Here is a 72,089-nt window from a genome sequence, read left to right on the forward strand (position 1 = left end):
AAGAGTCTAAGGTTCATAATTATTGATATTTCACACAACAGAGCAAGCCAATTTGCTGTGCGGTTCAAAGGAAGAGGGCAGGAAAGCGTTGTATTTAACAATATACGTCACATTCCTGCTCCCTACCTGCACTGGCACACAAACTGTGGTTTAGCAACAATGCAAGCACACTTGCAACATGATGCAAGAGATGCCTGATCTGTAAGCAGGATTGTTTGTGTGCAGGAATACATATATTTCTCATTGTTTCACCTCTGGTGGGGAGAAGCATATTTTGTACACATTTCCAAGTCTACAAGTGTTGGTAAATCTGGGAATGTGTCAGAATGCATGGGTGGATGCATTGGAGGACTCAAGCTCCACCAATGCTTTTGACGCCTGTCGCAGAGTAATGCAAGGTAGCAATTTGCGCTGCCATGTATTATTCTAGATTTATCAAGCCACGCAAGGTTGAACAGTAGAATGTCTTCATGCTTCTCTCAAAAAGATTCTGCAAAAGCAGAGCTCTTTAATTCCAAACAACTCCTTCATTAAAATGAAACATGTAGTCAATAAAGGCATCAATGTTCAGGTTATGTGCTTCTAGCACCTCTCTTCCTTCAGTAGTTTGCCATTTCTTCAGTTGTTTTTCCCTTATCTAAACATCTGGTGTGGAATTGGTCAGTTTCTGGCTCATGCTACTTTAGAGTGTGGACCCAGAAGAAAACCACTCAAATTGATGCTCTAACTCATTTCTGACAAGTGCTCTTTTAAAAAGCTTAGGGCCTTATTATGAATCTGGTGGTCCATGGATCATCAGACTCGCAGAGGCTCTGTGTTCATGGTCCAGCCATTGTCCCACCGGCGGTCCGAGTGCTGTATAATAAGTTTGGCAATTGATCCACCATTTTATCAATGCAATCGTCAGGGAACCATATTTCCTGGTGGTAGGGCAGAGGTCAGGGGCTCAGAATATGCTGGTGGTGCTGCTCCATTACCGCCATGAATATTTTGACTTTCCTGACTGCCATCCTTACATGGCACTCATCACCACCATGTAAAAGCGGGCAGTGGGAAACAATGGTGGCCCCATAGGGACCCCTTGCAAGAAGGTGCATGCAGTGGGGCACTTGTGCCCCCCTGTGTAGAAGCACAGCCCAGTTCCAGCACAGCAAGGCTTTTACAGTTCATGCTGTGCTGGAATGAGCTGTGGTGGTCCCACACCAGGCCAGTATTAAAGGCTCATTGAGCCTTTTTACTGCACTGCAGTGGGACCGCCACACTGCCAACCTGCCAGGTAGCATTTGGGTTTGACGAAGCAGGAGAGAGGCAGTGGTGAACTGCTCATTCATGTACAGCCAAACTCATAATGAGGCACTTAGGCTGGAGTTTGACAGCAATCTTTGGGTTTACTTATCTACACTTTGCATGGTTAATGTTGTTGGGGAATATGTGTAAGGTGTGTCTGTCAGTATACCAGCAGCTTTGGAATGAAACCTGTTCATGCGCAATCAGTATTTATTAACCATGAAGTAATTCCATCTAAATCAAAGGCACTCAAATGATGTTACATCCTGTACTATTTTATTTAGTTCAGCTTTAGAACATTTGTCAATCTGAGAAGTTTGTTCAACTAATTTTTGTACTGGATGGTATCTTTAGGTCTCTATTAGAGGCAAAGGGCTTGTATGTTGTCTTCTGAATTATCGTGTTTAGGAACAATATTTCTCTGGGAATTCTCCTGTCCTAAACAGAGATTATTACCTAGATTCATCAAAGTCCCGTTTTGCGAGTCTGTAATAGCAATTCATAAGGAATCGCTATTAAGGACTTGCAAAACGGGATTCATGCAGGAATTGCAAAAAATATTGCGATTCCTACATCTTCCTTATTTGCGATTAGCAAATTGCTAATCGCAAATAAGGAATAACTTCCCATTCCTTCCTATGGGCCTCTAGGCCTATAGGCCCATAGGAAGGAATGGGGAGTTATTCCTTATTTGCGATTAGCAATTTGCTAATCTCAAATAAGGATACGATTTCAAGGGTGCCAGGGGTGTCCAAAGGACACCCTGTAGCACCCCTGAAATGCAAATTTACACAGGTGTTGCGCACACACATGTCCAAAGGACATGTGTGTGTGTGTAACATGCAACTGAGAAAAATGCACTAAAGTGCTTTTTTCTATTTTTTCGCTATTTACCACAAAGTCAGACTTCGTGGTAAATAGCGGCCAAAAATTGCGAATTCGTAATTTAGAATTGGTTAATGAATTGCATTTAAGGAATCTCAAATAGAGATTCCTTAAATGCAATTCCTCGCAAATATGCGATTTCGCAAATAGCGATTTTTGCATTTGGGATGATGATTCCCAAATGCAAAAATTGCGCTCGCAAAGGGCCAGATTATGAGAATCTGGCTCTTTGCGAGCCGATTTTTTGTTCATGAATCTAGCTGCAAGTCCCTTATTCTGCTCCCCATACTTTGATTTTTTTCCAATATGCTCTACTATGAACTGCAAGGGAATCAATAACATTTAGAACAAATGAACCTGTGATTGGAATTAATATAGTGTCTGTAAAATACATACACTGTGTGCATGATCATCACGTTTTTCTAAGTCTTTCCGGTCCTGAGGATAATAAAAGGCAGATCATTCAGATCTGTGGGGATTTCTCAGATCTGTCATTCCTTTAGAAATAAGGGAAGCTTTTCTGTAAACTTCTGAGATTATTCATGGGTGGGTTCTGAAAAATTTCACACTGTGTAAGACTAGATAATACTGGGTGAAAGTTTGGTTTATGAATGTAATGATATGGATAACTATGAAAACAACAATTTACTGCATTTCAATAGGGATCTTCATTGTATAAAGAGGCTTAAGAAATAGGCTCTGACAGTGGTTGTTTAACCAAATTTATATCTCATGAATTTTGAGAAAGGGCCAGAATTATTAATGTCATCTAACAATATTTTCAAAACACTGGTGATCTAATAATTTCTGTGGGACCTATAATCCGATAAGGAACATTTCCCCAACCAACACTGTCCAGAACAAGATATGCAGTGATCTTCAAAGCATGTTCCGATCTGTAAGAAGTAGAATGTAACTGCAATTCATGAACCACAAGAAATGGCACTATTAGAAATATTGTCAGATATAGACGAAGCAAAACTATATAAGCACTGTGGCCCACATTAAAAGTGATAGAACCTCAGTAGCAGTCTAACCATGATGGAAAAAGGTATTAGTTACACAACCCGCTGCAAGTAAGAAGCCATCTGTAACATTGGATGACTGGAGGAGGGGGTCATTATTTCTCTTCTTTCAAAATTCGCATTAGAGTCAATTTCATATAGCACACATTCCTGCAGTGTTATCATTTCAGTTGATGTTGTTTCTTGGCGGGAGTGCTTGGAGATGGTACATATGAGGCCAACTGGTCCTAGAGAAAGGAAGCTATTGATTTGAGAGAGTGTTAATCACTTTGCCTATGGGATGGGGCATATTATTGATAAATGCCAAAAGGGAGCAGCAGTATGCAGTTTGCAATTGTATTAAGGGACACGTAGGGCAGTGACATAATAAATCATGTATTTATATATGTTATATCAAATACTTTTGCAGTATAGTTCAGGTGCTACGTGGTACAAACACTGAGTCCGCCTTTGTGGTGGTATTTACTCATATCCTTGAGCACCTGCTCTCTCGCTAAATTGCCTGAGTAACTTGGCTCCTGGAGACGCCTGAACTTGTATTACTGATTCCTGAGACAGACTCTTGGGCACCCACATAATTTGTTGACCACTCCTGCTTCAATCCATAAACTCACCTGCCTACTTCCGGTTTTCGAATTCCTTGTGCTTGATGAAGATCTCAAATCACTGAAATCTCGTCTTGATTAAGATCTCAAATCACCATAGACAACAAAAAACTCATTTATTGTTAAAAATTATCACCAGGATTTTTTGCTTATGTTGTCAATGCGGTGTATATATTTTTAAATGTCACTTTCACTCATCACATACGCACTTTTTAACTTTTATGTGAGCAGGTAAACTATAATTCAACAGTCTTTAATATAATATTTATAAATAAATGATTTATTATGTCAATGCTCTACCTGTGTCCCTTCATACAATTGTAAACTGCCTACTGCGGCTCTCTTTTGGCATTTATTCAATATTATGCCCTATGCCATAGGCTAAGTGATTAACACAGTCTTAAATCAATAGCTTAATTTATCTAGGACCAGTTGGCCTCATATGCACCATTGTTACCACCAAACACCATTGACTACCCCAGGTTCAAATATTCGGGTACCCTTGTTTTTTAATACATTTCTTGGCTGGAGACATAGAAGGCTCCTCAGTCCCCAGACTATGGCTTAGGATTTCAGCATGCCTGTACTCTTCTTGGGGTAGTCCCAGAGTAGGGAGCTGGGCTGATTTACTCCAGAGGCATCTTGGTGTCAATGCAGGTCTGCTGAGCTGAATCATATACATGATGTCTTTTAATTTGATGAGCAACACGTTCCTGTCTTTCTTTCCACTGGGCAAATGCAGCAGCAGAGTTACTGTTGGAATGCCTCATACTTTGAACTGGAAGAGGCTTTCTATAAAAGGTCCAAAGACTTATTTGTTAGGTATCTTTTCCTTATCTCGCTCTCCACTTTGGGGAGCCATCCATCAGTAGCTTCAGGAATTGTATCTTTGTTGGTGGCAGAGTCAGAGTTCTACACGCTAGACAGCTTTGTTATGCTTTCTTGAACAGTCTGCAACAGAGTGACCCAAGATAAAGCATCAGGTATTGTTTCCTCTACCACCCTACCAAGGACATCAAGATCAGTGACATACATTGGTAAAGAGTAATTTATGCTGGGTTTAACTACCCAATACTCATCTAGGCAAATTATTTAGTGCTCTCTGAGCCTATACACATTATTCAGAACATTCACTTTTGCATCTAGTACCCCAGTGGTTAATGCTAGATTAGGCATACTCTAGGTCGGTTCTATGACCCCGTTTGACTCCGGACAGATGGTGTGTGAATAAAGCAGTCACACTTACAGAGCTGTCATACCATTCGTAAATGCCTTAGCATCAAATATGCCAAACTCATACTCCAGATTCCTTCCGGTATGGCCCAGTGGTGTAACAAAACATGAGGAGGGGACATCCCTGCAAAGTACACGGAGGGTCCACCACCTAGCACGTTTACTGAGGAGGTCCCCTGAAGCACAATGACCCTCTGGCACGTGAGGGCTTATTTTATGCATCTGGCCTGGCCATTATAGACTGCTGCTTCTTGGGCAGTTATAAAAGACTTGCAGTGCCTAGGAGCGATTGGAGCAGGTCATACCTTTCATTCAGACCCTGTTCCTGCATTTGTCCATATAATGTCTCCACACCAAATTTGTGTCCTTTTCTTTACCACCCTAAGGATTTTAATGGTACTCAGGGTTTGTGGATTTCGCTCGACTGGACAGAGAAATTAGCTAAAATACAGCAACATTTTGTATTTTGGGGAAAAAAGGTAAAAAAACAGGTGTTCTAATATTCTGTGTTCCCCGAAGTAGCTTGATAAAAAACGGTATCTCACTTGTGTGGGTAGGCCTAGTGGTCACGACAGAAACTGCCCAGACGCAACGTGCACACATCACATTTTTCTGCTGAAAACTGACCTTTTTTCCCCTAGCTGTGGATTTTAGGCCCTAGCTCTGCTGGCACTTATGGAAACCTAACAAACCAGTACATTTTTTAAAACTAGACACCCAGGGGGATTCAGGATAAGTTGACTTGTGTGGCTTTCACCACGTTGTGTTACCCAGAATCCCGTACAAACCTCAAACTTTGTCAGAAAAATACATTTTCCACATATTTCTGTGATGGAAAGTTCTGCAATCTATGGTGGGCCACAAACATCCATCCACTCAGCAATTACTAAAGTCTCCCAAGAAAATGGTGCCTCACTTGTGTGTGTAGAACTAGTGCCCACAATAGGAAACTGCCCATATGCAACCTAGACACATATCATTTTTCAAGTGAAAACTGATCCTTTTTTGCAATGTGCCTAGTTATGGATTTTGGACCCTAGCTCTTCCGGCACCTAGGGAAAACTAGGAAACCTGTACATTTAAAAAAAACTTTCTAAAAAAGAAACCCACATTTTCATCAAATTTCTGTGATGGAAAGTTCTGCAATCTGTGGGTAGCCACAAACTTCCACCCACCCAGAATTCCCCCAAGTCACCTGATTAAAATGGTGTCTCTCTTGTGTGGGTAGGGCTAGTGCCCGCAACAGGAAAAGGTCCAAACTCAACGTGCACAAGTGACATCTTTCCACTGAAATCTGACCCTTTTTTAGCAATGTCACTAGCTGTGTATTTTGGGCCCTAGCTCTGCTGACAACAACGGTTACCTACCAGAAGTGTAAATTATTTTAAACTAGAACCCAAGGCAAATCAGGATGGGGTGACTTCTGTGGCTCTCACCATGTTCTGTTACCTAGAATACCTTGTAAACCTCAAATGTTGTCTCCAAAAATACATTTTCCTCAAATTTCTGTGATGGAAAGTTCTGGAATATGTGGGGCACCACTAACTTCCACCCACCCAGCATTTTCCCAAGTCTCCTGATACAAATCCTACCTGATATATGTGTGTAGGCCTAGTGCCCACAACAGAAAATGGCCCAAATTGCAACTGTACACATCAAATTTTCTACTGAAATCTGACCCCGTTTTTGTAATGTGCCCAGCAGTGGACTTTGGGCCCTAGCTCTGCCGGCACCTTAGGAAACCTAGCAAAATTGTACATTTTTAAAAACTAGACACCTAGTGGAATCATGGATGAGGTGACCTGTGTGGCTCTCACCAGATTCTATTACCCAGAATCCCCTGCAAACCTCAAACTGTGTCCCAAACACAAATTTTCCTCACATTTCTGTGATGGAAATTTCTGGAATCTGTGGGTAGTCACAAACCTCCCCACTCAGTAGTTCCCCAAGTCACCAGGTAAAAATGATACCTCACTTGTGTGGGAAGGCGTAGTGCCCGCATCAGGAACTGGCTCAAAAAACAACATTCACAAATCCCAAATTGTTCACTGAAAATAGACCCCTTTTTCACAATGTGCCTTGCTGTGGCTTTTAAGCCCAAGCTCTGCCGGCACCCAGGGAAACCTAGAAAACCTGTACAGTTTGAACACTAGACACCCAGGGTAATCCAAGATGGGCTGACTTGTGTGGCTCTCTACAGGTTCTGCTGACCTGACCAGAATCTCTTTCAAACCTCAACCTTTGTAACAAAACAAACACATGTTCCTCATATTTCTGTAATGTTAAGTTCTGGAATCTGTGGCGATCCACCAACTTCCACCCACCCAGCCTTCCCCTAAGTCTCCCAATAAAAATGGTACCAAACTTGAGTGGGTTGGCCTAGTACCCGTGATAGGAAACGGCTCAAATCATATTGTGGAGACATCAAAATTAGCTACCACACAAAATAACCTGGTTTTGCAAGGGAGAAACCTGTGTTTTTGGCCACGGGCTGAGCGGCCATGCAGGGAAACCTACCACACCCAGACATTTCTGAAAACTAGACACCGGAGGAAATCCGGGGAGGTGTAGCTTGCATGGATCCCACATCGTTTTCTTACCCTGAATCCCCTGCAGACCTCAAATTCATCTAAAAATAAATACATTTTCTTGACATTTTCTGTGTGGGAAAATAGTACCCCTTAGCATTCTGCCAAGTCTCCTGATAAAAACGGTACCTCATTTGTAAGGGTAGGCCGTGGGCCCGTGACAAGAAATGACTCATAACGTTTTGTGGAGACATCAATATTAGCTATCACAAAACAACCTGGTTTTGGAAGGGGGCAATGATACTATTGGAAAGGGGAGATTATTTCCAATAGAACCGAAGCAGTGAAACTGAAATGAGCCGATCGGCTCATTTCGGTTTCACTTTCAATGTAATGACGTCAGCACGCAAAGCGTGCCAATTGTACTTACACTGAAAACAATGTCTCTGGCAGCTCGGGTACCTCTTCCCCAGCTCCTGAGGCTACAAAATAAAAAAGGAAATCCCTCTACTGTAAACAGCAGAGGGATTTCCGGGTTGTGAGCAGTGGAAGGAATGGTTCCGTTCTTAGCACATGACCACTGTGGCTGAGGACAGAATGAGTTAATACCATGATACATTACCCAGGGTCAACTCCCACCTTCAAACGCAAGACTTCATCAGAGCCGTACATGTAGAACAAACTCCTGTACTCATTTATGGGTAGAACATTCAGAGCTTGTGTAATATTTTGTGTATTTTACAAATGCTGGTGTTCAAAGTGTAGAGTTATATTCAGATTTTAATTTCAGTAGCATTTAAAGCAGCATTCTACTGCATTCAACTCAGTTATAGAGCATGAACATTGTAAATACCAGCATTTGAGGCGCTTCCAGTGCAGGCCTCGGAGAAACTATGGTGATTTGTTTCCCCTGTGCCAAAGAACATTGTTGAGTATAGAGGTTTGCACTGTGTAAGGAGTAAAAGATTACTTAGTAGAGGAATACAAGTGTGTTCTGTAAATTATGGGAGTCGTTTGTCCTTAATTGCACATTCCATATATGTAGCCTGAAGTGCCGGGAACAACCTTAATCACTATGTGTAGTAGGTTACCCCATGTCTATAGCCTCTAACATATCTACTTGCAGTTCATGTAAGAAAGCTATATGTGTCTTCGTTCAATGTTTTAAAAAAAATGCAGGAGTGATTAATTCATACAAGGGCTTCACTCCCTCAGCATACTATGGCAGCTAAACTATGTTGAAGTAAAGCAGCCCTACTAGGGCTTGGAACTTCCCTAATGTGTGTTTGAAGATTTTAAACTACTACACTATACTATATTATGCACATTTGTATAGTGCATGGTGACCAGTAGGCATCTCAGTGCTAATTGTGTGGCCCAGGCTATGTCAGTTTACTCTATAGGCAGTTGAATCTCCAATAACGTTTTTAAGAATTTTCAGAAAGCCAATTATTAAAGTAACACGTTTCGGTAGGAGGTCAAGTGCTAAGCATTTATCCTCACTAAATAGCTTGTATCATAGAAAAACACATTGAGATTGTAAAATGTAGATTTCTTAATAGATTTTATACCTATGGTGGCCCAAAAGACCGCAGTCAGGTTTTCCGTCAAGTCTGTGTCTGTAATATATATATATTGTTAATGTACACTAGCCCCTCCAGAATTTCTTGAAGATCCCCGTAATTGTTGCTGCAAAAAGCCTCGCACAATCGTTTTGAAAATCGTTGCCTGAAAACTGTGCTAGAGTCCTGTATTCAGATGCTATATTTTGAATAAAAAAACATTAGCGATGTCTAAAGTCTCTATATTTTTTACCTTAGAAAAGTCTAGTACTGTGATCAGTTCGTACAGCATGTGTGCATGCATATGCATTCCTATTTCTATAATTTATTTACAATTGAGGCCTTTTTCTATGAATGATCAAGGTTCAATACCAGGAAAAAAAGAATGCTACAGGAACTATTGTACCTTTAAATTGTAGCAGTTTTAGAACAGCTGTTATATTGCACTTAGCTTCTGTCTTCACAGGATATTGAGCATGGACCTGGGGCTCCCTCCTTAAGGGAATAACACTGGGAAAAGATTCTTTGCCCCCCCCACTTAATTTCTATATAACACAGGTGCCAGTTTCACAGCCGATTCACATGCATATTGTTCTTCGAGCTCTGTAGGCACTTAGGAGGAAAAATCTTGCATTATCACCTTCTGACTTTGAGGTGTATTTTTTTCAACAAATTGGAGGCCAGTCATCCTCTGCAAGAATGATGCTTTAAGCATCTAACAAATAAGGCTAGAATATAGCTTTATTTTGTGTGGTATATCACCCTCAATTTGTATTTCAACATCACGAACCTGGTCTGGACAGTTTAATGGTCGTCCAACTTCACTACTATATGTATTCTTTAGTTGCAGTCACCACCAGATCCTCCTTGAGTGTCTGGGAAATGATAGTCTCTTCTGCAATACAAGCCAGAAGCCCTTCAGCCCAAGACCCATTTCACAGCATTTTGCAGAGCAAGCTTTTTGCTAGACCTGTTACTCTCTTATTCTTAAAGTGAGTCTTTGAGTCTAATCTTTTCTCTTCCTTCTTCATACAAATTTTATATGCTGGTTCACTTTTTTGCTTGATGTATTTTTCCTTTTTGCAATAAATAATCAGTGCACTCCATTCTGCCCTTTCGCTGTCCCCAGTGGCCTATAACGAACAGGAAGAACAGCTATCTAAATACTTTTTATCATGGTCTCAAATGATATGCTCTTCTTTTGGATTCATCCAATGATAGAGATCCAGTCCTTGTTTCTTGGTTTACCTTTCTGCTTATTTTTAGTCTCCAGTGTGGCGTTTTCCTTACCACCTCCCTCATTATCGTTTTTTTCTTTGGGTTGTGGTTTTATAGCCCATCAACCTCAGGTGTAACTGCCTAGAGAAGGATGCACTTCTGAAATAATCTTTGGAATTTCCTGTTCATGATCTTGAAGGAAAACCACTGCCAACCCTGATGTAATGCCAGTATTGAGGCTCAGACCTATAGAGTAGACTGTTTCAAAACTACTTATTAACTTCATCACCAAATCTAGTGCATATGCAGGTCCATGCTCAGCTTGTATCTGCTTTAACACCTCTGGTAGCACCTCTAGTGAGGGTGTGCCATGCATAATGGTATAAATAATGTTCACAGAAATTTTTGCCCAAATGGTACACACTTCTACAGGTGGTTCTATCCCAAAGGCAACACACATAGTAAAAATCATGAGCCAATACTGGGGCTAGGGTAAGGATAGACCACTTCCAACTGATTTGTTTTGCGAGCAATACAGAATTGGAATTTGTTTCACTTTATGGAAGCCTTGCCTGTAATGGGATTTATAGATTGTAGACTAAATGCCTTCACCACAGGATGTGCTTGTTGTGCAGGGTCAGGAGCAAATGCTTCCGTAGCAGTGGATTGTGGGATGTACTGTTAAAGTCACCAATAAATAGCTACTATTTGGTTTAGTAAATGTCCTATTTCTGCAATGGGCAGATTTGCTCTGCCACGATAAGGAGTCTGCTCAGCAAGCATGGGCCAGGTAGCTCCATCATTATTTAAGGGACATATTCTAATGTATTTAACTACATGGGGTATTTAACTACGTGGGGTACTTGACCACCAAACCTTGCTTGATGTTCTTGATATCCCAAGACGACTGCTAATCTGTGATACAGATCATAAATAGGTGGGAGTCCAGCAGCCCTGTGTGCATAAAAACTCTTGCTAGCTGTTGCTATTGCCTGCCTGGTGTCCATTTGGATTTCACATTTTTGCATTTGCCATGTGAGGGCATAGATTGCGGTCGTCAATGTAGAATTTATTGAGAATAAAAAGAATTTTGCTGAAGACACCCGCATTGGGTTGTGAGCTTTGTTACGCCCAGTAGGTGGTGGTAGGTATGTTCCCCTGAGGAAGTGTTGTCTCCCAGAACCCAAAAGGATGAGCTTTGATTGAGAGTATAGGGCTTCATTGCTGACAAACTCTGTGAGAGGGACAGGTTGTGATGAGGGTCGCAGTCTCTCATCAGTGGGGTTGACTTGTATTCTCTTTTGGGGAGTCCAGTGCTGATGATATTTCTAGGACTTCGGGTTTTCCTTTTCCTGTTTCCCCCTGCAGGAGTTCCTGGGTCAAAGAGCGAGCAGCTCCACTGTTCAAGAGGCTTAAGGTACTCCCATTGGCCGTCTTCTCGCAGGTCTGTGAATAGGGTACCTGGCTTTGACCATCGTCTGCTTGTTGCTTCATTTGGTTTTGTTGGTTTGCAGAGGTTGGTTTATATGGTGTAGCATTACTACGCTGATCCCCTTTCGCATGTGCACTCAGCACAGCCGGTGTTGGGGCAAAGTCCTTGCGGAATGTCATGACGTTGGAATTTGAATGCGGGATGGAGGTGGACTCATGGAAGTCTTGAGTCTCCACAGCTGGCGTTCTAACGCTATTGGTTTTGCTGGAGGATGTTTTATTCCCTGGTGCCTTCTTTGTAATTTTCCACTCCTGTATCCCGCTTGCTTGCTTTTTTTTACTAATAGGGGCCTATCCTCCAATTTAAAAGGTAACTTGTAGACCAGTTTCCAGATGTGTGCTGGACGTTTGCATTCTTTGTCAGTGGTAGTCCCTCTTCTCCAAGCTGGTCTACTCTCCGTGTTTTTTCAGGGTATGTTTGATGTCATTTGGCACGGTTTGACTGGACTTTTCCGGGTCCAGCTAATACCGTGGAGGTGGAGGCCATTTGATTGCTTTCACTGGACTTGCGTGGAGAGTGTCACAGAGTTGCTAGTCCCACTCCCCCTTTGCTCACTCCCCGGCTAACGCTCTGGCTGACTCTGGCTGGCTCTGGGTGTCAGGCGTGTCCCTAGGTGGGACAGGGCGAGGCTGGGCGGTTGCTGGGGCCCTTCCCAGTTCTGTTCTCACACTCCTGGGGCTCTCTTGTCCGCTGGGGGGCTACCAAGAGGCCGGGGCAGGGATAATGAATGTTTCCTCAGCCCCCGTGTGGCGGGGTGTGGGACAGTTATGACGAGGAGAATGGGGCATGGTTGACAGGAAGGGAGGCCTGGAGCCTGACTTTTGTTGAGGTGTCTGTATCTGTTAAGGCCCCCCTTCCTCCCCTTGCCTACTAGTGATCACCCCTTACTTCTCTTTGCCACAAATGCAAAGCCCCTGCAGCCCCTGCAGCAAGATGGAGGTCCAGACACCGGGGGACCTAAAGAATCGGATTAACCCACTTACTGGGTCTCAGCGGCGGGGGAACCGCCCAAGCCTTCCATACCCTTCATACGTAGTAAAAGGAGACACAGGATCCTTCGTCTGCAGGAGGAACCCAGATGTATTCAAATAGCCCGGGCTATGGAACAGAGTCCTAAGCTCGTCAGAAACAAGACAGAGGAGGCTGCTGCTTTACTCCGCAGCTTACAAGCCTTTTATACTTTTTCATCTCAGACTTTTGGCTGTTAGTTCATTGTTCAATCAGGGCAGTGTTTGCAGTTGATAACCAGATCCAGACGACGTTTGTAGATGGTGACCTGGTCAAGGCTTGGTACACAAATCATTGTTCACTCAGCTTGATCAAGGCTCAGTCTTTCAGGTCATTGTTTAATCACCCTGATCAAGGCCCAGCAGTCAGACCATTGTCCAGATAACCTGATCACGGTGTCAAGGATGTTTACCATGCTGGGAGCAGGAGATGGAAAACAAATCATTTACACAGGGTGTGAGTGTCTCGTGGCTTTCTGTTGAACTGCAAGAACAGGGGGGGTTGGGTGTGTGACAGTTCCTGGGCAGAAATGCAGGCTGCAAGATGGCTGTTGTCGTATTAGTTAGATTTTCCTCAGGCATCAGCAGAAACGAGCAGGTGGGTCGTATGGAAGTGTTTGACAGGAGATGGCAATGAAAAAGCAATGGAGTCTCAGTGCAAATTATGCCGATCAGAAGAACACTTTTCCTCAGACCCTCCTTTTGCCATTGAGTGGCAAATATGATAAGAAATGTCAATGTTCATAAGGCCATCGGTTTCTTGTTGGAGCATCATCATCATATTGGTATTGTGAATTTTAGAGGGTGGAGGCTTGACGGTCTGGACACACATTGCATAGAGCACTGGCACACACTGAAAGCAGAAACATCAGGAGACCAGGACAGTTACTCCCAAGGCAAGGAAGATGAGGATCCTCCAATGCAGACACGGCCTTGCACATTTATGGCATTCACAGTGTCTCATTCTTCAGGCAGTATCTTTCTTGTGCGGAGTCTGGAAAATGTTCGTCGATTAGTTGAGTTGAATACTACAATCTCACCGAGTTCATCTGGTGATAGTAGCGTTGTGGATGAGCTGGTGGGCAAAAAGGAGCATTGACTTGGCCAGACCTGTTCCGCCAGAAGTAATCCCGAAATGTTCCAAGGGCAGAATTGGCAGTACCATTGACAGTGTAGGCCTCCTGTATCAACATCCACCATGCAAGACAAGACCCAGAGATGGAAAAAGTGTAGGGAAAGAATGGGAAAGTGTGTATCATGGAATGCGGCATCAGTCCACAAACCCAGCTGTTAGAAGTGTTCATGATCAGCTGGTGATGATGCAACATTTGGATGAAGGTGTTGTTGAAGAATTCTGCACGACGGGGTAATTCTTGGGCTGGTAGCGTGAAATACTGGTGTTCTGCAGGAAACGGGGTAGAAGTTGGTGAGGTAACAGGATGGTAGATTAGCAACAGCCAACCAAGGATAGACAGGATGAAGGAGACAAACAGCGTCACCACGGTGGCCATGAAGCATTTACTATGTCGAAGACTGACATCTTGTTTCTGGATTCGGGTGTTTTGGACGGCTGCCATTGTGCTAAGCCAGGGACCTCTAGTGGCTGTCTGTGATTGGTGGTTGCTTCACTGGGCGCAGGTGCCAAGGGCCCTATGGTGTACCTTAGTCTGACACACCAGCACTATTCTCAGCCGGGGAAGATCACAGCCGTACAGCCTATAGGCACTTGGCGAAGTCAAGGACAAGCCTTCCCTTATATTGGTCGGAAGTAGGGACAGTATGGTCGGGAAACAATTGTTCTTGGTGCTGAGCAGAGTTAAGGTAGGGTTCCACCCTTCCTTTCAGTATGCTGTCACTCTCTGCTTCCGTAGATGTAGAATGCAGTCTGGCATCACTGAATGGGAGAAACGTCAGGACTATTTCTGTTTCTGAGTCTCCTTGTCCTTCCCTCACCCACTGATCATAGGGGAGGGGCAGAGGCACACGCCTGCAGTGCGACAAATGCACCCAATTCTTCCAACCTTCTACTTTCATGGTGGTGAAGGTGGCAAGCAACACCTGACGGGGCTGTGTCCAGCAGGGCTCGAGGCTCTTAGTCCGTTGAAAAATTTCACCAAGACATATTCACCAGGTTGGATGACGTGTCCTGGGCCCTCGCTTTTGTCAGGTATGGCCTCATTCACCTGGTGATAAAGAGTATGAAAGGTATTAGTCAGACTGTACAGATAATCACTTAATACAGGGTATTCAACGTCAGACAGTTTCTTAGGCCGCGGGACACCCCATACATTGGCAGGCCTCCCGAACACAATTTCATGGGGGGATAGCCCTATTCTGGTGTGGGCCATTGTTGTGGACTGTAGGGATAAGGGTATAGCATCAACCCAAGTGACACCTGTCTCGGCTACTATTTTGGCCATTTTAGTTTTCAGGATGCAATTGTACACCTCCACTAGACCTGCTGACTGGGGGTGGTTAGCTGCATGAAATTTTTGTTTTATACCCAATGCTGTACAGACATATTCCATAATTTGAGCCGTAAAGTGGGTCCCGTTGTCACTCCAGACCAAGCGGGGCATACCAAATCGTGGGAGGTACTCTTTTAATAGCATTTTGGCGGTAGTGATAGCAGTGCAGTCTTTGACGGGGTAGGCCTGAAGATACAGACCACCACTAGGACATATTTCAAATTGTTACATCGGTCCATCTGGATGTAATCCATTTGGAGGACTTCAAAAGGGAAGGTAGGAGGAGAGAATCCTCCCTTAGGAGTAACTGTGCCTTTTCAAGGCACATCATGCATGTTTTAACCAGCTTGTCAGCATATGCTGGTATCTTAGAGTTGTACCATGTAGGTTCCAACAGTTTACATAACCCTTTTGCACTGATGTGAGCAGGACCATGGGCCATCATAACTACTGGTAGCACGTGACTGTCAGGTAACATCCATTGTCTTTCCGTAGTCATAGGGAAGTGCTTTGGTGTTATTAAGGAGGGTATCTACAGAATGGGGGACCATCAGAGTCAGGTAGGAGTTCATGAAGATCCCCGCACTCTGACGGACCATGAGGGAGGCCGCAGCGGTCGCCCGTAGGCATCCTGGGAGAGCCCTTGCAACAGGATCTAAGGTGGCTGAAAAATAGGCACATGGCCGATGGTGACCTCCGAACATCTGGGTCAAGACAGCGCATGCACAGCCGTCTGCATCATGTACAAAAAGAAAACATTGTTTGTTATAATCAGGAGTACGGAGGACTGGAGCAGTACACAGAGCCTTTTTTAAAACTTGGAATGCCTGTGCATGCTCTCTAGTCCATGTAAAGGAACTGTCTGATATGTCTTTAGTGGTGAGGGCAAGAAGGAGTTTAACCATGGCCAAAAAATTGGAAATCCACTGTCTACAGTATGAGGTTAGGCCTCTGAATGCTCGCACCTGCTTTTGTGTTCGTGGGGCCGTTGTAGCATTGATAATGACTACACGATCAGCGGTGAGATGCCTTCCCTCCTTCGAGAGGAGATGACCTAAATAGGTCACCTTCTCTTGACAAAACTGAAGCTTTTTCAAAGAGACTTTGTGATTATGGAGGGCAAGGTGACGTAACAAACAGAGAGTAGCTTCTTTACACGCTGGGGCAGAATTTGGAGCAATGAGGAGGTCATCTACATATTGTAATAGTGTGGAATTATCAGGGAATTCCAAGGAATCTAGTTGACTTGTTAGGGCTTGACTACAGATACTGGGGCTCTCGGTGAAACCTTAAGGGGCACGGGGGAATCTAAAGCTCCGCCCACCAAGAGAGAAACCAAAGAAAATGTCTGCTGTCAGGATGTGGTAGCAAGCCCCAGCCAGGCCTAGTAGTGCAAGGGATTTGCCCTTCTCTGCTTAGAGTCCTTAGACCAATAGTAAAAAGTTGGCACAGATACAGGAATAGAAAAGACAGAGTTTATTAAACCTCATGAGGTGGAACTACATTCACACAACACCCTTCAGTATAGTATGAGGTAGCACACTGACTGGAAGGAGCTGGGTCCTTTTATACCCACACAGGGGCTCAAAAGAAGACGGCACAAGTACAAACTGCTGTTCTTAGGCACATACAAGGTCATACAGAAAATGCACAGTTGACAAGTGGGAGGAGCTAGCAGTTAGCTAGTTGGAGTAAACACATCCTCACAGTTACATGCTAGGGACAGCTGTATGCTCTTCTGAGCATGTGCAAAGTAGAGGAGAATAAACATATCTTGTCTCTAGGCAGATTTCAAGAGCAGTTGACAGGAAGGTAGGACAGAGCACATGGCATACAAAATAGCTGACAGAAAGACAAAATGGATTCCGTAAAACAGGCAATATAGGTTGAAAAACTGGATGCCTTCTGCTAATGCTTAACTTACTGATTTGCTAAACTACCGCAGACGACCCTTTCAGCCTTTGCTGAAGACATCTGTCTGGCGGGGGTAATCTGGATCTGCATCCTGTACATTGATATTCATCATATCAGAAATCTCTTTGCTTAATATTTGCTGTTCTTTTGTAACACTTCTCTTGGCAGGTGTACAAGCAGTAATGCACATAGAGCAAATCATTGGACCACATTGTATACAAGTACAGTATGTAAATAGTATCACCAGTAGTATACATAGAAAAGTCAGTAGTTTCCAGCCCCAAGTAACAAAGAGTGTCCATATCCAGTTGGAAAATGTTCATGTACCAGTCTCTGGGTGAATGTCTGCAGCAATCTTATGCAGTTTAGAGATTGCGTCATAAACTGAAGGCAAATGGTCTGGGATGAAGACACAACAGCTGCTACCGATGATGCGGCATGCACCACCACGATCAGCCAAGATCACATCGAGCACCATCCGATTTTGGAGTGCTACAATTCTTGCAATTTGCAGTTCTTCTGTAATGTTCCCAAGTGCCATAGCTGTCTGATTGGTGACAGCTTCCACAACACGAGTCAATCGTCTGATCTTTCTACTATATAATGCAGCACCCACGAAGAAAAACAAACCCAAATTGAAATCAACATATTGTTGCAGGGCGGTGTCTGTCTGGTTAATCTCATCAGTACTTGTTGTCCGTTTATATCTATTCCTTGAAGTATCATTATACAGTTTCAGGTCAAGATGATATGATGCAGGTGCTAAAAACACAGGGGGTAACAAAAATGATATGTAATATACCCCTGACCATCCAATAAGTAATTGGTAATATCCTTTATTACCACACACAAAATAGGTGTTTTAAGACGATGTAAAACTACTATTATTCATGCCCTCAATATTCAATACAGTAATACATTTGCTCGTCCTACGGGAATTCTCCCAGCACTGCCAATACATAAATCTGCTTTTGCTCTGGTTACAGAAATCACAAAGGGTCCAATGTTCTTCATGTTCCTCACATTTGTGAAGACATATGGTGTTGAAATATTGTCTGGTTGGTATTCATCCCATTCCCATTTAGTCCCTTTGGCTTGAGGATAACATTTTTCATCTTGGTAACATTCTTTAATCAACTGAAAAATGATTCCACCTACTGAAGGCTTTCCATAAGCAAACAAAAGGGCATACCAAGCTTGACATGAACCATTATGAGAAAACGGTAGAGGAATAAAAGGCGTTCCTCCTTTCTTCTGGTGCGCAGGTATCATCCCACACACCCAACAATTGGTAGTATTTGTAGCATTATGGGTATGGTGCAACATCTGCTCATGATAATGTAGGGTATAATAGTAGTGCTCCAGTGGAGCTGGAGTAGTTTCAACAAAAATCTGTCGAGCAGGAACTGCTTTCTCAATGAACCAAGTGGTTATTGCCAAAACCACCAGGGAACAACAAACCCTACAGCACAAATCATTTTCTTCTTCATTTTAATTGACAATGATGCTCGATCTTTCTAAGAACTTGTCAAAAACAATTGTTGGAGCTCTTATCCCTTGGGTAGCCGCTGATTTCTTCACCACGGGACAAGACGGGTGTCACTACACTAATTCAGGGCTGATCCCACCCCTTGCCTCATTGGCTCTCCGTTTCAAAAACCCAGGGCGGTAGCTCAACCAGTCTCATTCAAAACTGCAGATTCTTTCCTCGGTCTCAAATTATATCGCGTTGTTCCAGGAATCGTGTGGTCCGGGAAGGCTTCCGTAGACTCGTCAGATGAGATAGCTTGACCCTTCTCCTTTTCCAGAATCTCTCGTTGGTCGGTCAGCACAGTAGGTTTCACTAAGGCGGGCGATACACACTTGCAGTGCGTGTTATGGAGCCAGTTCTTTTTGTTTGTCACTCGAACCGCTGTCCTTGTAGCCAACAGCACCTGCTCCGGACCTCGCCACCTCCGCTCCAAGCTGTTCGATCTGTCGAAGATCTTGACCATCACCTGGTCACCGGGACGGAGATAATGGGCCTCACCTGTAGATCTATCAGGAAGAGCTTCTCGAACCTGTTGATGAATAGAAGTCAAACTGTCAGTTAACTGTGCCAAATAATCATTCAACAGAACACAAGGTACATCATGTATAGGATGTGGCTTAGGAACTCCCCAAATGTTCATTGGTCTTCCAAATAACACCTCATATGGTGTAAGACCTGATCGTGAGTGTGGTACTGATCTTATTGACAACAGTGCCAAAGGCAATGCATCCGGCCACTTTAGGGACGTAGAAGCCACTATTTTCGCCAGCTTCAATTTTAAGTAGCATTATTCCTTTCCACCAATCCTGCTGATTGTGGGTGGAAGACTGCATGGAATTTCTGTTTGATTCCTAATCCTTTCATGACATAAGCAACAACTTGCCCAATAAAATGATGTCCGTTGTCACTCCACAAAATTTTACAAACACCATACCTAGGGAAAAACTCCTTCAGAAGCACCTTTGCTGTGATAATCCTTTGTAGGGTACGCCTCTATCCATTTACTGACGGCACATACCACCACTAGGACATATTTTAGATTATTACAGTGTTCAAGCTGGATGTAATCCATCTGCAGAACTTCAAAAGGTGCAGTTGGTGTAGCAAACCCTCCTATAGGAGTTTGTGTCCCTTTTCCAGGATTGTACTGCCAACAGATCAAACAGGACTGTACCACTCTTTTAGCTGTGCTGGCAGTCTCAGGATGCTCCCAGACTTGTGTAACCAATTTCGTTATTGCTAGAGCTCCAACATGTGCCAGCCCATGTGCCATTTGAACCATAGGTTGTAAATAGGCTGCAGGTAACTTCCACTTATCCATGTCTTTGTTGCGCCAACAACCCTCATCGTCCAATATTCCTTCTTTGGCCCATTGCTCAAGTTCTGCTACAGAGGCAGATCTCTGTACATCTAGTACTTCCTCTCTAACATCATGCCATTGTTCCGCTTGAGATTTCACTACGTACATGGAAATAGTGCTTCGTTGCATCGCAGTTTCACGAGCTACACGATCTGCAAAGGCATTTCCTTGTCCTATTTTGTCAGTGACCTTCTTATGTGCGCTTCACAATCGCTATTTTTTTGTGATATGTCAGTGCAGTCAAAAGGTTATGATCTAGTTCTCCATGCATTATCTGCATCCCGTGGGATGTAAGAAAACCTCTTTCCTTCCAAAATAGCCCAAAATCATGGGCCACTCCAAAAGCATAGCGGCTATCCGTGTAAATGTTCACACATAAGTCAGTACTAAGCTCACACGCTCGTGTCAAAGCTATTAGTTTAGCTGCTTGTGCTGACTTCTGAGGTATGCGAGCTGTTTCCACTACTGTTTCAAGTGTGGTGATTGCATATGCAGCTGAGGTTGCCATCTGGTAATTTCAAACAGGACCTATCAGCCCGATCATCGCCGACTTCATCAGCCCGCATGCCCTCCCCTCCACTGACTACATCCTCCTGGGGGACATCAACTTCCACCTGGAGAACAACAACGACCGCAACACCACCACCCTGCTCGACAACCTCGCCAACCTCGGTCTCAAGCAGCTGGTGTCCACCCCCACCCACCTCGCCGGACACACACTCGACGCCGTCTTCTCATCCAGCAAAGACATCGCCTTCAGCCACGCCACCGGACTCCACTGGACGGACCACAGCTGCGTCCACTTCACCTTCAAAAGAACGACGATCCACCACCACCAGCAACAGGTTGCTCGAAGAAGCTGGAACAAGATCACAGCCGACCAGCTCGCCACTTCCCTGAGCCAGAACCCTCCCGCCAGCTCAGCGAACCCCAGCCAGGCCGCCGACAACCTCACGAAGTGGATCAGCAACTGCGCAGACGAACTCGCCCCACTGAGGACCCCGCCCAGCAGACCCGGCAGCAAGAAGGCCCCATGGTTCACCGACGAACTCAAGAGCTCCAAGAAGAACTGCCGAGCCCTCGAGAAAGCCTGGAGAAGGGAACCAACACCGGATAACATGACCACCCTCAAGCTTGCCACCCGGAAGCACCACCAACTGATCCGCGCCACCAAGAAAACCGCATTCAAGGACCGGCTGGACAACAACGCACACAACTACAAGGAACTCTTCAACATCGTGAAAGAGCTCTCCAACCCCAACGCCGGAAACAACGACATCACCCCATCGCAAGACCTCTGCAACTCCCTCGCCTTCCACTTCCACAACAAAATCGCGGACATACACAACAGCTTCAGCACCCAACCGACACACGCCACGACCGAACCACCGCCCCCCACCACCACCCTCCGAACCTGGACCCCGATCAGCACCGAAGACACCATCCGCACGATGAACTCCATCCACTCCGGATCTCCGACAGACCCCTGCCCTCACCACGTCTTCAACAAGGCCGACGCTGTCATCGCACCCCACCTGCGGGACATCATCAACACCTCCTTCGACACCGCCACTTTCCCGGAGAGCTGGAAGCACGTCGAACTCAGCGCCCTACTCAAGAAACCTACAGCGGACCCCACCGAACTCAAGAATTACCGCCCCATCTCGCTCCTCCCGTTTCCAGCCAAAGTCATCGAGAAGACCGTCAACAAACAGCTGGCCGCCTTCCTCGAGACGAATGGATCCCTCGACTGCTCATAGTCTGGCTTCCGAGCCAACCACAGCACCGAGACCGCCCTCATCGCTGCCACCGATGACATCCGAGCCCTGATGGACAACGGAGAAACAGTGGCCCTCATCCTCCTAGACCTCTCCGCGGCATTCGACACTGTCTGCCACCGCACCCTAGTGCAGCGCCTCAGCAACGTCGGAATCCAGGAGAAGGCACTGGAATGGATCGTCTCCTTCCTCGACGGAAGAACACAGAGAGTCCGTCTACCACCGTACAAGTCAGAGGCCACCGAAGTCATCTGCGGCGTCCCTCAAGGGTCCTCGCTGAGCCCCACCCTCTTCAACGTCTACATGAGCCCCCTTGCGGCCATCGCACGCCAACACAACCTCAACATCATCTCCTACGCTGACGACACCCAGCTGATCCTCTCCCTGACCAACGACCCCGCCGCCGCCAGAGCCGACCTTCACGAAGGGATGAAAAACGTAGCCGAGTGGATGACGACCAGCCGCCTGAAACTGAACTCGGACAAGACGGAAGTCCTCATCCTGGGCTCCTCGCCCTCCTCCTGGGACGACTCCTGGTGGCCCCCCGCCCTGGGCACCGCACCCAAACCGACAGACCACGCACGCAACCTGGGCTTCATCCTGGACTCCTCCCTCTCCATGACCAGACAAGTCAACGCCGTCTCCTCGTCGTGCTTCAACATCCTGCGCATGCTACGGAAGATCTTCCGGTGGATCCCAACCGAGACCCGGAAGACGGTCACCCAGGCCCTCGTCACCAGCCGACTGGACTACGGCAACTCCCTCTATGCCGGAACCACCGCCAAGCTACAGAAAAGACTCCAGCGGATCCAGAACACCTCGGCCAGACTCATCCTCGACATCCCACGACACAGCCACATCTCCGGACATCTAAGAAACCTGCATTGGCTCCCCGTCAACAAAAGAATCACCTTCCGTCTCCTCACCCACGCACACAAAGCCCTACACGATCAAGGCCCGAGCTACCTCAACAACCGCATCAACTTCTACGCTCCCAAACGCCATCTCCGATCAGCCAATCACGCCCTCGCCGCCGTCCCCCGCATCCGAAGAACGACAACAGGAGGAAGGTCCTTCTCCTACCTGGCCGCCAAGACCTGGAACTCCCTCCCGACCGACCTGCGACTGACCCAAGACCACCTCGCCTTCAGGAAGAAGCTCAAGACCTGGCTGTTCGAGCAGTAGCAGCACCCCCCCCCCCAAGCGCCTTGAGACCCTCCGGGTGAGTAGTGCGCTATACAAATGTCTTGATTGATTGATTGATTGATTGAGCCCATAATTCCCCATCTACATCTGAAAGGGGCGTATCTTGCAAATCGATGCAACCCTTTGTCTGTTCCTCAGTAATGAATATACAATCATGAGGTTCCTATTACAACAAAGTAGCTGGGATTAGGTAGCACACCTCTTCAATGTAATATGAGGTGCTAACAGTGTCAATTCATATCCTGTCAGGCGAGCACTAGTCAAATGCTGCATTCTAGTCTGATTCAAAAGGGCATCTACTGCATGGGGTACTAGCACCAACAGTTTGTGTGAAAGAACTATCCCTTCACTCTGACGTATGGACACAGCTGTTGCTGCAACTGAATGAAAACATCCAGGCAATGCACGAGCAACAGGATCAAGAACTGCAGAAAAATATGCACAGGGACGTTGCTTCTCACAGTGTGTCTGTACTAAAACTGACAATCTGGTGTACCTAACACTGGTGCAGAGCAAAGAGCTTGTTTCAACTGGCGAAAAGCATTTTGACATTCATCTGTCCAAGGAAGAGGAATGGGAGTGTTTTTAGTCAAAAGTGCTAACAGTGGTTTAACAATGTGTAAAAAACCCAATATCCATTGCCTACAAAATGAAGTTAAACCAATGAATGCACGGACATCTTTCTGTGTGGAAGGTACTGGAGTGTCTAAAATTGCTTGAATGCGATCTGGTGTCAATGCACGTCCCTCCTTAGACAGAAGATGACTTAAGTAGGTCACCTTCGGTCTACAATATTGCAATTTCTTCCGTGATACTTTATGGTGATGTGACGCAAGAAAAGAAAGCAAGGACAAAGTACATGTTTCACACTGTTCAGGTGTATCAGCTGCCAACAAGATGTCATCAACATATTGTATGAGAGCCACTCCATCAGGCAAAATAAAAGAATCAAGTTGTCGTTTCAAGGCATGACTATAGATATTCGGACTCTCAGTGTACCCTTGAGGAACTCTACAAAATCGATATGATCTATTATTCAAAGTGAAATCGAACAAATATCGGCTATCAGGATGAATAGGAATCGAGAAGAAAGCGTTCTTCAAGTCCACTACTGAAAATGTAGTTGCTGTTGGAGGGACCAGGGTAAGCAATGTCGTACTACAGGATACTGTGGTACTACAATCTTATTGACCTCCCTCAAGTCAATGATAAATCTATAAATCTTAGTGTCAGTATCTTTTTTCAAAATAGGAAGATTCGGACTATTGCAAACATTGTAAGGAACCTCTTCCACAACCCCCACTTTAATTAAGTCATGAACAATGCGTGTAAGAGCGTGCTCTCCTTCTCGAGAAATGTTATACTGAGGCAATCTTGGCAGTATAGCACCCTCCTTGACACTAATATGCACTGGTGGACTAACCATTTGTCCTACATCGGTATCTGAAGTAGCCCACAAAAACTAGGGAGTGAAGCTAGGGCAATGTCCTCTTTAACAATACAGGATCTCTCAATCATGGGGTGGTTGTCATTCAAAATAACCCGTACTCCTTCCGGAGACCATCGTATCGCGGCCCTGAAATATTTGAACATGTCAAGACCCACAATATTGTCTGGTGTATTTGGAGAAATCAAAAATAAACATGGAGCAGCAAATTTATCAACATGGAGTGCAAGTGGTTGTGACAATGGGCTAAGGGTGGATGTTCCATCAAAACCTATTGATGTAATAGTTAAGCCAGACAGGGGAGCCCTAGGAATCAAGTGTTTAGACAAGGTGCTACGAGTAGCTCCTGTATCAACCAGAAACTGATCAGTAAAACCCAAAACATGTGCTGTAACATAGGTACCCTTCTGATCTACTGGAACTTCAACTGATTCCTTACCCCATCCTAGGCAATCCTATGCATAAGCAGAACCTTGCAAATCAGATGGCTCATAGTCGGACATTTGATATTGATACGTCTGTCAAAAGTATTAGCCCCTTCTTGTCCACGTGCATTAGCATCAAAGCGAGCATGATCATTTGTATTCCATCTAGGCCCTAAATATCCTGAATGATTTCTCAGTTGTCCCCGACCACCTCAACCCTGCTGGGCACGTAGCACCGGACAATTAGAAATCCAATGGCCAAATTGTCTGCAATACGCACACTGATTAATAGACAAATCTCCACGAGTAGAGGGAGGAAAAGACGAACGATAAGATCCACGTCCTCCTCTATTATCATCTCTATAAGGCGAGCCATAAGCTTGAACCATCATAACCTTTGTTTTTGACTGTTTAGATTGTTTATCCTCCTTACTTTTCGCTTCTAATTCTTGCCGTTCATAATACTGAGCCATAGTTAGAAGCAAAACCGGAGAGGAGGTAGTCCATGAACTTTCGCTGGCCTTTGGGCGAATAGCTATCTCTGGCAACAGGTTTGTGACATATTTATCGACAAACAGATGCCTACCCATGTCATCTGTCAATGACTGGTCACTAAAATCGTGAAATGCTTCTTCAAAGCATGTGAAAAAATCTGAAAATGATTCATCTATTTTTTGCTTGCAAGACGCTAACATAGTCCAATCTATCTTTTTAGGGGGAATAATCGTTTTTTAATTTAAACAATATAGCTGCTGGAAGATCTAACATTAGTTGTCATGGTTTTGGTGCAGGCTCTCTATCATTATCTAATTGTTCTATATCTGACCATATTGCCCCAAATGTCGCACGATCATCAATTTTACGCACAGTTCTCCACATATCAGGCGGTAATATTAATCCAAAAAAAAATCAATGTCAGACAAAGTCATAGTACAAGAGCTAAAGGCATTATCGATTTCTTCATAAAAAGCTGTCGGATTCTTTCCCGGATCAGGCAATGCATTTTTAAGAGCCATAAGACCTGCTCTATTCCAAGGAGTGTAAACCCAATTATAAATAAAATACCCTTTCGCGTCAATAGAAGTCTTCTCATCACTTGTACCTGTTCCTTTAGGAGGAACATATAAAGGCGCGGCTTCCCGCATGGGTTTAACAATTACAACATTCTTATCTGTGTCGGGTGTCGGAGCTCGTGCCATGTTGATTCGAGATGTTTGTGCAGCTGCGTCTGCTGCCTTTTTCTCCTCCCGCAAACGGACTGCTTCATCACGTAGTTTAACCAAGCATCTGATCGTATCAGCCACCTGGGAGAAGACAAAAGAATCTTCACGTAATTGCTTACAATCAGCTGCTATATCATCTGGCTCTACTTCCACTGAATGTTTCCTAAACTGCTCAACCTCTGTAGCCAATATCTTAGTAAAATATTTCTGTTCCTTTTTTGAACCAATGCTTAATAGTATCCAGAAGTTCAGAAGCAGTGAGAGTACCACGATCGGCTTTTCGCGCCGCAGATCTAATCTCAGAGGAATGTTCGGTAGTTAACATTGAGCGAGTGTCTCGGGCTTTATCCTGATCTGTAGGAGAGTCCTCATCTGACTCATTAGGAGCAGAAGGGAAAATATACGGAGGTGGAGAATGATCTAATAAGCGAGAATCATCTTGGGGTTTATTAAAAATCGGATAGAGAGGCCTACGAATAGCATATTGGCCATTTACCTGTAACTGACGCTCCCTATCTTCCCTTTCTTTAGTTTCTCTCATCTCTTTATTTTTCATATCTAAGGCTTTCGCATGCACACTTTTACGCTGTTCTTTTTCAATCAAGGCCTTTTCACTCTTCATTTGCTCACGCACTTCTTTCTCCCACTTTCGCACACAGTCAAACATATCTTGCCTAGCCTTTCGCTTGAACATTCGTTGGTCCACATACTGAATCTTTCGCAAATCAAATGACCCATGCATAGGCCAACGCAACCCAGGATCCTTGCGAGGAATTATGACGTTACAACGCATACTTTTACAACGCCTACCTTTACATCGCAAGTTTTACTCCGCATACCATTACAACGCATAATGCTTTTGGACGCTGGATAGTGAATAGTTTAATTTACTATTCCAACTCCAGTCCCTGTGGATTGTAGGGAAGGTGTTGGATAGTACATTAAACCTATTCCCTATCCTAGAGCACCCCCCAGCGCTATGCGTTGTAATGGTTTGCGTTTTTTTTGTTTAACAATTCTTTATTGATATTTTTAATCATTCTTCCCACCCATCCCACCCAATTATAAAACCAACCCCACACAAACAGGCAATGAATATAAACATAAATATTTTAAATTAGGCGTTATGCAAATAATAAGCGAGACACACAACAGATAAGTGCAAAACCATGTAATGGTTTGCGTTGTAAAAGTTGCGTCGTAATGGTAGTGCATTGTAAAAGTTTTGTTGTAAAGGATGTTTCCCTCATTGCGAGTGTATTTATTCCACAATTTGCTGTACATTATGGACGAAATACCATATTTAATATACATATCCCTATTAGGTGTCCCCTCCGGGGGGCCGTTGTGCTTCATCAAGTTTCAAATTGGTACCACTACAAAAGCAACACAACTTACGAAGTGTGCTAAAAACAGGCATGCCGAAAATAGTGTAAAACATGCAGTATTATAAAAAAGTAGCGCTTAAAGTACTCTTTGTACGTTGCGCCGTTCGAATTTCATAGGAGTAGAGAAAAATCTCCTCATTACCTGCCTATATGTGTTGCAAGATATATATCAACTTTACATAGAATCATTTCAAACTTTTGGCCAATACATAGAAAAATGCCTTAGTAAGCGTATCTAACCTACCTTACTAATTACAAGGCGTCATACTTGCAGCAAGTGCCGTAAAAGGGCGCTTACCAGTGAAATAGTGTCCAGGTTTCTCCTGCCAATTTCTCAAATCGACCAAACGGTCACTACACAGCGGATCAACAGAAGAGATCTCAGTCGAGGACCGGGACCACCTGGATGGTCAGATCAGAAAGAAAGGGAAAACGCCGTGAATGCCAAGATTCGGGTCTCCTCTGCGAGTGATCACGTCCAAAGCGAGATTCCAATGCTTCGTCTCGACCAGTCCTTCGGGCATTGGGGTTGAGGTCTGAAATTCCCGCGGGCATCGGGACCTCGGGGAGGGTAAGCCTGCTGCAGAGGTGCCTTAGTCTTAAGATCCCTAACCTTCTTACTTTCCTTGTCTCTATCTTCATTCTCCCTATTCTAGTGATATTGTGCCATAGCCAAGACACCAGTCATAGATTGGGCAGACCACGTACTTTCAACTTTCTTAAACCTGGCGGAGATCTCAGGAAGCAAGTTGCTGACAAACCTATCGACAAATACTGGGCCAAAACCTGGGGTCCGGATATCCAAACCACTATGTCCCTTGTATTCTGTCTCAAAACGGGTAAAGAATTCAGCCACATTCTCATCTTTTTGCTGCCTACTGGCGTTTATTTTTTCCCAGTTAATGACAGGCAAAAGTGTTTTCATAAACCTTATTATTTTACCGGGCAAAGTCAGGATGGCAGCTTCTGGTTTAGTCCCTCCTACCCATGCTTCTTCCATAGCCTCTAGGTCAGCCCATTTACCTCCCAACGCTACTTCATGGTCAGTATGTCGAATTTTGTCCCAAATTTCAGTGGGGACAACTGTACCAAAAAGTGAGTCTATATCTTCGAGAACGAGAGTACCTGCATATATAATCTGACCTAATTCTCTGTAAAAGGCAGCTTCTTCCGGGGATCTGGTAATTGCCCTTTTAACGGCATTATTTCTGAACGTTTCCAAGGAACATGAACCCAAAGCCTGCGCCAGTGTGGCTCAACAGCCCCTCGGCCATTATTTTGGGCATCGGTAAGTGCGTTAACAAAGACAGGGGCCGCCTCTCTCATTGGCATAGCTGTTTCTAGAGGGGTGTTGGGAAAATCGGTCATATCACGGTAAGCCATTAAAGCAGACATAGTGCCAAACATCCCCTCTCCCTGAACATTGCCTCTTTTTATTTGAGACCTAAGGTCCATTAATCTGGTGGGTATCTGCATAAGCGCATTCTCACATCTTTGCATGACCAGGGTACACATGTATTCAGCCCAGGTGGTCTGTTCCATAATCGTCCACTGGGAAAAGGTGGACCATATTTCTTTAAAGGCATAAATATTCCTGTTATTTATCCAACATTCACACTGTTGCCTCCCTGGGTCATTTTCTCGAAGGGACGAAAAGCTGACTGCAGAGTGCAGATTGCAAGGAGGCTAGTCGGGTGGGAATTCAACAATTTATATAAATCCTGCTTAACTGTAGACCACGGGGAAGTAGGAAAAGGGCGTTTAGAGGTGAAGCCGCAGGGGTTCGGCGGATGAAGACTTGTTGTCGTTCCCGTAGCGAGGACAGGGTTAGCGGGCGTGGTCGGTGTCATAGGAAAAATCAGGAGGGATGGTGTGACAGGGAGAACAGTAAGAGGGGCAGTGGGGGCAGGAGTGGGCGGTGGCGGGGGGACATGCAGGGTGTGAGGCGTCAGGGCAGGGTACATTGGGGCATATGCAGGAGGGCTTTCTAGCATGGCATCAAGCAAGGAATCACCTTCTTCTTCCCCTTCCATATGGCCCTTTCCTTTCTCCTCACGAGGTGGATAACATTTTTGTACCTGGGCCCCATGCTCCCTATCGGCTATTTCTATTGACTTTGTAATTTGATTTTGTTCATTTTCTCTTGCGTGGTCGGCCATTGACATACGTTCCTGTTTTCTTTCTTGAGCCTTTGCTTTCTAGCTCTCTGCTCTATCTCTTTCCTCCAAAATCGGACAGATTCAAACATAGACGGGCGCATTTTTCTTTTCATTAATTGTTCCTCTAAGTTGGCGAGAAGTTGGGATTTAAAGGAGGCATAAAGTGGCCACTGTAATTCTACGTTACTTTGTTTCATATATTTTACCCAGAATGAGGAAAACATTATGGCAGAAGGGCCATGTTTAACATACATAGTATGGCCAGGGGTCCCTTCTAGAGGAAGCGGACGGGCCACCTCCAGCTGGGAGTCCTGCGTACACATACAACAACATAATCTCTTCAACTTACTACTGACTGGCATGCTTGAAAACAGATAACAGACACCAGCGGGTTTTTAAAACTCACCTCGCTTGCTTGGCTTTTGCAAAAGTCAATAACAGCAGAATCATACAGAACAGACACCAGCGGATTTTAAAAACTCACCTCACTTGCTTGGCTTTGGCAAAAGTCAATACCAGCTTGGCTTTTGCGAAAGTCAATAACAGAATTATGCGCAGTTGGTGGATGATCAGTCCACCCTTACCTTACAGGGGTAGTTCTCTTCTGCAGACGTAGGGCTGTGTCCTGCTCCAGAAATTATTTGCTAGGAGAGTCCAGCGAGAATGCGGTCATGTGGCCCAGACTGGGTGGGGAGGAACTGCGGGCGAGTCTACGCAGAAGTCTTAAGAGACATTGGCATATCTTATTGGCGGATAACACATTGGTAAGCCACATCACGAAGCAGCCACAAATTACTTTTAGGAGGGGCAGAACCCTCCGCAACAGACTTAGTCCTACAGTTCCCAGGGCCATTAGAACGGACAACTGGTTAATGTCATCTAATACTGGCTTCTATAAATGTGGGTTCTGTGGAATGTGCAGGTGGGCTAAACACAGAACTAAAAAGTTTACAGGATGTGATGAAAAAATATATGACATTAAAACAAACATCAATTGCTTGACCAGATTTGCAATCTACATAATTGAGTGCAAATGTGGCAAGCAATATGTTGGTAGCACTATTAGGACCTTGAAAGAGAGAATAGGGGAACATGTGAGGCCATTGGCGCAGCAAGATGCAAGATATCCTGTAGCAATACATGCGGTTTCCTGCTCAGCGCAAGGCCATCGTAAAGAATTCTGCTTCTTTGGAATTGAACACATCCCCTTAGTATCCGGGGTGGAAATAGAGAACTTCACCTCAGGAGAAGGGAAGCTAGTTGGATCATGAAACTGCATACGGTAGAACGGGGGTTAAATTGTGATTCCGAGATGCAGTTCTTTCTGGTAGTTTAACCTGTATTTTGGCTTGTAGATGGGTACAGATTAATCATCATGAATCAACACGATTACCACACAATGTTTATGTATGACCATGGTAATTGCTGTAAACTTTGGTCATTGCGAATTTAGTAATTTTGTTCTAGAAGACTTTTGAATCATATTATGACTTCAGTTGATAATGTCAGTATATGTTGTAAACTCCTTCCATACCTATTTTGCGGCGTATTTTTATTATTACAGATAATACTTTGTATATATAGAGAGACTAGCTATGAATGGTACTTTTTCCTTATCTTTTTTCTCCTTCTCTCCTTTTTTCTCTCTCTCGGACCTGTGAACTGGAGGGATTTTATTCACGTTCTGGTTGTATAAGAACTGGAAATATCGCCTGGCTAGTTGACTAATTTTAATACTTTTCTTTGAGGATTAAACAATTTTTGCCACCGTGGACGAGTGACTAATACAGCCACTAGAGCCTTCTCTAGGTATAACTTCACTTGCTCCTTTAAATATCGGGGATGCTTTTAATAGGTTTTTCCCTCTTGATTCCTAAACTTGGTTAATTGGTATTTCCAATTATACCTTTCTCATCTATTTGTACGTACTTTGTTTTGCACCTTTAGTAACCCGTCTGGTATTTTCTTTCGGGTCGCTTTCTTTTCTTTTTGGCGCAATGGAGACATTGTAATATACCTTACCAGGTGACGTATTTTGTCTATGTTTAGTTTTCTGACGCTTTCGAATTCACGCTCTAGTGTTTTTCAAGTTGCTTGCGTATTTAACCACTTCTGGGTTAACCATCGCTTGCACAGGAATTCGCGAGTAAGACGCCGTCGACTGCAGTCAACACACAATAGGTACGAATTACTTCTCGTATTATGAAGAGCGCTTGTGGAGGGAACTCGGAGCGGGTGACTGGGGGTAACTTTAACCACAGTGGTAATTGAGATTTCACTTTTTTCCTCCCTGGGCAGTACTTTCAGGAGGGCACGTACCCGTGCTTTACCGGGATTGTTTCGGGCACTCGTTGCTGCTCCCATCACGGTATTTCACGTAAGTCACCTATATTTTCTCCGACCTCTAGCATTTATAATGCTTTTTTAGATTTTGTAGCCCTACTGATATTTAATAGGGCTATTTAGCAATACCATCTTGTTTTTATTACTAATTAGGTCTGAACAATTTGACTAGAATATTATCTAGTTATTCGATCTACTCGGCGCGCAGTATTGTATCTGCCACCTTCTAGGTAAGACCCTCTATTTTGCAATTATGTATACGTTATTGACATTCCGGGGCTCTTTGGAGGGGGTCAGTAAAACTGTACCTAGATGCGCAATAGACTTTCCTGTTTATACTAAGGAACATAATAGTAACCAATATGACACTAAATATTTGGAGCCACGCAGTTTCAGGTTCCCTTTGTCTCCTGGCTTTTTATTTATTTGATGATTGGAGAATATGGACTTTTGGATGTTTATAATTATATCTATGAATAGATGTACTCATATTATTTGAGTTTCTACACATCACTTCATATTAATAATGGGTTGTCCCCTCACTCCTTTTTTCACGGTGCTGTTTGCACAATTTAGTTGGTTTACTCACCGACTTCACGACCTACGCTTGACTATCCCTTTTTGGTTACCCCGCCGGGTTGAAATTATCACCGGAGGAAGGGTAAGCTCAGTAGCAAGAATATTACATAGGTTAATAATGACGACTTTTTACATCAAAGGTTTTTATTGGAAATGACAATACGACTTCCTTTGCTCCTCTTCTCTCTTTTTTCGTTTCTTTTTTCTCCTCTTCTTGTCTTGCTTTTCTCTTTTAGCCCAATGAGGTGTTAAGATCCAGCCACAGAGGTATTGTCTGACTAAGATTTGACTATGAACAATCTTTTGGTGGTGGGTGTATGCCACTTTAAATGTATCGTTTACTTTTACTTTTTGGGTGATGATTCAACAGGAACACCTTATACATTATAACTGACGATGTCATGTAACGATTATGTACCAACTTAGTACTTACTAGTTGAAGGTTTTCTTTGGTGCGTTCCTTTCTCACATTGATTCCCTAGTCTTGTTGGTCTTCACCCGTGCTGGTGATCATATGTCTTCGGTTACCCAAAGGTTATTCGAGGGTGATATGAGATATTGCCTAGCTACTCCAGTATTCTGGATAGTTGTAATATGATTTTGTTTTTAGAAATGTGTGGACATTTAGTTTCTTGTGATACGTGAGTGTATTTTTTGTATCTCCTTGCCCTGAAGTGTTGTTGAACATTGTCTTTCCACAACGAAACACGTGTCGGCTGGCTGTTTGTACGAAATAGACCATCTACCTAACTAATAAACAGACAAGATCAAGTACAACGACTTCACCGCCTGGACTATACTATTTGTTTCTGATGAGAATTGTGATCATTGAATCTATTAATATATATGTGTGCGCTGGTTCTTTTCCTATTTTCTAATTGTGTAGTTTTTGCTATACAGATTAAGGGGTTTTGAGGGTATCCCCTTCCTGCTGCACCATCTGATTAAGCGCTATTACTGTGACTTTACGTTAATACGGCTAGGGCGCCTTTCTTTCTTCCTGGACACTAAAACCCGTCCCTGACTACATAACTGCGGGCGAGTCGTTCAGCTTACCGGATTGCAAGAATCCCTCGGATAGGGTACCTCCATCGGAGTCTCTCCGTGCACCTCCTCACATCCACCGGGCCTGACCTTCGTGCTCGTGGAGTCCCTGTTCAGACGCCATTTGAAGAACCGGATTAACCCACTTATTGGGTCTCGGCGGTGGGGGAACCGCCAAAGCCTTCCATACCCATCATACGTAGTAAAAGGAGACACAGGAGCCTTCGTCTGCAGGAGAAACCCAGATTTATTCAAATAGCCAACAGAGTCCCAAGCTCGTCAGAAACAAGACAGAGGAGGCTGCTGCTTTACTCCGCAGCTTACAAGCCTTTTATACTTTTTCATCTCATGCTTTTGGCTGTTAGTTCATTGTTCAATCAGGGCTGTGTTTGCAGTTGATAACCAGATTCAGACGACGTTTGTAGATGGTGACCTGGTCAAGGCTTGGTACACAAATCATTGTTCACTCGGCTTGATCAAGGCTCAATCTTTCAGGTCATTGTTTAATCACCCTGATGAAGGCCCATCAGTCAGACCCTTGTTCAGATAACCTGATCACGGTGTCAAGAATGTTTTCCAGGCTGGGAGCAGGAGATGGAAAACAAATCATTTACACAGGGTGTGAGTGTTTCATGGCTTTCTGTTGAACTGCAAGAACAGCGGGGGTTGGGTGTGCGACAGTTCCTGGGCAGAAGTGCAGACTGCAAGATGGCTGTTGTTGTGTTAGTTAGATTTTCCTCATGCATCAGCAGAAATGACCAGGTGGGTCGTGTGGAAGTCTTTGATATGAGATGGCAATGAAAATGCAATGGAGTCTCGGTACAAATGATGCCGATCAGAAGAACACTTTTCCTCAGACCACAGCAGCCAAAACGACCGGCCACAGGGATGTGCGAGGGGTGGGGCCCCCTGTGAAAGAAGACTCACTGGATTACCTGCCTGATGCCCCTTGCTTGCCCCATGCTGCCTCCTGACGGAATTGAAGCATCAGAATATTGCCCCCTCTGCGGCAGCTACGATGGTTCGGTAGTCCCGCGGCATCTGCGGCCTCTTCCCACTTCACTGCCCGCTGCTGCCGGCAACTGGCCACAATTTGAAAAGAAGGGGACCCCTACTACTAATGAACTCACTAATTGTAGGTAATAATTTGAACTCTTTTTTGTAAACCAAACAGTAGTGAGCTAAAATTAATAAGCCAACAAACCCAAGGAAACCATACAAATAAATACTATGACATGTGACAAGAACTAATCAAAACTAGACTTGTTTTTTGTATATAAATCAGATTTTTTTTGTTTTATTGTAAATTATTTTCTTTATATCTGTTAAACATTCCTTATATATAAATATACACATATTTCATTAAAAGATCAAATGACAAACATATACAGTTACGACAATTATGTGAAGACATACTGAATCATAAGAAAAGACAAAATTAGGTAGACAGCACAAATGACAATGATGTTAAACAGGGCTATTGGAGTAAGCAAAGCGGTGGATGGAAACTCTACGCGCGTTTCGGCATTTGCCTTCTTCAGGAGTCCGTCATTTGCAATAGGACATTTAGACACAACACTGAAAAATATATAAAAATCATGTCATAAACTAATAATCTAGTGAAAACATACAATATTTATGCATATAATAAATCATCCTTGGGCCTAGGTCTCATTTATATTAAAACATGCAAATCAGAAGTTAACGCATCCAGTATGCTATTTGATATTTACATATAATCCACAAAGAAGCAGCTGTATACACAGAACCAGGTATTTCTTACAAACAGATAAGATGATAACATATATTGTTCACTGGTTTTAGACATACTGTACTTTGAACAAACTTTCCTTTTAGATCATTTATATATTTAGTTTCATATCGACTAATGTCTTGGAGTGGTGATGGTACACTGCAAACTGGAGAAAGCCATATCATGGATATAATAAAGATTAAATAGGGCTTTAGTTCTTGTATACCAAGAAACATAATCAAATAAAAGGGAAAGAAGAAAAGGGAAAAAAGGATAAAGAAAGAATAGCGGAAAAAGAAAAAGCCATGGTGGTGTGGAAAATGATTATTTATCATACAGTTATGTCCCATCATACACCCTCTTCCGTCACTTTCCCGAGCCCATCATGCCAAAACACGAGCACACGAAAACACGAGCACCCGAGAAAAACGAGCACGAACCGATCACGCGCTGATCATGCGCCTCATGTAGTTACACACGCGCTCTCCTTCCCCAAAAATAAGTCAAACGCTCATCCTTATAGTCAAAGCGACTCCGAGAACCAACTGCCTCACTCAAACCGTGCATTACTGTGGTTAAGCCGATGCCGAGAACAAGAACCCCCCCCCACCATCTGTAACCATTTCCCTACAATTGGGCCAATTCCGAGAAATAGGCCCCATTCTGTTAAACCACGATGACCAATTCCGAGAAGAAGAGCCCCCGAATGCTGAAACACGACAAACAGACATCCTGTCATGACCACCTCTCCCTTATCTAAGGAACCAGCCTAGTGTTATTTCTCCACATCTTCGCCTCTCTTGTGCTTCCTCATTCTAAATCATGACCCAGCCTTATCTCCTCCACCATGTCTTCACTCTTTCATGACGCTGCCTCCTTTTATGGTCATGACTTCTGTTTTATTGCAACATATGATCCGGGCCTACATGACTTCTGTTTTATGTTAACGTATGATCCGGGCATGCATTGAAGGGAAGCTCCTTCCTCTTTTCCTGTTATAAATACTGTGTGTTCAGATAATAATGTTAGAGATTCTTCCGATCCTCCCCAGGTGACGGAGCGCTCTCCCTTAACTCGAGTTACTGAATAAAGACCCTGAATTCGAACCACCACGTACTCTGCTCTTCATACTTGAACTTATTGATATTGCCTAGAAATTCTGATCAAGGTAAATTACTAAAATATTTACCACAGCAAATTGGCGCCTGAACAGGTACTTCCCTTTCTCACCACACGCCGGTGATGCGGACCTAGACCGGTCTCTTCAAGACATCGACGGACTTCTACGTGCACACTGCAGGGTGTTCCTGCATGAACTCCTTCGTGTCGAAGAGGGGCCGAGCCACGGCCTAGCCATCCATACGAGGCGGTGAGGACGACAGCGGAAGTCTCGACCCAGAGCCCGAAACCTGTGAAGATTGCCGAGTCCGAGGTTGTCTGAAACCCGACCAGTCCCTGTCCACGAGCACTGCGTAATCAAGTGTCCAGATCTTCAAGGTCTTCAAGTTCTCTGCACCTCAGTGAGTACTGCTGGGGGTGTATAAAGACGGGTTCTGAATTTTCAGAGCACGGTAAAGACGGGTTCTGAATTTTCAGAGCACGGTAAAGACGGGTTCGGAATTATTCAGAGCACGGTAAAGACGGGTTCTAGGTTTCTAGAAAACGGTATGTTTGTATTCTGATACTCAGAATATATCGAGTTTTTTTCAAGTGTAAAGTTTTTATTTGTATCTGATACAATGCCTTTGTTCTCTAAGCTGTGTAAACTGGGTACCCGAAAGGGGTTACTGGAACAGTCTGTACCAGTCCCCCCGAAGGATACTACTGGTTATTTTATGTACACAAAGTATGGGATTGGTGCCATCTTGTATTTTGATCTTTGGGAAGGTTATACTAAAGATTTAGACATCACGATCAGATGGCCAAAGAGTGGCACATGGGATTTGAATTGTATCATGGCGGTTGAGAAAAGATGTTGGGAAAAGAAAGCGAGACCCTCGATGTTAGAGAGTGTTGATATATGGCGAAAGGAAGCACATCGAAGGGAACAGAAAGAGCAAGGGAAAGTTGAGAAAGCAAAGAGAATGTCGGAAGAAAGTAAGATGAAAAAGTTACAGGATCAGGATGATGATATTTGTTCTGAACAAAAGAAAAGGGAGGTCTCAGCCTCAGTAACGGGTATATATCCTGTCCTCTCACCAAAAACAGGGTCCGAGATTAACTCAGATTCTAGTACCCCTACGGCACCTCCACACCCTAAGGTTCCTTCTGTACCCGACGATTTTATCACTACTTACTTGATGGAGCCTCCTCCTGCTTATACGAATCAGGTAACAGCCAGACGAGTAGTTACTCAGACGGAACCCATCCCTGACACTTCGGGTGGTGTTCTACCTCTGTTAGAATGTGATTATGATCCAACCCCAGGGGAAGGTTCACAAGCAGATATTTCCCTTCGCTTACGAGAAGCTCTAGAAGGTATACGAGAGGTACCGAATGTCACAAATTGCCTAAACAAAATTTATGAAGCGCTTCGAACAGGAGAAAATTTAGAAACTCTACAGGAGGCTATAAAAAATAGACCCATAGCACATAGAAAATGCCTCTCACGATTCATGATCACTTGTTTTATTAGAATGATAGCTAGTGCAGGAAAAAGAGTTCCTGATGATTTACTACAACTAGACCAAGCAGTAGTCGCAGGAAATTACAATAAAATAAAAGAAATAGATCTTTTTATTCCGCTCTTCATAAGCAAGGTTTCCGATTCCCATCGAAAAGATGGCCTTACCCAGGGAACTGAGAATGAGAGTACGAGCGAGGATAGAGACGAAGGAACTGCTTTTCAGGGTGCAGTATGTTCCCGTATCCCTCGTTCTCAGAATAACGAACAATTCAAACTTAGAACTAAGAAATTGTCAGCCCCCACAGATAGGTTGTTCCAACGAACGCAAGAAGCTCTAGATGATTGGATGGACGACGAGCCTCCACTCACCACACAAGAAAAAGAACTCGCTAGATCAAGCACCCATTGGGTATCTCAATACTCCATATATGGCTCTGATATAGTTGCTCAAATGTTTTTATCGATCCCTCTAGCCTCTCAAAGACTAGCTAGCATCTATATGGTTCAACACCTCATTACAATGTACGAAGATACTGGTTGCCCACCAAAAAGATTACATCCTCTCTTACGAGACTGTTTAGAAGGGAGGTGGGTGGCTAGGGGACAAGAATTCCTTAATATATTCCTTGAACTACGACAGCGATATATCCAATGTTTTACAGGCAGTACAAATCCCCATCCCTATGACCAAGGACAGTTCCCCCTCCGAGAAGTACACCCCGTTGCAGATTCCGATGGAAAGTTGCAACAAACATTTGTGTACACTCCTTTGACAAAACTGGAAATACTCGAGATGAAGAAAATGGTCCCTTCCCACGAAAAAGACCCTTCGGGTTTCCATAGGGAACTCAAGGACATTCTTCAAATGGGTTCCTTTACTTATAAAGACCTCAATATTCTCCTTAATGTCCTGTTACCTCAAGGAACGTACGACAAGCTAAAAGGAAAAGATTGGGAGATTGAAGGGAAAAAGGTAACATGGGCAGACTTAGAAAAAGAAGATGCCACTCGTAATCCCGGACAAGGTTTGGGACCTCTAGTTCAGGAACTCCCTCGCTGTCTCCCTAAAATACTGTCCCAGTTGCTGACCACTAAGAAAGAAGATTGGGATGCTATCTCTGCATGTAAACAGAAACCAGATGAGGAGATAGGGGACTATTATTCCAGGTTAGAGAAATGCTTCCTCATCAACAGCGGCCTCTCCTCCGGTGGAGATGCCTATAGTCGATTATTTGTTTCCAAACTCGTAGAAAATGCCTTGCCCACGATCAAAAATAGAGTACTGAAGGTAGAAAGTACTTGGCAAGCAAGCTCCCCCTCACAAGCACTTCAGATGCTCCAATATCACCAAAATAGAATTAGGGACGAACAAGAACAAGAAAAGAAGAGAACAAAAGATACTAAAATGAAGGTATTAGTAGCACAAACTAATACGATCCAACAGACCCCTAAACAACCCCAAGTATCACAAGAAAAAGTTACTTGCAATTACTGTAAAAAGCCAGGACATTTCGTGCGTGACTGTCCAGTATTACAACATAATATTGCCACTGGGAAGACACAACCTCGTAACTATCCCCCTCGTCCTTCTGCTCCTCCAACTGATGCTAAACCTACCACCCAACTCTATCAGTGCCCAGTGTCATCCTATCCTGAATTCCCCACGATCTCATGAAACAGCTGGGAGGAACACGATAATCGTCCACTAATACCGGTCCCGGTTGACCAAGAGGGTCCCTATGTACATGCTAAACTCCTAGGTAAGGAAGCAAAATTTCTGATCGACACCGGGGCTAGTAGGACGACAGTGCAGCACAACGAAGTTCCCAAGGTACCCCTCTCTGGCTCAAATAGTATTTCCTTGGGTTTTTCTGGTACACCTGTCACCAACAAAGTTTCTGAGCCAATTTCACTTAAAGTTGGTCCTCTTACAACTTCCACCGATTTAGTGCTTACAAAGTCCTGTCCCGAAAATCTCCTTGGCATCCAGACACTAAAAGAACTAGGTGCTATAATATGTTGTTCCCCAGAAGGAGTCCGACTATTCCTCCGAGATTTTAAAGGTCATTTCACCACACGAGAACTAGATGTCAGACTAAGAGACATTCCTGTTACACTATGGGCTACTGATCCAACAGATGTAGGATTCATGGATATTACACCACACTTAGTGACACTGAAAGAAGGCGTTGTCCTACCTCGTATCCGTCAATACAAATTACCTCCAGATGCAGAACCAGCCCTTATTCAGATTATCGATGATTTGATAACAAAAGGAGTAGTCAGAGAAGTACCTTCCAACACATGTAACTCGCCAGTCCTGCCTGTCAGAAAGAAAACTGATGATGGTGCGCCACTAGTCTACAGACTCGTGGTTGACTTACGTGAACTCAATAAATGTGTAGTACCACAATACCCTGTGGTCTCAGATATCAGTACTCTGTTAACAGCCATAGATCCTGAGGCTACACATTTTACTGTAATCGACCTGAAGAATGCTTTCTTCAGTGTACCCATCCACCAAGATAGTCAGTACCTATTCGGATTCTCCCTACAAGGTCGTAGTTTCTGTTTCACAAGAGCTCCCCAAGGATATACAGAAAGTCCCAGTATCTACAGTCAGGCACTTAAAAGACAGCTAGATGACATTGTTCTGCCCGCCAACACGACATTGTTGCAATATGTCGATGACTTGCTGATCACCGCACGCTCCAAACCAGAATGTGAACAAGCTTCACGAATTGTCCTAATGTTCCTTGCACAACATGGCCACAAGGTGTCACCCTCGAAATTACAATTGTGTTTACAGCAGGTGGCCTACCTAGGACACCTGCTGTCAAAGGAGGGTAGGGCACTCACACCTGAAAGAATTCAACTCATTTTTAACATTCCTGTCCCCAAGACACAGAAAGAAGTCCGTGCTTTTATTGGTCTCACGTCTTACTGTAGACAGTGGATTCCCCAGTTTGCATACCTGGCCAAACCCCTGATACAGCTAACAAGCACAACCTCTTCCCCATTGCCATGGACACCTGAGCACACTTTTGCTTTTGACACCCTCAAACAGGCATTATGCTCTGCACCTGTCCTAGCCACACCTGATTATGCCAAACCTTTTGTCCTCTTTGTCACAGAACGGGAAGGTACAGCCTTGTCAGTACTCACACAAACACAAGCTAACAAACACCGTCCCTGTGCTTATTTTTCTAGCACTCTTGACCCTGTTGCACAAGGTTTGCCGGCCTGCCTGAAATCTGTTGCAGCTACAGCTCTAGCAATACGACAAAGTGATTCCATAGTACTAGGACACTCCCTTGAAGTACAAGTTCCACATGCAGTAGAATTGCTTTTGAATAGGACACAGACACAACACTTAACCATAGCTCGCCTCACAGGTTATGAAGTCACTCTGTTCCAACCCCATATTATCATCAAAAGGTGCAATATCCTCAACCCAGCTACGCTACTGCCTACGGTTCCAGTTGACAACCAGGTTCATGACTGCTTAGAGGTGGTCGAACTAGTTACAAAACCCCGGTCTGATCTTACGGATGTCCCTCTAAGTACACCAGAACACACACTGTTTGTAGACGGTTCCTGTATGCGCCTCCAATCAGGCGAACTCTCAGCAGCCTATGCTGTCACTACAGAAAACACCGTCCTTCTAGCAGCCAGAATACCTGTACATTCTGCACAAGCAGCAGAACTAATAGCTCTCACCCAAGCATGTGAATGGTCCAAAGGAAAACGAGTCAACATCTACACCGACTCACAATATGCATTCGGGGTAGTTCATAATTTCGGCATCCTTTGGAAAGAGAGAGGTTTCCTGACCTCTCATGGAACCAAGATCCAACATGGAGACCTTATCCTCCAGCTACTAGAGTCAATACACAAACCCACAGAAATAGCCATACTAAAATGTAAAGCACACACCAAAGTTGTAGACTCTATCACCAGAGGTAATGCTCTGGCTGACGCCACAGCTAAACATGCTGCTCAGACAGAATCACTAAACACCGAAACCACCATTAGTACTATCTGTCCAGTTATCGATCCGACCAAGGATGTAGTAGACATCCAAAATCAAGCCACAGAAACCGAAAAGAGAAAATGGGAAGAGGAGGGAGGTTCACACACAGATCAAGGTTGGGTAACACAGGACAAGTCCAAATGGTTTCTCCCTGACCTAATGGTTCCCATAATGATAGAAACTGCTCATGGTCCCGCACATCTAGGAGAGAAAGGAATGTTAGACCGTCTGAATCTGATATGGCACAACAAGCATCTGCGTGCAGCAGCCAAACAAAAAGTACGAACCTGTATGATTTGCTGTCAGTTCAATCCAGGGAATAGTGTATCCGTTGAACAAGGAGGGTTCCATCCTCCAGATCACCCCTTTGAAGTCCTACAAATGGACTACATACAGATGGAGAGATGTCGGGGATATAAGTATGTCCTCGTAGTAGTCTGTACCTTAACTCGATGGACTGAAGCATACCCCGTCCCAGACTATGGTGCCCAGATGACTGGCAAGCAATTGGTGAGGGAATTCTTCCCTCGCTACGGGTTGCCAAGAGTCATTTACTCTGACAACGGACAACCATTCTCCTCTAAATTGATGGAAGCTGTCTCCTTACTGCTAGGATACACCTGGAAGTTTCACTGTGTTAGGCATCCACAAGCAGCAGGCCTAGTCGAACGACATAACCAGACATTAAAAACAAAACTAGCAAAAATATGCGCTGACAAACAAATAGATTGGGTTACAGCTCTTCCGGTTGCCCTCTTCTATATGAGAATGGTGGCACATTCCCGGACGGGTCTGTCCCCCTATGAAATTACATTTGGGAGGCCTCCGAATATCTGGGGTGTCCCATCTCCTAAAAAGCTAATTGACATTGATGCAAATGTACTGACAGATTACCTGGCTTCTTTGATGTCTGCTCTACGTTCTTGCCGTTCACAGGTGGCTGCAGCCTTTCCAGACAAGACCGCGCCCAATGAGCACCCCCTTCAGCCTGGTCAATGGGTGCTCGTCAGAAATTTTGATCGAACCAGCCCTCTGGAGAAAAGGTGGACGTCCCCCAAACTGGTGCTGCTGACGACGAGGACCGCCATCAAGGTCGAGGGACGGAAAGGGTGGTTGCACGTGTTGCATTGCAAACCCTTCTGCGGACCAACTCCGGACACTGTTGCTGATCCTGAGACCAGAGACACTGAAAAAAACAGACTTTAAAGACACTGAAACGACAGACTTTATTTCACCCCTCCCAGAACTTTTACCCCAAGAAGAGTACAAATCGCGGCTGCGATCCTACCCCAAACAGACTTGAGACATTTGCATTTGAATCCGGCCTGCCAGTGGCTATTTAAGCCCAAGACGGACGCTTGGTGAAGCGGTTGCTGGGAAGAGTCCGGTTACTGGTGCCTTTTTCTCCTCTCAAAGATTAAGCAGCCGAAATTATGAAGATGAAGACTCATTGTGCGAAACTGTTACATGACAAAGTTACCCTTTTCCTTTCTATCATGATTCTTATTTTCTGCATCATGGCTTGTCTAGGTTGGTTCCTTCATCTAGCTTTCCCGCCGTCTTCCCCCGCGCCCTTGAATAATACTGCTATGCATTCACACGTAGATCTTCCTCCACATCTCATGAACAGAAGAAAAGAGTTCTTCAATAACACATTCATCTCCACACTTCACCAACATCAATTGGTGATTAACAAAAGGAATTGTTGGGTCTGTGGTTTAATGCCACATTCTGTGCACGGAGGAATGCCTTTTATTCCTCTCCCTTTTGGCTATGCTGGATCTACCTATGCACTCTCTATGATATTTTCCGCCTCTGTTAGGAACATTCCTGAGACCCCGATCAAAAACGCTAGTACCTGGAATGAGATAAAAGCAAAAACAGTACGAGCCGTCGCAAGGATGGTAACTCTCACAGCAACATGGGGACGAGCAGACATTAGTGAAAACACCAGTTACTCCCTCTTTAATGACACCACCTCCTTTAGGGAGACATTTTCAGTCCAGAAAAGACAGACAGACCAGGGAGGATGGGCCGTGCCCCACCAGGGCCTATTCTGCGTAAGAGGAAAGGGCAAGGGTCAGAAAATGGGAGATAGTGAATGTAACAAGACCTACACCCTACCTGATCCAAATTTCCCAACGATGGCCACTACCCCCAACACCTACTTTATCTGTGGACCCCACGCGCGCACTTGGTTACCTCAAGGCTGGTCTGGAAAATGCTACATTGCATTTCTCCTTCCCCCAACCTACACCGCCCCAGCAGATTATCATCTCAGTGACCCCCCGACCGTAATTAATAGACGGCGAAGGGGGGCCATAGATGCTGAAGATACAGCGGGCCAAGAGGCTGGCGATTTCTTTAAAGGAGTCATCCCATTCTGGGGGCCTATGATCAACAGCCGCCACATAAGACAACTGACTCGTGTAGTCCAGGGAGCCATAAACGAAACAGCCGGTGCATTAAGTAACATCACCGCTGAGATGGCTGCCGACAGACTCATGACGTTACAAAACCGTATGGTCCTAGACATCATATTGGCTGACCGTGGTGGTGTATGTGAACTGATCGGGTCCAGCTGCTGTATATTTATCCCAGATAATGCACCCTCGGTGTATGCCGCTATTTCTCGCCTTCATATACTTTCCAGAACACTAGATGCAGACACTGGTGCCTGGTCCCTGACGGGTTGGCTCTGGAGCCTCCTGTCCTCATGGGGATGGAAGGTGCTTGCAGTCCTAGGTTTTGCTCTAGCTATTCTCTTCACCTGCTGCCTCTGTATTCAGTGCGGTCCAGCACTCTGTAGTTTCTGTATCACTACCTGCATTCCCAAAACCCAGACCAGAAAGAAAGAAAGAGAAAGAATCATGTTACAGGAACAAGTAAACGACCTAATGAGTATAGAGGTGGACTAGAAAAAGCAAAGAATTTTAGAAGGGTATATTATGGGACAAGGAGGGAATGTGGAAAATGATTATTTATCATACAGTTATGTCCCATCATACACCCTCTTCCTTCACGTCCCCGAGCCCATCATGCCAAAACACGAGCACACGAAAACACGAGCACCCGAGAAAAATGAGCACGAACCGATCACGCGCTGATCATGCGCCTCATGTAGTTACACACGCGCTCTCCTTCCCCAAAAATAAGTCAAACGCTCATCCTTATGGTCAAAGCGACTCCGAGAACCAACTGCCTCACTCAAACCGTGCATTACTGTGGTTAAGCCGATGCCGAGAACAAGACCCCCCCCCATCTGTAACCATTTCCCTACAATCGGGCCAATTCCGAGAAATAGGCCCCATTCTGTTAAACCACGATAACCAATTCCGAGAAGAAGAGCCCCCGAATGCTGAAACACGACAAACAGACATCCTGTCACGACCACCTCTCCCTTATCTAAGGAACCAGCCTAGTGTTATTTCTCCACATCTTCGCCTCTCTTGTGCTTCCTCATTCTAAATCATGACTCAGCCTTATCTCCTCTACCATGTCTTCACTCTTTCATGACGCTGCCTCCTTTTATGGTCATGACTTCTGTTTTATTGCAACATATGATCCGGGCCTACATGACTTCTGTTTTATGTTAACGTATGATCCAGGCATGCATTGAAGGGAAGCTCCTTCCTCTTTTCCTGTTATAAATACTGTGTGTTCAGATAATAATGTTAGAGATTCTTCCGATCCTCCTCAGGTGACGGAGCGCTCTCCCTTAACTCGAGTTACTGAATAAAGACCCTGAATTCGAACCACCACGGACTCTGCTCTTCATACTTGAACTTATTGATATTGCCTAGAAATTCTGATCAAGGTAAATTACTAAAATATTTACCACAGTGGGTGCGCCAAGAGTATTTTATCTGGGTTGTTATATTTGACTATAGTCATGTGCATCTCTACTAGATAGTAAGCGGTCTGTAACATTAGACGGAAACAACTGGTTAAATTTACCTTTTTGATAACTCCTTATATAAGGAATAGGTAGCACACTGATCACGGGCTGGTGTTCAGGATGGATAATTCAGCTAGAGGGTGATGGTACCATTGTTTAGTCGGTTTAAGGAAGACGCATATTATAACACACTAAAACGAAAAGGAAATAAAAAGGTAATAAAAAGATACCTATAAACATGTGATATTACACTACTCAATTATGGAATTAGTAGCATTCAAAAGGCATCTGGTTGTCTGTTACTCCCATATTTTTAAAGGGCCTAGTTGAGCACTGTGAATACATATAGTGCACTGCTGTATTTTTTAGAAAGAGGAAAATTATATATATATAATGTACTTTAATTAGGGGTCGTGTATAAAAAGGTATCTGTGAAAAATCGATTTTATATCCACAGCCTGAGATAGTATCTACACACATAATGTTGTAAGTCATGAGGTTTATACCTTGTTATCTGGGTCCTAATTCTCATTTATGCGCTTCTTAGTGGAGGTCAACGACGAGTTGAAATTGGTAAGAAAAAGAAGACGCTATAAGAAATAAGTGTATATGCTAGTTGTAATACATAGGAACAAAGGTATGCCAATCTACCTACAAGTACATAATTAATTATCAGTCAATTACCTTATTATCAGATGGCCGGCAACTGGCCATCCGGAGGTGCCTCAAAACTGGTCAGTGACGGCGGGAAGCAGGCGCAGTGCTCGGCTCGACTTTGGCAGCTTTAGTGGCATTCATGCCAATGCCGCGGCAGGCAGCAAATTCGAGCAATTATCTACAGAGTTGATGATGAAGAACCAGGTAACGAACTGGGATATGGAAAGGGCTACCTTATGTCACGGCCGCCTCTGTGCCCTTATCTTTTTCTCCCCTATCCCCCTCAATATATCAGTGCTTTATCTCAAAGAGTTCCTGAGACCCATAGTACATTGTCCGGTGGTAATCTCTCAGGATGGTAGCTGACTAGGGAAGTTTGGGTTGACTGAGTGTTAACTATGTTAACTATGTTTCCTCCCCACCTCCAGTCTATTTGTGCTACTCTCCTCACCTGAAGTTGTGACTACTCCCAGTTTATCTGTCCAAAGTGTTTCCCCCTCCCCAGTGTGTTTTGAATTTCTCAAGAAAGTGGAAGAAAAATGGATGCAATTAATATTGTCTTTCAGGAAAAGATTCACAAGTTTGTCTTTTTACCTGTACCCAAGGTACCCTCTGATGAAAAGTGAAATATTTTGGGTATACCTTGAGGTAATTTTAAATCAAGTGGATCCCTGGTTTTATACAGATACAAGTGGTTTATGATTAACGCCCAACAATAATTGATTCCATCCGAGTGGTAATATGTTACCAGGATGAGAAGAATGAACCAATGATGAAGCATGTCACTATGAAATTGTGGGTGAGATGCCTTTTGCTAATATCTTTTGATATATGAGATGTCCAAGGAGGCTAACTCCATATGTAAAAACCATGCACCATTTTCTGTGGGTGTGATTCCGGAAGGTATGAAGGAATCAAAGCATTTGCCAAAGGTGAATGGGAAGTGCAACCAGCCAAATGACAGTGAGTTATCTGTACAAGCATGCCCAGGAGCAATCTGAGCCCATTAAAGTGTGCATGTGTAATTATGCTATGACAATTTAATGTGTACATTAAAGTGTTGGTTTAATAGCAAAGACTATATGCTTTCAGGGGTCAGAGCAGACATAACTGAAGTGAACAAAATTGAAGTTTGCCCAGTTAGTTGAAAAGTGTGACTCAACCGAACACAAAGAAACACCTGGAAAGATATAAAAGTGAAAGATAACAGAAATATGTTAAATAGACAAGGAATGGAGGTCAACTGTGTATGAAATGCTGATCTACAGTTTACTCCTTTCCTTGCTCTTCTCTGTGGCAGGGCATGATTGACTACTGCACCAATACTTTAGCAGAAACCCCACTAAGCTGAGCAGCAATTTGCAATTGTACTTTGAAATAGTCAGTGGTCTGTGACCAGAGGAGCCTGGCGGACTGCAACCAAAATGATAGAGCGAATATTTTTTAAATCAGTAAGTGGGAAGACAGCCACCTTATTAGTGTGTTTGCAGGTATTCATAGCACCGCTGTAGAGGAAAAAAAACTGGTATTTTTCAACGTGATTCGCATTTAGGCATGTGAATTCATTTCAATTGGTACCCCTCAGTTTTTGGGACAGAGATTAGTTTTTACTTTTAAATATACATTTCTATTTAATTTTATAAACACTATACTGTTACAAAAACAGGAAAACTGATGTTTTCTTTGAAAATCACATGCCATTGAGCGTACTGAGAATAAAGGAAGACCCTGAACCCAATATGTGACTGGATGAAAGGTCTGTAAATGTGCCATTCATTAATTATTTTTTTATGTGATCAAATATGCATCCTGAATCATTTCAGGCTCACCAGTCCGTGAATGCACTCCTGCACCTAATAAAGGACATGGCATAAGAGGGTGGGGATCGAAAGCCAGTTCGGAAGTGTACGCACTGTGCATTGTTGAATACGCCAATGTGTTACATAGTTTTTTATATCACTCTTTCTTGTCATGATTAGATGCTCTCATTAGAAGTATGAGGCAAACCTTAAGACTGTCTTGTTGAGATGTAGCAGTGGCTCTGCCTATGAACATTACACTATATTATGCTCCACCCACCTTCCCTCCTCCTGTAGGTTTTTCCGACCCAGCCGAGAACAGTAAGCTACGGTCACATTTGTTTCATACAATTCAGGATTTGCAAATGTTTACTTGTGTCGCGAGGCGCATGAGCTGTTTTACTGTCCTGTTTTACTATGGATGCTACTGTGCTCCCGTCCATGAGCTGGGCTGGGGCAGGGAGCATTTTTTGTGCGCAGAAGTATCCAGCCAAGAGTTGCAGTGCTGTACCCTGATCCTCTGAGAGTGCACTAGCATGTGCTTTCTAAGTGGAAGGCTGTAGCTTTGCTTTTCCTTCTAATACTCAGGAAAGCGAGCTTTGGATGCTAAGCTATGAAATAAAACAGAAGTAACGCACCTGTTAGCACATTCCCTGGGTCCCTTTTGGGTTTCAACTGCACCACACTTGCAGGATGCCCGCGGTCACTGCAGGGGACCCCATAGGAGGGCAGACCCCATAGTAGGGCCGTGGGGAGCCGGCCGCCCATTCCGGTGGGTGGAGGTGGGGGGGCGTCAACAACTAAGGTAAGGGGCGTCCCTCCTGGGACAGGATATAATGGTAGCCCCTCCCACCTCACGCCCTCTTTGCTGCTGCCCCCCACACTAGTCAGTCGCTCCTTGGGCTGCTCCTCGCCAGCCGTAGGGTCTTTAGGCCTCCCAGCCCCCTCCCATCCCCCGACGGACACGAGGCCCGCGCTCTTCAGCTCCCTAAAGGTAAGTGGATTGGAAAGCCTCCCCCTGGGCCCCGTCCTTGGGTACAACCCGAGTCGACAGGGCTCCGTGGCTATGCCACGGGGAGGCATGAGATCCGTGAACGTGTGTCGTGCGGGGTCTGTTGTGCAGGTATGGGGCACCGTTATGTCGATTGGCAGCGCGGTGTTGGGGCGATGACTATAGGGCTTAAGGATATGAGCCGTGCGCACACCCACGCGGTTTGCATATGCGGGGGCACCGGATGTGAGTGTTTATCGGTGGTGTGGGGGACGGCCGGAATAGCAATGTGGCGAGAGCGCTGGGTGCGAGGGGTCGGGCGTGCGAGCTCGGCCACGGTAGCAGGTCGTATTTACAAATCTGCCGAGTTAATTTCCTCAAAGACCGGGGGTCTGTGGGCCATGGGGCTACCTCTTAGGAGGTTGCTTCGGAATTAGGCAGGGAATTGCGGCAGTCATAGCGGATAAGCGCGGCGGACCGCAACATGCGATCTCCGCCCGCACCACGTTTGGCAGGGCGGCGACTTAAAAATAAATTGTGATTTGGTAATTAGGCTTGAGAAGGTTGGACTAACCGTCATTCAGCGTGCAAGGTGGTAGCCGGCGCGGTGGTGCTGAGAAGGCAGTGCGGGCGGGCTGCTGTTCGGAATGCCTCACTGCAAACGGGGGGCTCCACAAGAGGGACGTCGAACGAGAGGTCGGGCCTGCTACACTTTGGCCGGGTCGGGACCAGTCATTGGGCTGTATCTTGCTTATAAGCAAATGTGTCCCTTAAGCACAATTAAGGGCCATTGTGAACAATAGAGAGAGAGGTAAGACTGCACTGCCGTGTGATTTGCTTATATATAAATGTGGCTCTCGTGAGTATTTGTAGGACATTGTGAACAGTAGAGAGAGAGGTAGGACTGCATTGGCCCGAGTTGGTGCATTGGCCTGTGTTTTGCTTATACGTAAATGTTGCACTCGCACACATTTATTGACCACGCTGAGCATTAGACAGAGAGGTAGGACTGCATTGGCCTGTGGCTTGCTTATATGTAAATGTGGCCCTCGTGAGTATTTAATGGCCATTGTGGACTGTAGAGAGAGAGGTAGGAGGGATAATTCCTCCCCGACCGGCTGCGTGATCATGTTATGGGTCAGTGGTTCACCGTGGGGCGCTCCCTCAGTCAGGGGAGCCCCGGGGACGGTGCCAGACGCAGGCTATCTTCGCCTACTCTAGCCTTCGGTTCAGTTCACCGGAGCGCAGGGTTGGGGTCCTGTTCGATCCCGGTTAACGAGCATTTCCGTCCGGCGCACCCCTACGCCGGAACATACCGGTTTTCCGCGCCCGAAACCCACCTCGAGAATTGCGGGGCTGCTGCGTGATCAGGTTCTGGGTCAGCCGTTCACCGCGGGGCGCTCCCTCAGTCATGGGAGCCCCGGGGAAGGCACCAGACGCAGGCTATCTTCTCTACCCTAGCCTTCGCTTCAGTTCACCGGAGTGCAGGGTTGGGGTCCTGTTCACTTCCGATTAACAAACATTTCCGGCTGGCGCCCATCCTACACCGGAACATACCGGTTTCGGCGCCCGCGTCCTCTGGGTCGCCGCATTACCAGGCTCGGCCCACTACAGGGGGCTTGGGCAAGGTTGCGCTTTCACCCTGTCGCACCCTTTATCCGCGGCTTACGCCGATGTAGGCTTAGAGTAAGCTGGGGAGCTCATTAGCTCAGTGGCATGTCCCCCCCCCCCCCCCGAAAGAGGACGTGCACAGGGGGTCTCTAGGGAATGCCTTTTATATGAATACGGGCAAACAAGGCCAAGCTGAAAAGGCTATTAAATTAGTTGGGCTGCGGGACAGGTGTGTGCAACTGTAGGTGAATTCCAAACTAGATCGTTGGTTGGTACATTATAGCACTTAACTAAATTAGAATGGAGATGTACATCTGCACGCGAGTCACGCTATTCATGGTGGTCATGTTGCGTCGCCTTAGTACATGTGTAATGCGTGTTCCCCATTACAGGCAAACCGGGATAGACAATCCATTAAAAGCAGCAAGAGCATGGTACCATCCCCACAATCATAAGGTAAGAAGGAAGAAGCTGGGGGGGGGGGCGCTGAATTAAGGAAAGGGGGTCTCTGACAGCGACCGGGGGGACCGGTGTTCATGGTCCGGTCTCCCGGGGTCCTCTTTAAGGTACTGGACACAAGGGGGGCGAAACGTAAATGATGTTTATATCAATCAATACAGGAGCGAGACACACGGTCGACGTCACCGCACCGCATTCGTGGGATAGTGATGCCCAATTTATACCCGAGGCCCCGTAGGTCAAAGTAAGTATGAGAATGGTTCATAGAGCGCCAACAGTTAGAAGGAGGGTAGGGGTTTACGGATCCCCGGCGGGATTCACTTGGATGGTCATTACTACTTTTTCTTGCAGGAGCCTAAGGCCACTCAGGATGTCCGGACAGAGAACAGCTGGCGCAGGATCAGGGTCGGTTTCGGACGCACAAGCGGCGCATGCGGCGATCTTCTTACAACTCGTGGAGACTAATGGCCTGGTGTGGGCTACAGACTTACTTAAGGCCAGCACTCCGACCCCCTGTGGTAACAATGACATTATAGCACTGGATGATGATGACACAGGTGGCGCAGGACACGCTAGAGCGTCTAAAAGGTTAAGGGTTCCTACGAACAAAGAATTCCCGCCGCCGTCGAAAAAGAAGTGCGGAGCAAAAACGACAGTCGCAGTGGTACATGAGGTGCCTGGTCCATCAGGCATGCCCGATCTCGGGCAACCGCCGGCAGAATATGCCACTAGAAGCGATCTTGGTAAGATCATTTCCACCCTCGAAGTGTTTATGAAGGAGATGAGGGAAAGTGTGTCTTCCAGCGCTAGTGGGGGTGTAGGCCCTTCGAATGTATGGGGAAATGGGGCATCAATTCCTTGCCCATCTGGAGCGGCCAGCGGGGAGCAGGAGGGCAGTGACCTGTCCAATCTGCCTCCCCCCCCGCCGGCGCCTGTGCCAGCATTACCACCATTACCTGCCACACCCCACATGTCACCGGAAATTCCGGCTCAGCCAGCTCCACCGGCGCCACACCCATCGAACACGGTGCCCATTCCCCCGGCGATGCCGATGCCTCCTCCGACGACACCGATTCCTCCCCCCATGACACCAGCTTCTTCTCCTGCGCTGCCAAGCAGTGAGGAGGAGGTGGTGTTGGACGCTCCTTTGTTGTCAGGGCGATCCTCCTTGTCCTGGGAGGTCCCGCTGGCGGCAAAAGAATTAATATGGAAACGGGAGTTCATCGATATTTTCTCACTACTCATGTTAGGTCAGCAAGGTGCGGATGTACGTAGGGCAGGGTTAAAAGAAGACGACAAAAAAGTTAAATTTCAGCCCTGGCCAGAAAAGTCCATTGACACGTGGTTGGAAGCATTTGCGATATTGTCTTCTGTCATCATGGAGACGTTTTTGGATCAGGGACCGGCCTTAGTCCAGTACGGGAGACTAATCCATAAAGAGGCGAAGAAGTGGGGAGGTGTAGGTTGGTTGGATTACGATAGGGAATTCAGGAAGAAAATGTCCAGATCTCCTAACATGCGCTGGGATCACAAAGAAGTGCAGCTGTGAATGGACCATATGGGGTCCAGGGCGCTCCAAGGCGTAGCAACGAACAGCAAAGGGCAGGACGCGCAGGTAGTGGCAACTGAAAAGAGCAGCGCAACGGTTCACGCAGAGCAAAGAATTCCACCCTTTCGGGGAGGCCAAAGGGGGAGGGGGCAAAGAAGGGGTGGCGGGAAGTCCCCGGCTGGGTCATGCAGATTGTTTAACAGCGGGCACTGCCACTGGGGGAGATCCTGCACGTTTACACACACATGCAGCAACTGTGGAGGGCAACACCAGGCAGGAACTTGTAGGACGCCCAAAGGACACAAGCAAAGTAGTCAGCACGGGGGGAGGGGCGGGTCCTGGCAGAATAAGTAACATGGGTGTGCCAGCAACCCACCCCCCCGCCCCAACTCCACCCCCGTTCCGCTGCCCAACAAGACATTACCAACCCCGTACAGCCCAGGTACTGCCCCCCCCAGTCGGTTTGCTGCAAAGATCAGCACAGTGAAGGGGCCCTCACCAATAAAACTGGATCGACTAATTAGCCTGCTGAATAAATATCCCAATAGATTGGATGGGAGACTGATCCTGGGAGGGTTTGCTGAAGGTTTTGTCATACCGTAGGTAGGGGCGCCTGTGGCACGGGATGCAGAGAACTTGAAATCAGCTAAGGACAATCCGGAGGTGGTGAGAGCAAAGGTTTTTAAGGAACTGGAGCTGGGGAGGGTTGCGGGTCCTTTTTTACAGCCACCGCTCGACAACTTCGTAGTCTCTCCCCTGGGGATAGTGCCCAAAAAAGAGCCCGGGGCGTTCAGACTGATACACCACCAGTCCTACCCCGAAGGTGAGTCGGTCAACCACAACTTAGAGGAAGGGGTGTGCTCCGTCTCGTACTGCTCATTCGATGTGGCCATGGACCTCGTACCAAGGGCTGGCAAAGGGGCCTGGCTGGCGAAAGCTGACATTGAGTCGGCTTTTCGCCTCCTGCCAGTGCATCCCAGCAGCCAAAACTTGCTGGGTTTTAGGCTGGGTGATGAATACTACTACAACAAGTGCATACCCATGGGCTGCTCCATCTCATGCGCATTTTTTTAGGCCTTTAGCACCTTCCTCCAGTGGGTACTCCAAGAGATCGAAGGGGTTGAGAGCGTGACTCATTATCTCGATGACTTCCTTTTTGTAGGTAGAGCAGAAACACTAGACTGCGCGGAGGCGCTAGGAAAATTCCAGGAAATGACAGAATATCTGGGAGTGCCACGGGCTCCGGGGAAGACAGTGGGGCCAGCGCAGGTATAAGTTTTCCTAGGCGTAGAAATAGACACGAAGGTAGGGGAGGCTAGGCTTCCCGCAGATAAAGTCACCGAGCTGGCAGCTCAGATCCGGGTGGTACTGGGGCAAGATAAAGTGTCACTGGACGACATACAAAGCCTGCATGGCAGACTAAACTTCGCCACCAAAGTGATTCCAGCAGGTAGAGCCTTTGCGCGCAGATTAGCCAGGACAGCAGCAAAATAAAACGCAGACACCATCGAGTGAGGTTGAGCTTGGGGGTTAAAGAAGACCTCAGGATGTGGGGGGACTTTCTTGAGCAGTTCAATGGCTCCGTGATATGGAGGGATCCCGAGACCAGCAGCCAGGAGCTGACGTTGTTTACTGACGCATCAGGCAGGGAGGGTTTTGGCGCAATCCTCGACAGGGAGTGGTGCGCAGCGAAATGACCCAATGCATGGAGGAAGAAAAAGATAACTGCCAATATAACGGTATTGGAACTCTTCCCAATTGTAGTTGCTTTCCACCTCTGGCCTGCCTTGTTAACAGCAAAAAGGGTGGTTCTGTGGTCCGACAACATGGCTGTGGTCCAAGCCATCAACACCCAGTCGGCCTCTTGTGCACTTGTGTTAGGCTTACTTAGGGAACTAGTCAAAGTATGTCTGTACAATAACGTGGAATGTAGAGCTAGGCACATCCCAGGAGTCCAGAATACGGCTGCTGACGCACTTTCACGTTTTCATTGGCAGCGGTTTTGAGAGGCTTGGCAGAGAGCGAGGGAGGAGATGACACCTTTCCCGGCTCAGCTCTGGCACCTGCTGCGGTGGCGCAGCGCATTAGAGAGCTAGGCGAGATGTCCCTGGCACCCCGGACTATGAGAAGATATCAGACTTACGTAAAACATTTTGTGAAATCATGGGCCCTTGGGAGCAGGAGGCTTCGATACAGGTTGAAAGGGTGCAGGCATTCATGGTTTGGGCGAAAGATGAGGGGAAGAGCCACTCGTGGATGGCCGGGCACCTGTCTGCTATCGGGCATCATGCCAGGCTGTTAGGTCAAAAGGACCCGACGACATTATTTACAACCAGGGCGGCGCTCAAAGGTTGGGCAAGAGTGATGCCTAAACAAGCAGACCAAAGGGCCCCCATTGATTACGAGACATTAAGAAACATGCTAGATGCCCTTCCCAAGGGTCACCCACTCTGCCTACGAAGCATCCCTCTTCGCAGCAACATTCAGCCTAGCATTTTTTGAAGACTTTAGAATAAGTGAGTTGGTGGCTCGCTCCAAGAAAGAGATGAATTCTAAGGCCCTGCTGATGCAGGACGTACGACTGACAGCGGAATCAGTAGAGATTTACTTACAATTCTCAAAGACAGACCAGGCAGGCAGGGGTAGGAGCATTTCATTACAGCGCCTGGGCAACGACAGCTACTGCCCGGTGGCCCGGCTAGCCGCATTCCTGTCTTGCCGTCCATGTACAGAGGGGCTGCTATTGGTACATTTAGACGGCTCCCCGGTCACGAAATATCAGGTGGAGCATGTGATGCAGGGTTGCCTATTCTTGGCAGGCTACACGACAAAAGGGGCCACGTTCAGCTCCCACTCTTTCAGGATAGGGGCGTCTACCACAGCTTTCAGGGAAGGTCTTCCAGCCGAGGCGATTAAGAGAATAGGGCGGTGGGACTCCAACTGCTACAAAAGATATGTGAGACCAGTGAGTGTAATACGCCCTGTTAGCAGAACTATGGTAGGGAACGTGTAGACAAAGAAATAATAAGTACTTAGGCCATGCTTATGTGACAGTTGTGGCATGGTACAATGTGTGTTACAAATTACATTTGCCACATTTTGGTGGTTGTTTTACTGTGCAGTGCTTTGAAGTGTTTAAATAAACTATAATCTTGCAACCCATGGTGTTTCATTGCAGGAACAGAGGTGTGGGTGATGGGGCACTCTTATGTCACAAGACTGGCGAGATGGGTGAATGCAAACACTTGGAAGCATGGCTTCACCAACACTAATATATTCTGGTTTGGCTTCCCCGGAATGCATTGGGCGGCATTTTTAGCGACGCTGCGTAGCACATTGAGGGAGAATAGGCGGCCGCCAAACATCCTAGTGGTGCACCTAGGGGGGAACGACCTGGTACCATTGGGCAAGAGGCGTTTATTAGATGCAATGAGGAAAGACTTGAGCATCATGAGCAGCGAATTGGGACAATGCAGCGTATTGTGGTCAGAAATATCTCCAAGACCAAAATGGCATGGGGCAACATCGCAGGAGGCGCTAGAAGTTACCCGCAGGCGCGTAAACGCAGCTATGCGCAAATTCGGCGAACAACGAGGGGTGGGTTTCATCAGGCACGGCTTGCTGCACGCTAAATCCATTGGTTGCTGGGGTACACTTGTCCAAAGTAGGCATGGCAATATTCCTAATAGATCTAGGGGAGGCACTGGAAACAGCTGGATGCAGATAGCGGAGAATAGGGGGCTAGGTAGTGGGGGCTCTGGGCGCAGCGGGTGCCATGCCCAGGGCTGTGGAAGAGGTACAAGGTGATCCTCATACAGGATAGGCGCAGGAACAGGACCTGAAGCCCCAGTGCGAAACGCACCGTGCTGAGTCATACATAATCCAAGGGGCCCTTCTTGGGGACTTGGTTTCGACGGCACCCCGTTAGTCCTTAGGGCGGTTGTAAGCCTGAGCAACCGGGGGCTTGCCGATAACGCCCCGCCTGGATGGAGAAGGTGTGAGTTAACTCTCCCTTGTCCGGAGGGTGGGGTGGGTGGACGATAGGTCCGCCGGTGGGAGGATTTCCTCCCAGGTACCACACCGGGCTATGGCCGCTGGTGTCAGTTTCTTTGGCTCAACTTCAGGCGCCCTGCAACAAGGGGTTGCGGGGTGTAGGGGGTCGCCTGTCAGTTAACCCATCTTGTTATTTGTACTACAAATAAACCTGCAACTTTTTCATCCCAACATACTTGTCTGTGTGTCATTTGGGTTTGGGGAGGTTGTGGGCAGAGGCGTACCGATGGAACTACTATGCGTTGTGCTTGTAAAATCTATTGTTTTCAATATAACTCTTAAAAGGGGCTTACATCCCACCCCCTTGTTTTTCATTGGTTGCTGTGCTTGCCACTTACTTTTCCACCGTTTTGATTGGCTGTAGCATACATTTCCAGTTGTTCCTCAAGTGTTTGCTCTTATCAGTGTCTCCTGGCAGAAGTGGTGTCTTCAGGCGCTCTGGCGGAACTTCTTTTAAGCGTGTCAGCACCCCTGCTGTCATTACAAGATCTACATACTTGCTATGCGAAACAGCGCTTCCCAAGTGCCATCAGCTCAGCTTGCTGTGATGGTCTCAGTGGAGACCTCACTATCTCAGTAATGCTTGCTTTGTGGGAACCGATTGCAACGGCACTTACCAATCCCCCTGGGGCAATGCATACCAGTCCCCCTGGGCCAAAGCAGGAACTCGTTCTATTGCTACCTTTTGTTGCAGAGGCCGGCGCTTGTGGTAAAAATATGTGTTTAGATGCATCGTTTATGTAATCTGCCCGGACTGGCACATACTGTTCCATGGGCGGGCTCCAGGGCAGTTGGTAAGCCACCCATTCTTCCTCTTCCTACGTCTGTCTGGGCAGCTCATATCAGAAGGAGCACTTGCGTCCAAGGGCAAGACCCGTGTGCTTCAATTTACCTGGCCAGCATTTAATTCTGTTGAGAGCGCTCCATAGAATACTGCGCCTGAAGAAGCATACACAGAACATCAGGTCACAGCGTCAGTTGTTTTGCACATCGCATTTCACCATTTCAGAGTTGATTAAATAAGTAACGCTGAGCAGGAAATTGTTCTTAGTATCTTTGCCTACTAGGGATGCGGGTGAATGAGTGACACAGAGGATTTAGCTAGACAGAGATGTATTTCTAATGCCTTGAACTTCAATCACAGTCCTTGCACTGCTTACATAATGTGTAATCTTAGCCATTTGCATTTCTGCTTCAGTAAATAGACCTGTAGTTCGCTTTCTTGTTTGCGAGATAAAAGCATGTGCCTTTATCCATTCGTCCACCATGCCTAGGTCATACCTTTGCTTAACTTATGTGATGCATGAGGCCCTGATACATCTCTGCCAAAATTGGCCAATCCGCATCTTAGGGGGAAGTTGTACTTTACCAGATGTTGGCTGTGTCAGGATTACACCCCCAGTTGGTGAGCGGGGTTACAGAAAGTGTTTTTTACCCTGTGACTGGGGTAGAGAGACCCATGTTTCAGCCTTCTTTCCGTCCCAGTTTTGCCCCACCCTAGCCCAGCAGAGTGAGCACATAAAAAGAATGACAGTGACAATGGCAAGATTATTGCTTCCGAGAGTCCTGGGAAAAGGAGAGCTTTGCCCCTTGGCAGGGGATGAAGACTGCCAGCTCCTCCTCTTTATTAGTATGACAGGCCCAAGTGAAACACGACCAAACATGTGCACCTTCCACCACCACATCATGTTTTATTAGTTGAACTCTGGGCCGTGAGGAGCTGCTTCCCACTGCTGAGACCCCTTCGGAGTCTGATCGCTGACTTTATTTTACCCTACAACTTACTGTTTCACGCTCATTCTCTCCTTCTCATGGTTAGTGTGTACTTTACACTCCTTTCTTTCCTTCCTGACTCTCTCTCCAGGCACTGTCTGCCTCTGTCACCCTAGTTTCCCTCCCTAGGCCTCATTGTCTAAATTCCACTCAGCACAGCTTTTAACGCTGGGATGCCCTCTAAGTAGCTGTACGTGCTTAACAAAACTTTCATTCATTGAGCTCTATTCTCTTGTGCAGATCATGTGTATGTGGCACCATGAATCCAATGTAGTTGAAAGATAACATTAAGTTTTGCTTTTCTTTTGTTTTCTGACCTCCCACATAATAAAAACACACATATGGAAACTCGGGTAACGTAATTCTGGGCTCCATTGCATTTACTAATATCAAGAAACCGTGGCCCAGACTTCAGACACAACTCCTTGGAGCCAGGAAGGTGACTCAGTAAGTTAATGTTCTGTGAGGACATATCACATGGTCTACAAGTAATAAACACTCATAGGGCCACATCACTCTACCGAGATTGGTAAATTGTGCATCATCAAATTGGGTAACAGTAGTTCATGTTATCTATTGTGCTTACAAAAGACTCACATGTAGTAGGAAAGGCTATGCGAAAATGCTGTTATCATTTACAAATGGAACTCGCCAAGCATGTTTTCTAACAATGCTTCTCATTCCTGGGGTGGGCAGTGAGACAAAAATATGTCTACTTTGTCAGTGATGATGTTGGGGTAGCTCACATAGGGGCCCATACATCAAGCAAATTAATTGTGATTATTTAATAGCCATTATTAAGGAATCGCTCTTAAGGATTCGCAATTCCTTATGCATGTAGGTTTCGCAGAAAAAATAGTGATTCCGACACATTCCCTACTAGAGAATCGCAAATTGCGATTCACTATTAGGGAATGCTTTCCTATTCATTACTATGGGCCTACAGGCCCATAGGAATGATTGGGCAAGCATTCGCAATTTGTGATTACCAAATAGGTAATCGCAAATTACAAATGCAATTCAAGGGTGCAAGGGGGCCAAAAGGCCACCCTGATGCACCCCAAAAATTGTATTTGTGCACATGTGGTGCACACAAATGCCCTAAGGGCATGTGTATGCGCCACATGGCACTTAGAAAAAATTCAATTTTGTGCATTTTTCTAAGGAAATGCAAATTACCATCAACTTTTAGTTGATGGTAATTTGCCTTTCCATATGCAAAGTTGCATTCTGAGAATGCTCTTGCACTGCATTTAGGGAATCAAAAAATGTGATTCCCTAACTGCAAGCACACAATAGTTAATTGCAAAAAATGTGAATACCTATTTTTCGAATGCCTTTGGGGTTGATGTATCCCAAAAGGCATAGTTACCGGTCCCAAACCAGCCGATTCTCTGAATCGGCTCGTTTGCGAAAGGTAAATAGCATGATGCATGTGACTCAATGTCCTCTGTCTAGAATTAAGTCCTGTTTTAGGTCTGGTTTTAGGTCTGGTTGCACAGCAGTCATGAGCCTTATGTAATCACCAGAAAACTGCCCTAAGAAGTAGTACTAAAAGTCAAAACACTTTTACTGAAAGTCAAAACACTTTAACGGAGTTTCAGTAACTTATATTGCACAACTGCTTACCAAGCAGCAAACTAAAATCAAAAATACCTTATTAATATTCACATAGGCACACCCTTCTGCATTTACCACTGCATCATTCCATTATGGAGGGCAGGAAAGATATAGCGGTGCGGATAATCTCCCTCTCACTGATGTCATTAAGGACATTGTTTTCAAGGAGTGGAGGTTCGTGGATAAATTATTAATTTCACGTTTTCTCTGTAAAATATATGTGTTGCATACTTTTGAGACTAAGGGGCACATGCATCAAAGGAAATTGCATTCGCAAATGGTGCGAATCGCAAAAGTCGGCCGTTTGCGGATGCAATTCCGATTTTTGGGATGCATTAACATTTTTGTAATTTTCGCAATTTAAGAAATCGCAAAATTGCGATTTCTTAAATTGCGATTGCATTTAAGGAATCTCAAATTGAGATTCCTTAAATGCAATGCATCAAACAAAAATTTTGCGAATTCGCAAATAAGGGGAGCAAATTACCATGAAGTTGACCTTCATGGTAATTTGCTAAAACTTTGAAAAATGCACTAAAGTGCATTTTTCAAAGTTCCAACCTAGCACCAGTCTTTTATCACTCCAGGCAAATTGGAGCCTGAGCAGGGGATGGCAAGAACTTTCTAGAACTGGATGTAGATGTAGCTGGGATGTCACTCTCACTTCAAGTTCTGGCACCAGGTGTAAATATTAGACCTCCTAAACCCTCTCTTCAGTACATTTCTGGAACTCTGGATATTACAGAAGAAAGAATGTCTTTTCCACCCATGGGACTGCCCTGCCGCTTCAGGCCTGCGTTTTCCCCAGAGGATTTCCTTGCTGAATACTAAAGACCCTTCCTGCTACTTGAGGCCTGGCTTGTTGCCCTGAGGACTGCCCTGCTGCTTGAAGCCTGTCCTGCTCTATGAGAAGGATGACTGGGCCTGTGGAACTCCTGTTCTGATCTACAAGGACACAACAAGATCCAGAGACCTCCTTGCATGTTCCCAGCTGACCTGCTTCACAAGACCTGCCACCTGCAACTGGATCTGCTGGAGCACTGCTGGCTTTTGCTGAAGTGAGTCACTGTTTTCCAAGAGATGCTTCCCCATGCCCTGGACCCTTGGCTGGCATCCACGAGCACTTCTCCATGCTCAAAGGAATGTTCCATCAAATCTGGTGTGAAGTGACAAAAAGCGTTCTAGCACAACTGAAAGCTTAATTGGAACTGACGCAGAACAGCGTAAACCATGTATATCCTCGCTGCACAGGTGAAATCTTCATCAGAATCAAGGCTGAGTGAACCAAAGCGTCATCACGCAGCTTTAGTGGAACTGATGCTGGATAAAGTGAAGCTTTGCAAACCTTTGTCACGTAAACTTTGCCCCAAAGACATAAGGTACAATTCTCAGCAGGTCAAACACAGCTACACAGCTTGTGATCCATCGCTGTCTGTCTGAACATGACGCTTAGTTCCGGTCCTAGATGACTAGACACCCAAACTTTTTTTTTCTTGTATTTTGTTTTCACTTTACTACTGTTTGTGTGCTACATGAATAGTTAACACAGTTCCTCTAAGTTAGGCCTGACTGCTTTTGTGACAAGCTACCAGAAGGTTAAGCACAGGTTGATTAATGGAATTTTGTGTTTCACCCTGACAAGGATCATGGCTTTTGATTGAGTAGGGTTTTCACCCCCTCAAAATAATTACCAAATTTCTTACACCCAGTATGGTCTTAAACTTCTTGATCAACAGGGCAGAGTGGGAACAACTGTTATAATGTATGTTCGCATAAATTCCGTAGTCCTTCAATATAATATTGTATTATTGCTAATTATTCCAGTAATGAAACACTTTGTATACCTTTTTTTCTCTGCAACCTGGGAGTTTGGATCTTTTATTTTGACTAGATGCCTTCAAGCCTTTTTTGAATAAGCTAAGAAAATATTGGGCACAAATCTGCATATCAAAGTGGAGGAAAAACATTGAAAATTCCATTTCAGTTCTAAAGCAAAATGCCATCTGGTTCCTGTGATTTATGTGGAGCATCTCAAACACCCTGAGTCCACTGTACCGTCTTCAGTCAATAAGCATATAAGGGAGGTTAGAGAGGTTTCACAGATGGAGGAAGATGAAAATACCAGTTTTAGACGTGACAATCTTACAGTATTTTTCCCCCAAAGTTTTTTCCCTGACCCTCCAATCTTTCTGCATTTGTTTTTTGTTAGCTTCAGGACTCAATGCACTTTACCACTGCTAATTAGCGCTAAAGTGCCTGTACTCACTCCCTGCAACCGGTAAAATTACCTTATGCCTCATATTTAATTTATTTATAAGTCCCTATTAAGGTGGTATACTATATACACAGGGCCTGTAAATTAAATGCTACTAGTAGCCCAAGGTGGATCACTGTTTGGACTGACTTTATGGCAGCTCCTGCTCCATTTTCCACAGTAACACATCCTGTTCCAGGGTCCTTTGCCAAAGGGGTAATCGGCCTTGTGGAACTCTCTTCAGCTGCAGCCTCCAACTTTGTACCACTGGAAAATTTTGACTTCATAGACTTAGGGCCTTATTATTAGTCTTGTGGTCTACAGACTCCAACAGCCCCATTACAACCAGGGCGGTAGGGCCACCCTGGGACTATCGCAACTGCCAGGGATCAGATATCCCTGGTGATGGCGTGGCCGTCTTGAGGACACAATATGCTTGCACTGCCAAGCATATTATGAGTTTTCTCACCACCACACTTTTTATGTCGATGCGACCACCATGAAACGTTTGGCAGTGAGGAAACAAAGGGGCCCTACAGGGCCCCCATGTGCCTCTGCGCCATGAGGTGCATGCAGGGAGACAGATGTTGGGCCCCCTGTTTTCATGCACCCCGGTACCTGCACGGCATGGACTGCAGCAGTCCATGTCATGCAGGTACTGATTTTGACGTTTCCATTGCGATGCCTATTTCATATGCCCTACCGTGGGGATGCCAAAGAACTGCCCACCAGACAGGAGAAAACTCTTAATCTGCCGGGCAGTTCTATCATGAGTTTGGTTGTGCAGGAGTAGAGCAGTCCCACTCCTGCATTGTCCACCTCATTATGAGGCCCTAAGTCCGAATGTAGAAATCTTCACTTTGGCTTTGTCTAGCAGCTCCCAGATGAATACACCTCCTCCTCTGATACCGCTTGCAGCCTTGCCCTAGTGCTACCTTCTCAGAGACTTTTTTTCAAATTTCTTCTAAGTCTATAGGTAAGTGTCCCAGGCCTCCCATTGCAGCCTGAATGCAGTTTTAAACTACCAATGATACTTGGCAATATAAGCGCCTTGCTAAGTCTTCTACTTCCCTTTTAATGCATATAAGTCACCCCTAAGGTAGACCCCAGGAAGCCCATACTGTAGGGTGCATTGTCATTAAAAGGTTGGACATATAAGGTTTACATGTCCTGGTAATAAAAAACTCCTTAATTCGGGTTTCCCTCCAGTGAGGCCTACCTCTCCCGAAGGATCACATTGGGTTGCCTTTTCACATTTAATACATGCTAATTTTTTATTAGAAACATGTAAATATTTCATGTTTGGTATCTGGGAAATCATAATTCAAAACCCTATTTAATGGTAAAGTCAGATTTCCAGTTACAATTTGAAAATACTACTTTTAGCATTTTGGCAATTTCCTGCCCTAACTATTTGGTACCTACAGCTTGTTCCTCAGTCAAATGAATTTGTTTAGTTGGTAGTTGTACTTTGTTTATTCCTCCCAAACAGCCACACAATAGAGGGATTAGGTGTGCCTGAATGGTCCTTCACAAGCAGGATGGGGGGAGGGGAAGAGCCGGGCACAGCCACACTTGTAACTGAATAGGCTGTGCCCTGCCTTCACACCAAGGACTAATCACCACTGCATTGTTCAGGCAGGAAGCAAGGAGCCAGGGCAGGGAAGAAGGAAACTTCAAGCACTTCCAAGTGAATTCTCTAGAAAAGTCGCCTACTTCAAAAAAACATTATATATAAAATAGAACTCTCAGGTCCATTTTTCAGTTCACTTTATGGACCTGCAGAAGGACTCTCAGAGCACTGTCTGTTGCTGTGGCATACTGTGTACATCGGAGCACTACTTTGTTGCACCTGGAAGAACTGTTTTCCTGCTCCAAACCTGCCATCAACCATCAGAGGCCTGCCCTACGGATTGAGTCATTTCTCTTTGAACCTAGGACTCCCAAGATGATTCAAAGGGCTAGTTGGCAGGCCTCCGGATCAGAGCCTCAGGCTACAACCTTCTTAAACTTGCACCTGGATCCAGCCTGAGTGAGTCCTAACCATCAAGTGCTGCCCCTGTAGCCCTTGACACTTGGTGGTGGTGTAAAATCCCTAACTTGGTGTTTTGAAAATTTTCGGCTGAAACCTGTTCTGAGAACTGAGAGGAGACCAAGGCCAACCTGCTCGTCTATCCGCCCAAGGTGGATCGTTGGTCAGACTGACTTTGCTGCAGCTCCCGCTACGTTCTCCGCAGCAGCATAACTTTTTCAGGGATTCTTCGCCAAAGGGGAAAACGGCCTTGTGGAACTCTCTTAGGCTACAGCCTCCTGCTTCATCCCACTGGAAAATGTCACTTTCAAAGAAAAAGCCTAAGTCTGAAAGTAGAAATCTTCACAGTGACTTCATCCAGCGGCTCACCGATGATGACACCTCCTCCTCGGATACAACCTGCAGACTTGCTCCACGCCAATTATCAGAGACTTTTTCTTCAAATTTCTTCCAAGCCCAAAGGCAAGCGTCAACCCGACCATATGCACTTTTTGTATCTGACTCTTGCTCCGTCATGGTTTGCTATATTTTTTTATGCTGACGCTGTGTCACGAGATTACATATCCAGGGTTGACTCTTTGATCTTTTAGGTGCAAGTTTTTTTCCTTACATTTAAAAAATTCCTATCTCCAGTTCTGCTGTTCAGATTTTTGTCATTTTGGTGCCAAATAATTCATAAAAATTTGCTCTATTTTGTTAAATCAGTGACGGATTTTTTTTAATGTTGGGTTTTTACTGTATTATTGTTTGTGTGCTGCATAAATACTTTACAAATTGCCTCTAAGTTACGCCTGGCTGCTTTTGTGTGAAGCTACCAAAGGAGTAACACATGTTAATTTAGTGACTATAGTAGTTCACCGTTACAGGGATTATGGCTTGTGCTTGAGCAGGATTAATACCTCTCTCAACCAACAAATCAATTTCTTGCAACCAGTTACAACTGGCCCACTAGTTTCTTCCAAACAGTCACAGCACCATTCAACACAGGATTTTCTGCACTCTCCATCAATAGGATGGAAGTTCCATGGAGCAAGCAGGTGTCACTAGCAGGACCTGGTCTCTAATGCCCTTAGGTGTTATCAAGAAAATAAAGTTTGGAGCTGTTCATATTCTAATCAGTACTGTGTATTTCACGCCTGAGTGCAGGCCAAGCAGGTGTGTAAACCTACCTGTATAGCTAAAGCATTAATAGAATCCCGCACAGAACAACTGATCTCTGTCATGACATTCACAGAATGGCAACATGACAGTGCCTGCTATTTAAAAGGACTGGAACTGTATTGTTAAAAAACCATTGGAAAGAAACATGTAGAAATCTCTAAATTACTGTCTGCTCCCCTCAAAACCTGTCATGTAAAATTCCCAATGAGAAATCTGTTCATTATGGAGAGCTTCCAGTTTTAAAAATGATACCACTTTCATTGAGGTATCAGTGTACAGTCAGTGGTTTGCCATTACAATCAAGTTTCACACGATCGTATACTTACATTCACAACCCTTCTTCCTGAGAAATCCATATGTACCATGAGTAACAAAATGTCAGAGGAAGTGTGCAAAAAGTAGAAAAGACATGGAAAAATGATTGTGACGAGCACTTGAACACTATGGCCCTGATTATGATATCAAACGGACCGCCACCGACGGCCTGTTGGTGGTGATCTGTCCCACATCTGGTGTCCCGGTCTGGCCATGGTATTATAATGTGCAGTGGTCAGAGGCAGCGAACCGAGGGAACGATTGGCACTTTTGATGGGCTTAAGGACCCGGTTGGGCTGTCGGTCATAATGTAATACCCTATAATAGGGGTGGTGCTTCCGCAGGCACCACCATAGGGATTACTTTGGTGGTTCAACCCCCATTAAAAGGTAGCCGAATAGGACTTTAGGGGCCCCTAGCAGGTCCCCCGTTGGCGTCTGCTATGGGCAGTCCGCCACCCAAAATCATGTGTGCCCCATGTGTTTTTTCATTGTGCTTGTGCTGCGTCTATTTTTGGGCCACAGGACAAGTCACAATGGAAAAAGTTATAATTCCAACTGCCTACACGGCAGTCACATCATAATTCAGTTCACTGGCATTGTAATGAGGCCCTAACTGTATATTCACTGGGCAGGTTAGGAGAGCATTTCCATGTTAATTCCTGATTCTAATACCCATAGATGTAATCAAATGGAAAGTGGAAACAATGAGAATGAGAATGTGTCCATCCATTAAAAAGAGCCTCGTGAATTAGTCCTATTGTTATTCCGTTTATGATGTATTACCTTCTCATTTCAGAATCTGTATGTGATCTCTCACATTCCAATTTCATATTTTCTTCACACCAACTGGCTAGTTTTCTGTTTAAAGACCTAAGCGTTTTAGAAAAATAGGATTAACAGTAATTGGAAGTCTCTGATTGATCTAAAGGTAACTTATGCAAAGATGTCCATCAATCAGACATCATATGGATATCTCTGCAACCGGAAAGTGCAATTACCTTTTTTCCAGTGAATCTTCCTAAAGTTTGAATCAGAAAAATAGTAACAAATGCATACTGGTTAGTTTTCAACCCAGGAATCGGGAATATTTGTTTGGACCTAAGTAGCTGTGGCGCAAGAAGCAGGGAATTCACCAGGGAATTGTGTCTTACATTGAAACAGTTTTAACTATGTTACGGTAAAAACACGAAGCAATACAATTTCCAAATCAATTTAGAAATTTGAGGAAAATGTAGTGAGCAAAAAGATACCAAAATAATGAATAGCTCTTGGTGGAACACATCATTATTGAGCTTCCACTTACAATGTTTAAATTAGCACCCAGCGCTCCAGACAGGACAATCCTGGATGTTGTAGCTGCTTGTCACAGGTTTTACCTTCAGCCTTAGTCACTTGTTTGGTTCTCAAAATCCTGAAGTGAGTTATCACTCCATAATACCTGATGCCTTCCGCAAGGTCCTGCTGAACTCCTTTTTAGAGCCGCAAAATGATCCGTGCTGGACAAACCTGGTATTTTTGTTCACCTTGTGAGTGACCTCTTTATGCATGCCTCAGCACTTTGTGCCAGACCACCATAGGTGGAAGAAATTACTTAGTACCTCTTTTCTACAATAGCTAGGATAGTTCTTTCTGGTCACTCATGCCACCCCCAGTTTCTGAAGGCAGCCTTCTCAGCATCAGCTCTTGCTCCAGCTGCAGAATCCAGTTCTCTGTTGCCAGTTAGGCCCTTCTGGAGTAAAGGGTCCTTCTGTTTTTTGTGTCCCTATAGCAGGCTAAAAGGTGGTCACCTACCCGTTTATTGGATAGAAGTTCCAGTCCCTTGGTGTCAGGCAGAAGTTGGGAGTTAGAGGTTTTATTTCTTTCTTCAATTGGGCATTTATTGTGGACTTTTCGCAGGTACAGGATTATTTTGATGCAGGGTTGGTGAGGCAGCAGTCTTCTCCTGTGCTGTAGATAGTGTTTAAATACTGCCTATATCTCAACTAATACTAATCTCCTTTTCTTCTTTGTTTAACTGTAACAGTTCACAGAAGCACTAAACCTGATTTCACTATTGTCTAAAATTAGGATATATAGGTTTGTGGGGAGTGCACCCCTAACAACCTCAATAAACAAACACTGGTTAGGTTGAAAAACAGTTCTAAGACAATCTCTGATCAACCCTGTAGATTTGGCACAAGCAGCAGGAAATCCCCAGAGAAGCCCTGCTATGTTCAATCAGTGCAAACACAACTTCAAAACCAATTTAGAAAAATAGATATAAATGTAATCACCAACAAGAAACCAAGCTCATCAAAATACGTTACGGATCCCCTGTTTTAACACATGAGGACCTAGCCAGCAGGGGACATTCATTTGTGAGGATTTAGGGCAAACAGTGCCTAGAAACAAAGGCATGCACTGTGAAAAAGAACACTTTATGATTGACCAGGACCTATGGTCAATTTCAGGTCAATAGTAATGGTGCCATGGTTATCTACACCAAGCAGGTTGTCCTGGCCAAAGATTTTGCCTTTAAACTTAGGTCCTGATTTAGAGTTTACCAGATGGGTAATGATATCTTTAGTGGTGTGTTGCACGTACATTTTATTCTAATGCACCTCTTAATAAGGCAGGTGGGAAATCCGTCACATTTGAGGATGTATCCCCCAAACCAGCCCAGTCTATTGCAGTTTCAAATCATCTTCAGTCAGCTGGGCCCTCTTAGAGAAAGGTTACTTTAGGCTTTTTATGTCTCTAAAGCAGGTAGTAAAGGAGGGCAACAACTTGAGACTCAGAGAGCAGTTCCAGTCTATGGGTGATGACAGGAATTCACAGTCCTTAAACGAAGTCCCAGGTGTGAGTCATCTTCTTCCAGAAGGAATCAAGAGCCAGAAGTCAGAATTCTGCTTCTTCATATTGAGTCTTACCAAGCCTAGGAGTAATATAAGCAGGTGGTAGTTGAGGTGGCAGGTTAATATCTTGGACTAGCCAGTGACTGGGGCACATCTACCACCCAATCCTATTTGCAGTTCCCCACTGGTGCAACGCGGCTCCAAAAATTCTTCATAAACCATCACCTTAACCCGCGGAGCTACTTACTATTTTCTCACAACTGGGCCCATTACTCTTGTTTTTTATTCATTCACACATTTACTCTGCTCCGAGGATTCAGTGAAGATCCAAAAAGGAGAGTCGCGGTGCAATAGCGGAGTGCCTAAACCGTGCTTCCTTTTTGGTTTTCCTTACAATTATACAGGAATCCATGTTTCAGCATGTGAAAACCCTCCTGCCATCAGACAGGCCTATCTTCAGCTTCTTGGCCACTCCCGTACTTGACAAACCCCAAAATTAGTTTTCCCTCTTACTGTGGTTGTAGCCTGATTGTCTATGAGGCAACAGGAAACGGCAGTTCCATGTCAAATGAGATAGGGCTAAAGCTGCTGTTTAATCTGACAGTTATTCTGCCAACTGCTCTTGCACGGCTCAGATTGCTAATCCCTGCTAAGTGGCCAGCCATTAACATGCATTGACCTTTCCTGGGCTCAGAGTCAGCGTTATTAAATCTCCTAGGAAGGGATGTGTATTCCAGCTTTGGATGTGTAATAAGTGTGAGAACTGTCTTTAGGCCAGTTCTGGCTCAGGTTGCATACAATACATTTTTGCAAAGTTATTTTTCTGATCTAGCTATCAAAATCATATTTCATCAATTATTCAGATTTAAAAACTAAACAGGTTATAACTACCAAGCATTTTCCTTTCCCATTCCATTACAGAGGTTGATAAAAAAATATTTAATCTTACCCAGGTCTATAACGAAAAGTCTAGCCAGTCCTAAACAATGAATTAACTTTGGGGTTGTATTTAGCACTGAAGGCATAATAACCCCAATACTGTATTGTGTCCTATATTTACATATTAGCAACCTTCCCTGAGGGCTTATAAGGCACACTGTAGAGGCAAAATGAGTATATGGAAATAAACTTTACCTACGTGGCAAATGTAGTTTTACCTGCCATGTGTCACTGCAGTACATTTAGGCTGCAGCATAACCAGAGGACAGTGGTGCTCCTTGCAGAAATATATTTTTCTTACATATGCGGGTGGTGTACATATACACTGCATCCCACATATCATATTTAACTTACTTTGCCATTTGTGCACTTTAGGCACCATCTACAAGGGCCTTATAGGAAATATAAATAGGCCAGGAGTTGGAATGTTCAGCTTGTGTCTTAAAATGGAAGCAAATGCACTTTACTGCTGTGTAGCAGTGGTAAAATACACAGAATCCTGAAGCCAGCAAAAACACAGTCCTGAAAAAAGCAACACATCTGAGGTGAACATGCAGAAAATGAAGATTCTCAACAACCATTACATAAGGTTTTGCATCCCAGTTAAACATAGCTTTGATTAATTTTGCATGTGGGAGAGGTGTGGCGCCGCGGCCAGGGCGACTGACGCTGGAATCTGGGGACCACGGTTCGATCCCCGGCTCCGGCGGCAGGTTAGCCCAGCACCATGTGACTCTGGTAACGCTTAATCTTCCCGACGGCCCCCCAGCGCCTAGAGACCCTTACGGGTGATTGTGCGCTTTACAAATGTGGACTTTACTTTACATGTATTTTCCCAAGCTGTGATATAAAATAGTAATTTTAATCATATCTATATGTTTTTTATCTAGAGAATGGAATCTAGCACAATGATAAGAGCTTTTAGGCTCTCTGGTACTGGGAGGGCACCGATTTCAAATATGTAAGGTACTGCTTTTTATATATTAAAAACTCTTCTTGGTGAGCTTTGTAGTCACTTTTTGAAAGACATATTAATATATAAAGGCAGCTGCATAGTTTTGGATTTCCACAAAAAACTAAGGGCCATATTATCAATCAAGGGCGATACATTATCGCCGCTTTTATCGGCAGGAAACTGCAGCTAAAGCGGTGATAATGGTCTTGATAATATGGCCTTGTGAATTCCCATAGAAGCCCAGGTTTTGGTGTTAACCTGTGCTTCTATGGGAATTCACAAGGGCATATTATCAAGCCCATTATCGCCGCTTTAGCGGCAGTTTCGTGTCGATAAAAGTGGCGATAATATATCGCCCTTCCTTGATAATATGGCCCACAATGTTCGGGTCTGAAAAGTTAAAGAAATTATATGAAACCTACGATGTAAAGAGATATTCCCTTATTAAGACGAAAACCCTCATCCATCAATGGTGGCATACTTCATCATAGGGTTTCTCCTCACCCCCTCAACAACAAGTCACGGTGTGGACTACAACCTCCCAAACTAATTGCGAGGAGCCTTTATGATGTTTTGATATAATCGTATGTAAGTTAGTAGTCTGGGTGAGTGATGCAGAGTGTTAAAAGTGCCAAGGCCTCATGGAGTGAACAAAAAGTAAATTAAAACTAACTCCACAACAGATGTGAGACTTTAATAATGTCTGTTGGGGTCAAGATTAAAAATACGCATAAGTGAATACTCACCGAGGGATTTACCCAACCCTAACGATGTTTTTTTGTTGCTCAACATTATTCCCCTCTAAAATAATCCTTATCTAAGTGTGGGGGGTATTCATCAGGACCTATGTTGATACTCTTCTGCTAAGCGCTGTCATAATGACAATCAGTGCACACAAATAATATTAACACATTGAAAAATTGGTCACCAAAACTCATAAGGAAATCTAGAAATAGAGTATGGTCAGAACATCTTAATTTCATAACAACATAATTAGCTATCGCTGTATCACAATCACATTTCAATTGTGGGTGCCACCTTTAGCCCCCACAGTCTTTATCACATATC

This window comes from Lissotriton helveticus, chromosome 2_2 (assembly GCF_964261635.1).
Source record: "Lissotriton helveticus chromosome 2_2, aLisHel1.1, whole genome shotgun sequence".
NCBI classification, from domain to species: domain Eukaryota; kingdom Metazoa; phylum Chordata; class Amphibia; order Caudata; family Salamandridae; genus Lissotriton; species Lissotriton helveticus.